General features: G+C 31.8%; 10 protein-coding genes, 1 long non-coding RNA gene and 1 other non-coding gene across 15 annotated transcripts in view; 4 read left to right on the forward strand and 8 right to left on the reverse strand.

Annotated features, from left to right (window-relative positions):
* Positions 1-1,602, forward strand: part of LOC102577980 (actin-7) — a 2,841-nt gene extending 1,239 nt beyond the window's left edge. The window contains exons 3-5 of the mRNA XM_006464503.4: positions 1-253; positions 355-968; positions 1,062-1,602. The exon at positions 1-253 is cut by the window's left edge and continues 141 nt beyond it. Coding sequence (XP_006464566.1) covers positions 1-253; positions 355-968; positions 1,062-1,127 — 933 coding nt within the window. The 3' untranslated portion in view covers positions 1,128-1,602. The remainder of the gene's footprint in view (positions 254-354; positions 969-1,061) is intronic.
* A 4,074-nt stretch (positions 1,603-5,676) lies between these two features.
* On the reverse strand, positions 5,677-9,380 carry LOC102620935 (carbamoyl-phosphate synthase small chain, chloroplastic). The gene is made up of 10 exons (XM_006464504.4): positions 9,067-9,380; positions 8,772-8,904; positions 7,897-7,985; positions 7,755-7,815; positions 7,581-7,648; positions 7,343-7,471; positions 7,148-7,257; positions 6,709-7,056; positions 6,254-6,419; positions 5,677-5,962 (listed from the first exon to the last, which is right to left on the reverse strand). Exons 1-10 carry the CDS (start codon positions 9,203-9,205, stop codon positions 5,913-5,915), a joined length of 1,293 nt encoding a protein of 430 aa, XP_006464567.1. The 5' UTR covers positions 9,206-9,380; the 3' UTR covers positions 5,677-5,912.
* A 1,176-nt stretch (positions 9,381-10,556) lies between these two features.
* On the reverse strand, positions 10,557-13,175 carry LOC102621216 (uncharacterized). Its single transcript, XM_006464505.4, has 4 exons — positions 12,681-13,175; positions 11,849-11,932; positions 11,677-11,766; positions 10,557-11,008 (listed from the first exon to the last, which is right to left on the reverse strand). The coding sequence occupies exons 1-4, from the start codon at positions 13,086-13,088 to the stop codon at positions 10,748-10,750; spliced, it is 843 nt and encodes a 280-aa protein (XP_006464568.1). The 5' UTR covers positions 13,089-13,175; the 3' UTR covers positions 10,557-10,747.
* A 6,716-nt stretch (positions 13,176-19,891) lies between these two features.
* On the forward strand, positions 19,892-24,014 carry LOC102621509 (protein transport protein Sec61 subunit beta). Of its 2 annotated transcripts, none has more exons than XM_025098956.2 (2): positions 19,892-20,101; positions 20,527-24,014. In XM_025098956.2, exon 2 carries the CDS (start codon positions 22,958-22,960, stop codon positions 23,894-23,896), a length of 939 nt encoding a protein of 312 aa, XP_024954724.1. In that variant the 5' UTR covers positions 19,892-20,101; positions 20,527-22,957; the 3' UTR covers positions 23,897-24,014. The 2 variants fall into 2 exon arrangements, with proteins under 2 accessions (XP_024954724.1, XP_006464569.1); XM_006464506.3 differs by having other exon boundaries at positions 19,935-20,101; positions 20,527-21,001.
* A 5,474-nt stretch (positions 24,015-29,488) lies between these two features.
* On the forward strand, positions 29,489-33,022 carry LOC107175720 (uncharacterized). 2 transcript variants are annotated; one of them, XR_001507233.3, is made up of 3 exons: positions 29,489-30,024; positions 30,446-30,528; positions 32,655-33,022. XR_001507233.3 is itself a non-coding variant. In XM_052431447.1 (2 exons), the coding sequence occupies exons 1-2, from the start codon at positions 29,774-29,776 to the stop codon at positions 30,507-30,509; spliced, it is 315 nt and encodes a 104-aa protein (XP_052287407.1). In that variant the 5' UTR covers positions 29,489-29,773; the 3' UTR covers positions 30,510-30,737. The 2 variants fall into 2 exon arrangements, 1 of the variants encoding a protein (XP_052287407.1); XM_052431447.1 differs by lacking the exon at positions 32,655-33,022 and having other exon boundaries at positions 30,446-30,737.
* Positions 33,023-34,630: 1,608 nt separating this feature from the next.
* LOC112498299 (uncharacterized) lies at positions 34,631-35,226 on the forward strand. Its single transcript, XR_003065556.2, has 2 exons — positions 34,631-34,732; positions 34,986-35,226. It is a non-coding gene; the product is annotated as an uncharacterized LOC112498299 (long non-coding RNA).
* Positions 35,227-37,921: 2,695 nt separating this feature from the next.
* On the reverse strand, positions 37,922-39,359 carry LOC107175523 (citrate-binding protein-like). The gene is made up of 2 exons (XM_015526977.2): positions 39,054-39,359; positions 37,922-38,428 (listed from the first exon to the last, which is right to left on the reverse strand). Exons 1-2 carry the CDS (start codon positions 39,321-39,323, stop codon positions 38,042-38,044), a joined length of 657 nt encoding a protein of 218 aa, XP_015382463.1. The 5' UTR covers positions 39,324-39,359; the 3' UTR covers positions 37,922-38,041.
* A 1,998-nt stretch (positions 39,360-41,357) lies between these two features.
* Positions 41,358-42,417, reverse strand: LOC102613491 (citrate-binding protein-like). Its single transcript, XM_006464802.3, has 2 exons — positions 42,079-42,417; positions 41,358-41,744 (listed from the first exon to the last, which is right to left on the reverse strand). The coding sequence occupies exons 1-2, from the start codon at positions 42,352-42,354 to the stop codon at positions 41,358-41,360; spliced, it is 663 nt and encodes a 220-aa protein (XP_006464865.2). The 5' UTR covers positions 42,355-42,417.
* A 6,332-nt stretch (positions 42,418-48,749) lies between these two features.
* Positions 48,750-51,050, reverse strand: LOC102613197 (citrate-binding protein-like). Its single transcript, XM_006464801.4, has 2 exons — positions 49,470-51,050; positions 48,750-49,374 (listed from the first exon to the last, which is right to left on the reverse strand). Exons 1-2 carry the CDS (start codon positions 49,776-49,778, stop codon positions 48,985-48,987), a joined length of 699 nt encoding a protein of 232 aa, XP_006464864.1. The 5' UTR covers positions 49,779-51,050; the 3' UTR covers positions 48,750-48,984.
* Positions 51,051-51,197: 147 nt separating this feature from the next.
* LOC102621806 (probable mannitol dehydrogenase) lies at positions 51,198-55,585 on the reverse strand. The gene is made up of 5 exons (XM_006464507.3): positions 55,382-55,585; positions 54,971-55,084; positions 52,533-53,046; positions 52,279-52,432; positions 51,198-51,608 (listed from the first exon to the last, which is right to left on the reverse strand). Exons 1-5 carry the CDS (start codon positions 55,477-55,479, stop codon positions 51,409-51,411), a joined length of 1,080 nt encoding a protein of 359 aa, XP_006464570.1. The 5' UTR covers positions 55,480-55,585; the 3' UTR covers positions 51,198-51,408.
* A 4,406-nt stretch (positions 55,586-59,991) lies between these two features.
* Positions 59,992-62,435, reverse strand: LOC102622090 (monooxygenase 2-like). 2 transcript variants are annotated; one of them, XM_025098943.2, is made up of 5 exons: positions 62,100-62,435; positions 61,877-61,939; positions 61,331-61,511; positions 60,988-61,216; positions 59,992-60,782 (listed from the first exon to the last, which is right to left on the reverse strand). In XM_025098943.2, the coding sequence occupies exons 1-5, from the start codon at positions 62,321-62,323 to the stop codon at positions 60,199-60,201; spliced, it is 1,281 nt and encodes a 426-aa protein (XP_024954711.1). In that variant the 5' UTR covers positions 62,324-62,435; the 3' UTR covers positions 59,992-60,198. The 2 variants fall into 2 exon arrangements, with proteins under 2 accessions (XP_024954711.1, XP_006464571.1); XM_006464508.4 differs by having other exon boundaries at positions 61,331-61,508; positions 62,100-62,432.
* A 5,284-nt stretch (positions 62,436-67,719) lies between these two features.
* Positions 67,720-70,312, reverse strand: part of LOC102622392 (monooxygenase 2) — a 7,756-nt gene continuing 5,163 nt past the window's right edge. The window contains exons 5-6 of the transcript XR_008056699.1: positions 68,614-68,781; positions 67,720-68,433 (exon numbers count right to left, since the gene is read on the reverse strand). This is a non-coding gene — a transcript (monooxygenase 2). The remainder of the gene's footprint in view (positions 68,434-68,613; positions 68,782-70,312) is intronic.

Here is a 70,312-nt window from a genome sequence, read left to right on the forward strand (position 1 = left end):
ACTTTGAAATACCCAATTGAGCACGGTATTGTAAGCAACTGGGATGATATGGAAAAGATCTGGCATCATACCTTCTACAACGAGCTTCGTGTTGCTCCTGAAGAGCACCCAGTGCTTCTCACTGAGGCACCTCTTAACCCCAAGGCCAACAGAGAGAAGATGACCCAAATTATGTTTGAAACTTTCAATGTGCCAGCCATGTACGTTGCCATCCAGGCTGTTCTATCTCTTTATGCCAGTGGTCGTACAACTGGTTAGTATAAACCATGACTGTAATCTGATTTTTCTTTTTCCTTGCTGTTTTCTTAATAGTTGTGACTGAATTGATACTGAATTGGCTTCTTATTTGAACAGGTATTGTGCTGGATTCTGGTGATGGTGTGTCTCATACTGTACCAATTTATGAGGGATATGCCCTTCCTCATGCCATTCTTCGTTTGGACTTGGCTGGTCGTGATCTCACTGATGCATTGATGAAGATTCTTACTGAGAGAGGTTACATGTTTACCACCACAGCCGAACGGGAAATTGTCCGTGACATGAAGGAGAAGCTTGCTTATGTTGCCCTAGACTATGAGCAAGAACTTGAGACTGCCAAGAGCAGCTCATCTGTTGAGAAGAACTATGAGCTGCCTGATGGCCAGATCATCACCATTGGAGCTGAAAGATTCCGTTGCCCAGAAGTTCTGTTCCAGCCATCTCTCATCGGAATGGAAGCTGCTGGTATTCATGAGACTACCTACAACTCCATCATGAAGTGTGATGTGGATATTAGAAAGGATCTGTATGGTAACATTGTTCTCAGTGGGGGTTCAACTATGTTCCCCGGTATTGCCGACCGTATGAGCAAGGAAATCACAGCACTTGCTCCAAGCAGCATGAAGATCAAGGTCGTGGCTCCACCAGAGAGAAAATACAGTGTTTGGATTGGAGGATCAATCCTTGCATCCCTCAGCACCTTCCAGCAGGTGAGAAATTAATTACCATTCAATTTCTGTTGGCATTCCTGTTTTATTTACACTTCTTCAAAGTCTTGACAAAATTCATTGTATCCTTAACAGATGTGGATCTCAAAGGGCGAGTATGATGAGTCTGGTCCATCCATTGTCCACAGGAAATGCTTCTAAGTTCTTTAAGTGCTTGATGGGTGAGTTCTTTTTTTCCATTTAGTTGGTTTTTTGTGTCTCGTTTCGCGAACTCAAGTTGGTTGACATGGAGAAGTGCTAAGGTTGGGGCCATTGAAGGAGGCATATCTCGATATTGATGTTATTATACAAGCTTCTTACAGCGTTTGAGGGGGGCTTATTTCTGTACTCAACCGTCTTCCTTGCCTTGCATTCATCTGGTGTTCAACCAAGTCTTTTTTCTTTTTTTTCCTTTTTTTTTTTTAAAGTAGGATGTTTGTAGCTGGAGATGAAGAGTGGTTGTGATGCTTTTCTATTTCATTTTCTAAATTTTCATATTTGAAGGTTTTTTTTCTCCCCCTCTCAAAAGGAACATTAATGTTAATAGCTATTGTATGAGAAAACTTTAATTAGTGTCAGCTTGCAGTCATAAATTTGGTTATTAAAATATATTTAATACTTGTTTGAGAGCTTTCAATGATGAATCAATGTCTTATTTCAAATTATCGAATGTACTGTATTAGCAACTTGACGCGAGCAAGCATGAATGTCCTATTTGTTTGCATTTTTCAAATTTGTGGGATCATGTGATCGTACGATCAGTATAACGTATTTTTCAAATTTGTTTGTGTTCTTGATTCTTGTATTCAGATTAGATTGCAAGCTAAGCGCAATTCTATCTGTGCTAGTTAGTCAAAAGTTTGCAAATATTTTCCATGCATTTTCTCTACGATGGTGACAGCGTGGGGTGCCACAATGGAAAAGGTTTGGTTTGCTGCCGCTTAGATCTGTGAAATTCAATTTGTAATAGTTTTCTAGTTGTTTTAAGAGCTGGGGAAGGAAATTTATAGAAGATGAGGACTTGGCTTTCTATTTGGTATATTCTTAGGATCTAAGTTTTGATTAAGATGTCCAACAGAGTTAATGTCATGTCCGTATCAACTTATACCTTTTGAAAATGGAACATTGAAGGGGTCTCTTTTTCCTCTTTTGATGATCTTTGAAAGTTACGCTTTATTGAGAGTGAGAGCTGCCCTTTTCTTATTTTAATGGCTGAAAAGTAATGGAATATACCCTTTCTGTGGCGCGCGAGTTGGGTTGTTTGCCTTGGGACCGTAGCAAACTGTTGATCTGCCCTGTTGCAAGAGATGAAATTTTTTTAGAAAAAGCCATATTTTTAAATGTATTTTATCTTTTAAATCATACTTTCATTAAATAAAATATGAAATTCGTTGATTTGGCTAATCTACTTCCCCGGTGCACGTGAGCCTACCAAACCTGACATGTGATAATGATCAAACTGGAATTTAGTTGATTCCAGTTCTAAGGCAGTGAAGTCATAACTTTAAAAAATAAGGCAGGTCCAATAGGACCTGTAAGTTATTCCTGTAAACACCTACCTGTAAGGCTTTATGTCGTCTTCCGAACAGAGAACTTTCGTTCAGTTGGCACAATTGAAGTGGGTAGCCTTCGCTAAGCAGAAAATATTTATTTTATTATAAGACTTTGAAATCAATTTTTTTTTTTAATTCATATAGTCAAAGACTGTAATAGTTAAAAAAAAATGATTTGTGTTATTTTTATTTTTATTTTTTTAGAATCTGAGGCTCTACTTTTAAATTTGATTAAACTATCATTTTCCATTATTTCACTTTGTGGACATGATATTTTATAATGCGAATTCTAAAAATAGTGAAGCCATTCAACCCAACTTAAAAAACAAACTTATAAATATAAGTGTGGTTAAAATCTAAAATTTACATTTTAATTGCTAAGTTGTTATATTTGACCCTTATATTTCTCTCACCAGTCCTACTCTTTAATCAACCTCAATTATTTCCACAATTATCTTTATTAAATAATAAAAAAATAATTAAAAAACAAATATAATTTCAAAAACCTTAGCCACCTTCCACCATCGTTTTCACTTAGTTGCTTTCCATCGCCGCCATCACTACCTCATGCTATCGCACCACTAGTCCTTAGTTGCCAATTACCTTACTAGAAGATTCTCCAGCAGTCACTGACCAAAACCCCTCATTTGTTTGAATTGATTTTAGAAAGATTGAAATGACAGTATAAAAATCAAAATAACATCAAATGAAAAGATGGAAAGAGCAACTTCAGTATAGGAATTAAGAAATTATAAATTAATTGAAATGAATGATAAATAATGAAAACGGTACTAATAAAAAAACAAAATGAATGAAAGCCGCTCTCGGTGTTTTAGTACCTTTTGGAAGATACATAATATATTATGAAAACTATTGAAAATTTTTAAAAATTCATTTAATTTCCTCTAATATTTCAATGTTATTTCCATATGTGTTTCATTAATTTTGAATTTGGAAGCATAATCAAGTTAGAGTTGAAATAAAAGAAAAGAATGGATGAAAAAGATTGCTGTACAACTTTAATTTATTATTTCGCTCATGCATACATATTGAATCAGTGGTAGGTATTAAAATGTGAAGTGTGTGGTTGAAAAAAAAAAGTTACATAAAATTCATTTTGAAAAGGTAAAACTACTATATATTACAAATAATTAAATCAACAAAACACTAAATGAAAAAAAAAAAGCACATAATTTTTAATAACTAAAATAAAATTTTCATATCCCTTTTCTTTGTGGCACGTGAGTTGTGTTATTAGCAAAGCAATTGTTTTTCTATTATTCCAAGAGATGAAAATTTTGGAGAAAGCCTATTTTCTATGGATTTTATATTTTAGACCATTTTTTCATTTAATAAAAAAATGGAAAACCCAATAGTTTGGCTAATCTATCTACTACACCGACACGCTGGAGATTAAGATTTTTTTTTTTTAATAATTTGGGATGGAGTAAGTTCTAATTTGGGGAAATAATTTGCTTGATTTATAAGAGACAACTGTAATTGCGGTGCTTTGTTTATGTTTTTGAGTTTAAGTAATTTATCTTGGAAAAAGGGATTAAAAGAACATGTGAGTAGGAATATTTCTGTAATTATGAAAGTTTGCTTCCTCTAATTTTGTGGGTGTTAAAGTAACACTAATCATGATGTTAATGCACATGGCCAGCATCTGTTTTTCCAACTTCCAACCTCCTCCAACATTCCATTCCAAAAAAAGTATAACAGAAGAAAACATTTAAAGAAAAGCAATTAATGGTCTATTGCTGATAACTAGTTATTATTTGAGTTCATCCACGCCCCACCCCCTTGTTCTTAAATATAATGCAAACGCGTTTATGAAATAAAATTTTGGCAACTCTTTGCATTAGCAAACTCTTGCATTTAGGGTTTGGTGGACGTTTAGAAGGAATGTAAAACATCTTCTTAGACATTATCATTTTAGAGAAATATAACCATAGTCAATTAAAATGTTTAAAATTTTCTTGTTCATTCATCATTATAAAGTTAGTTTTTTAAAGGTCTGATTATAGTGTCATGATCGTATCGTATTGTATCCTATAATTTGAGCACTGGCAGAAAATTATGAAATTAATATTTTTAAAAGTTTGATTATAGTGTCATAATCACACGGCTTCCTACAATTTGAATACTGTCAGAAGATCATAAAATTAATAAAATTCAATAAAATTCAACCACTTACTGACGATACCATAAAATACCGTAGTCACTAACTCAACGATTTTTTGAAAAATAATTTTGATGGTTGATTTATCATTAGATGGTCAATTGGGTCTGCGACACTTGTGGCAAAGACTTTGCAAATAGGCCCATAAATCACATTCCGAATAGGGCCATATAAGAAGATAATAAAAGCTACTTGTATTTTAAATACCGTTTTTTCACAGTTAAAAAATGGAGGACAGAGGGATAATAATATGCAGCCGTTTCTCCTCGCTTAACCAGGTTGAAAAAAGATTGAAAGTTGAGCGCCAATCACTTACAAGTTTACATCAACTGTTCAATCTTATAAGCTCCCCATTACATCCACTTTGAACAAACCAACTGAACATATCTTCAAGAAAGCAGTAACAGTGAGCCCCCACAAGCTTTTCTGCTGTGCCTCCACAGTTTCGGCAAAACCCAACAAAACCCACCTCAAGTGGATCTTTTGAAGACAGCCCATGATCAAGAAACTAACAATATTGATGATGTCCAAAAGTTAATGCAGCAGCTGGGTCTCAAACATCATTTTCAAGAACATAAAGAAAGGGATAGTTTTTGTAAGTGTTGTAAGTGTGAGTGCGAGGGGGGAATTTTATGAGAGGATTGTTGGGGTTAAGGGGCCAACGTGTGAGAAGGAAGTGGAGCGAATGGTGAGGTGGATTAAGTACTTTTTGAGAAGTAGTAGTAGTGATTGTGATTGTACTTTCGGTGGCAGCTTGGACTTTCCTTTAACCGTAGATGAGTTCTTGAAGAACGACCCTCCGAATGAGTAAATGTTAGTTTTGAATTTTCATTGTATTGTTTGTGAGTGCTTCTACTTGGGATTCAGCTTTGTTCTAGAGATGATTTGTCAAATACTCAATGATGATTTTCGTTGAATTTGAACAGAGATGTGCTACATGAATGAAATTGATTTCATAATGTTTGGATGAGACCGCTGATCAAAAACATGCTAAGCAACATAGAGGACATTAACATTAAGGCGGTAATAAATTATTAAGGACAACTTATAAAGTGTAGCATAAGTTTATAAACTACCAACAATATTGTTCACACTACAAGTAACAAAATTAGCCCATCCCGAACTCAAATAAGAAAACTCAGCGTACCATTTCCAGCGACAATATTACGCCAAACTTCAACAATCATTAACAAATTCTGGTGTAGCTTTTGCTCAAGCACGGTACTTCACGGACTTCATCAGCTCTACGAAATCCCTAAAAACTGCAGCAAGAACACAAGTCAATATGCTGGCACGGAGAATTTTATGCAACATAATAGAAAATTGTTAATGAACAATAGAAGCATAATCAAGAGGGGAGACCTCAAATTATACACTTTCCACCCATTATGAAAATAGTCTTTTGTTCATTAACAAAGGTGTGGAAGTGTCTCATAAGTCATATCAATCTTTATGAAAATGCTCGAACACCGAAAAGTGGGGTGTGTTTCAAAAAGAATTTCTGAAAACTAAATTATATGCAAAAAAATAGATGGTATCAAAAAATGCATTACCGCAGTCTGAATCATGAGGTCCTGGGGATGCTTCAGGGTGGTATTGGAGGGACATGACATTTAGTGCTGGATAAGCAAGACCGGCACAGGTACCGTCATTAAGATTGATATGAGTCACTTCCACACCTTTTGGAAGTGTAGCAGGGTCAACTGCATAGTTATGATTCTGCAAAATATAAAATTAAGGTGTATAAATGAGCAAACTAAAAAGGGGAAAATAAATTATAGAAAATTTTCAAACTAGCACCCAATTAATGAAAGTTAAATCCAAAGTTTTGAACTGTAACAACTTTAGCAGAAAAAGAAGCACTACGTTATCTGATTCATTTCTACAAGTTTAATATCCCAAGAATAGGATATCTTCCACTAAATTTTTCCAAATAAAAACTTGTGCTGTAAATGGAAATTTCTAGAAATCAGGCCATTAGCATATAATCAAGTTCGTCTAAACACACCTGAGCACTAATCTCTACCCGGCCATTTTGAATGTTATGAACAGGATGATTTCCTCCATGATGACCAAACTTCATTTTAAAGGTTTTACCACCCAAAGCCTGACCAAGTAACTGATGGCCCATACAAATTCCAAAAACAGGAACCTTTCCTAGTAATTCCTTAACTATTGCAACAGCATATGGAACTGCAGATGGGTCTCCAGGGCCATTACTGAAAAGAACTCCATCTGGCTTCAACTTCAAAGTTTCTGATGCCGGCCATGTTGAAGGAACGACAATGATTTGACAGCCATACGATGCTAAACGTCTCAGTATATTATGCTTGATCCCAAAATCATATGCAATAACCTTTAATTCAGAAGGAAAGAATTGTGAGAGTGAATTCTAGCAATCCAATATTTTTATTTTTCAAACACAAACTTTGAAAAACAATACTAACACGGTAAGTTTTGCTGTTTCTCTCATGGGTGTTAAAATCCCAATCTGGTTTTGTGCTCTCAACCCATTCAAAAGGTTCCTTGCCTGAAACATCACTAATTAAATCAATACCTGCAAAACAGAAAATGGAAACTCATGATTGCTTATATCCTGCAACATTAAAGAATTCTATCCATTAATTGCAACATATACATACCTACAATGTCCCATGAACGAGACATCTCTAGAAGTTCCTGATCTGATTTAGATTCCTCAGTGCTTAATACACCAATAAGGCTTCCATCTTGCCTTAACCTTCGGGTGATTGCACGTGTGTCAACATCAGCTATTGCATAATGCAAGAGTGCCGAAATCAAACATAGGTCAGTGGTTGTTTCCCAAAGAGCAATGTCAACAAACCATCTAGGTGATTAAGGGCACAAAATTTAGCTTACAAATTCCCATGATATTCCTTTCTGCTAAATAATTGCCAAGTGTTTCTGCACATCTCCAGTTTGAAGTACTGAAAACGTTTATTTAGAAACGTAGATCAACATATAACTAATGCTTATTAGGGATAGTAGCAAGCATGCATATTCAAAGAGCAACACTAAAGAAGGACAGCTTACCCTATACTTAAACTTCTTATCACTAGACCAGCAAGGAAGCACTGTCTTGATTCTTCATCATCTGGAAGAGACAGTATCACATTAAATTAAGATGTACAACAGTAGGAGTGTGCAAGTTTATATAACCATAAACATCGCCTACCAAAATTTACACCAGTGTTTCCAATATGTGGGTTTGTCATCAGAACAAACTGACCAGCATAACTAGGGTCTGTCAGAATTTCCTGATACCTGCAAAATAAGCAAACAGCAACAACGAATCAGACTCTACGCATGAATTTCTAGAGCTCGTCAACTCTTCTGGAAGTTAACCATGTTAATTTTCATATTCTCTTTGGTGAAGATATTAAATTTTTCTGCCATTGGACAAATATTTTCACTGTAAATGGATCCATTACCAACCAGAAACAAACTGTTGTTAACCAGTAAATATGGCATTCATTGAGCTACTGACTTATAACATAACCTAACAGCGAAAGCTCTCAATCAACTAGTGTAATTCCATATCACAAGAATCAAAAGCTCCTATATTGACAGGCGCTAAATCTATGACATAGGACCGATCAAAAGGGACAAAATAATGGCATGACAGCACCACAAATCAGGTACCCTGTTAATTCATAAGAAATCCTGCCAACTACGGCTTCTTACTAACACCTAATATGATGTCATATTCAGAAAATCTAGACACAACCAAAGTACCATACTGTTGTGACACTCTCTTTAACTGTTTAATATAGTATGATAATAACAAGTACCAAATGTGCCATAATTCCAGACTCTTAAATTGCTTCTTAGACTTTCCCCAAGTTATCAAATTTACAAACTCCTGAATAAGAAAAAAGAAAAATTTCCACCAAAGCTAAAGAAGAAAAGTGTATTCAAAATGGGTTGAATAATTTGCTGCAAAAAAACATTTTCAAATAATTTTTTTACACAGCCTCAAACCACTTCAGCGACAAACAATAGAAGTTAATTAAACCCAGCAAATAAAGTAAAAATAAAAAATAATCTCACCCAGTCAAAGATGTATTGAAAACAACTTCACCAACTTGGGTCCCTGAAGCACCAAACGATTTAGCCCTCCAAATCGAACCATCTTCAAGCACAAGTCTAGCATTCGCAACATTCCACGGCCTTTCCACCAAACCTAATTAATAAGCAGACACTAATTTTAACACCCAAATAAACAAACGACTCGAGCCTAATGCCTTCCAGCTCAATTTCATTTCTGGGTCCATTTTTTATTCATTTTTCAAGCATAGTACAAATATATATTTATTGAAACAAGGCAAAGGGTTTATAGCATTACCAGTGGCGGCGCCCTTGGAAGAGTGGGGAGCAGAGCATTTGATGGTGACAATTCTGAATTTAGAATGCCTTGGTGGCTTATTCGGAGCAAAGAAAGTCGACGGATTGTTAAGAGCAAAGTTTAAGCCTTGCGTCGCCATTATTAAATTAGCTTTCCCTTCTTCTATGGGGTTTTGTTATTGGTCGCTCTTTAAGTTGCAGAGCAAGTTCTTAATCACTTTGGCTAGGTTTTTAGTGTCGTCAAGGGAGCGACACACGTGGGCATATGTATTTTATTTTAGGGGTTGAAGCCATTGGGAGCCCTCCGAAAAGAAATCCTCTCGACACCCCTTTTTCAAGGCAAATGCTATGTTACAATTAATGTAACATACACACTCAACAACAACCACACAAATTGTGTGGGCCCATTATTTGTGTGGTTGTTGTTGAGTGTTTATGTTACATTAATTGTAACATAGGGGCTCCCCTTTTTCAATTATAATACCGAAAATACTCTTTTCTAAATAAACAATGTTTCCAATTATAAGTAAACAAAGAAACCCCTCTTTCCTCTCACATCGTTGTGAATCTAATTTAAGTTTTAAAAGCTGACTCTAATAGTATAATACTAGATAATACTATGTTCCAAACACACTTTAATTGTGCATTTACTAAACATAAATAGAAATGAACTGGAATCATAATAAGGAACTTGAATCAGAATAAATTATTTTACTTGAACTTTAGAAATTGAAATCACAATTAATAACATTTTCTTTATTTTAGAATCAGAATAGACGAAAATGTCCTTTGTCAATTATGTCCTAAATATTATTTGTATATATTATAATTAAAATAATAATAACAATAAAGACAAAAAATTAATTAATTATAATAATAATAACAGCAACAACAACAACAATAAAAGTAACGGCAATAATAATATTAATAATGATAATAATTAAAATAATAAAGTTAAATATATTTTAATAATAACAATAATATTAATATTAATAATAATGATTTGATTACAGTATAATAACAATTAAAATAATAAAAGTAATAAATTTGAATAATAAGAATATTATTATTATTAATGACATTAATGATAGTAATAATAATAAATAATGATAATTAATATAAATAAAATAATAAAATTTAATAGCAATAATATTAGATAATAATAATGATATTAATGATAAATAATAACCATCATTAAAATTCTTTTCAAATGCTATTTTATCAAAAAAGGATTTATATGTAAAAATTTGTAACTTTTAGTACCTATTTAATTTTACAGAAAATACAAGGTGGTGTGGTGTAATCAAACTACAAAATGACAAAAGTAGTCGTATGTTGCAACGGTTGCAACACAGGTGAGTCCATTCTTCTGATATATTTTCTTTCAACTAATTAAAATCGATTAAGGAACCCCACTCCTTAATGAGCACAACAGGAATGTAGACAAAGCAAATGGCTGCCCAAAGAAGGCGCCCATTTTTAAGATCAATGCCAGAAAAGTTAATAATATTAATAATAATAGTGACAAAGTAAAAATGAAAGTTCACCCGTTCTACATGACCATGCAGGGAAAAAACATTCAACCATGATCAAAATCTATCAAAATCATCAGCCTGTGTGATAATTTATGTTGGAAATACAAAATCTGAAGATGAAACCAACTGACTGATAATTTTGATAGCCTAGGCAGATGGGGAGGCTGCTGCTCCCTCTTCGGAGAAAAATGGAATGGGTTTGGTGGGTGCAGGAAGACGACCAATGCTATCAACTTTATCTTGCAGTTTAGGAGGCGGCCTAGCTGGTCTTGGCAGCAACCTTCCCTTCTTCTCAAACCACTCCGGCTTTAGCAATGCCCGCAAACCCAGCTTGTTGTAATGCACTCTTCTGACAGAACCACCGGCAGCTTCAACTGCTGCTTTTGCCCTAACGGTTACTCTTGACGCCTGTTAATGTAGTAACAGAATTGCGACTTTAAAATAAAGGAAAAGGCAAAGTGTATTCTGCAAATTAACCACAATCTCTGGTTTGATGGGTTAAGTCTTTGTTTCCAGAAACAGAGTCAGTGGCTCAAACCCTCAAAGCATCTACTTGTTACCACTATCCTAACTATTAAGGTAATAAGGTTGTAGTGTGTATAGTGCTACTAAGTGTAGAAATTGATGACCTTACGAGGAACAGCAGGAGAATATGTCCAGCGATCAAAAAGTATAAGCTTATGTCAATTCATTCATAAATGTTAAAGAGATTGAGTTTTGAATATTCTAGAGAGGCACAACTGTCTAAAGAGAGATGCTTTAATCTTTTCCATTTTGTGCAAATTTTATATTTAAATCATTAATTAAGGTAATTATGACAATAAGGTGCACAGAAGTACCACAGAGGGAGAGAGGCTGCGGAAAGTATAATCATCTCTTGTGAAGATCAAGTCGCGGAAGTTAGTAACGTCTATTACAGGATCTAAGAATTCTTCTTTTCATTATGTTTCTTTTGGACATCCCGAGCATTAGGATTGAAACTGAGAGGTTTTATTTTCCAATCACATCCTAGATTTCTCGGTAAGTCTGAATAGAACAATAAGAAATACAATCTCTAACCTAAGATGTACAATTACCTCAAGATGAATTGGCCACTTGATCTTTTCAGCTCCACGACCCATCAATCTTACTCCATCTTCTATCTGCTTCCCTATTGCTCCAGCATCCTATAGAATAGGATAATTATCACCATGCATCACACCACACAGATGGAACAATAAAGACTCAGAAATAGAGAAGTTCCAGTACCTTGAGAGTTTTCATTGTAATTAATTCATGAGAATCTATCTTCCCTGCATTTATTAGATATGCAATCTTTCCCAAACCTACTGGCTGCCAGAAAAGATACGCAACATCAAGGAGTGAACCAGAAGAAATGAGACACATTGAAAACCTCCTTGAAACAGAAGCTTAAACACATAATGCCAATGGGAGTATAATTAATACATCATCTTCAAACAAAGAATATAAGCTACGAAAGTTTCAACATCTTCTATCTTCTTTAAATTGGATGGTACTGAAATTAAATAAAATCACCTAGAAGATTTCTAAAACTTTGCAAGCACATAAACAAAGGCAATTAACCCATATCCCAATGAATTAACTTTCAAGGTACCTATTGACATTTCTTCTATACTAGCGCTAAAGATGAAATTGAAACCATCATATACATATTTGGAGGGACGGATCTTCCTCAAAAAACAAAATAGCATCCAAAAAACTGTCTGTCATTTCTACGCTAGCATGTAAAAGAATCCAATTTCATAGTCATTTGGCAGATATATCTTATTTGTGCTAAAAGCTCACAATTGTGAACAAGATCCGATTCTTAAGCAAAACAATGGATTCCCCCCGATGAGATCAAGTTAATTAAGCAAAATTCATATTCCCCACTTAGGTACAACCTGAGCTTAGGCAAAAGCATAAAATTTCACTCCATTTACATCAAATTGCATTTAACCTAACGTGCTAACTTGACATCAAGCGATAAATACACACATATTCTCAGCAACAACAACACAATCACAGCTAAAAAGGAAATTAATTCCCGCATTATCTCATGATATAATCAAAAGGGTACCTGAAAGGTGAGGCTAAAAGGGTTCTTAAACCCACGTTTGGGCAAACGACGACGCATTGGCGTTTGACCACCTTCAAATCCAAACTTCATAGTTCCTCTTGCCTTCTGTCCCTTGTGGCCTCTCCCTGCAGTCTTCCCTTTACCTGACCCAATACCTCTTCCTTTTCTTGTCTTTTGCTTTCTAGGCACTTTGTCTCTCAAATCATTCAAGCTTAATAGGCTAAAAGACCTAATGCCCATAACAAATTGACTCGAAATTTGCTCGTTCGGGGTTGAATTAGGGCATTGTGCAAATTGAAGGGATTGGAATGGAACTGCTCTATGGTTTAAAGTGGGTATTGAGCGAACTACTGCAATGTTGTTGAGGATTGAAGTTGAGAGAAGTGAAGATACTCTTCTTCTGATCATTTTTTTGGGAATTTTTTTTTTCCTCTTTTCGGCCGGTTGATTGATTGGGGGTTTTGGGTTTTGGGCTAGTTGCAGGGGAAACCGGGTTTCAGGGTTCACTGAGGGCTGTGATCCGGAACTGGCGTTTACATTTGAAGAATAAACTTGGTCGAATGGTCTCTTGCCACGTAAAGCAATCGTAAGACGGGAATAAATTTGTCTTGACCCTCCTCGACTTTGGCTAGATTAGTGATAGAATTTATTGTTTTTCTATATTTGGTTAAAAGTACAGAAGAAATATGAATTAAGAATTCCCGCCCAAGAGTGTTTTATGAGGATATGTGGAGCTATTATAATGCTTGTAAAAACATAGTGAAAGAGGAATGGATGAAGTGTGGAAGGTGGAGTAAGGGGGATCCTGTAAAGATTTTTAAAAGAGCACCAACAATTCTCTGGCACAGCTGCAGATGTGGAGCAAAAAAGAGTTTGAAGGCTAAAAAGAAAAGCTAAAACAGTTAAAGAAAAAACTTTTTGAAATGAAGCACAATTTTAAACAATGGGAAGAAGTAAATAAAATCAAAAGCACGAAGGAACAAATTGAAAAAATGTTACTAGACGAGGAAGTGTATTGTAAGCAAAGATCTCGAGCGGATTGGTTGAAGGAAGGGGATAAGAACACAAAGTATTTTCACTTAAAAGCTTCATCTAGAAAAAGAAAGAACTAAATATGGGGAGTCATGAACCAGCAAGATGCGTGGGTTGATGATCGAGAGGGGATCAAGAAAGAGTTTTGCAGTACTTTGAGAATTTATTTGCTACATCCAGCCCATCAGAAGAGCAAATAGAGGTTGCTCTAACAGGATTGAGGCTGAAGGTCAACTCAGAAATGAACAGCCACCTGGATTTGCCTTTCACGGAGGAGAAAGTTTCAACATCCCTTTCCCAAATGTGCCCAAACAAAGCTTCCGAACTTGATGGACTGCCAACAACCTTTTTCTAAAAGCATGGGAACTCAGTAAAGCTTGGCATCATTTCCACTTGTCTCCACATCCTGAATGATAAAGGTACTATTACTCCTCTTAATCACACCCACATTGTATTGATCCCGAAAATTCATAAACCTCAGAGAGTGACAGACTTTAGGCCAATAAGTTTATGTAATGTTATTTATAGGATTGTGGCAAAAACAATTGCAAATAGGTTGAAACAAATTCTCCATCAGGTTATACCCCCAACTCAAAGTGTTTTTATTTCTAATCGTCTAATTACTGAAAATATAATAATTGGTTATGAATGTTTACACAAAATCAAACATAGTAAGGGGAAAAAGCATGGGCCGGTGGCTCTTAAGTTAGATGTTAGCAAGGCTTATGATATAGTGAAGTGAAATTTTTTGAAGCATACAATATTAAAGCTAGGCTTTTAAACCAAATAGGTGGATCTAATTATGCATTGTATTACAATAACTTCTTTTTCTGTTGTTATCAATAGAATAGTTACATGATTAATTCACCCACAAAGAGGGCTTAGACAGGGATGTCCTCTTTCTCCCTATCTTTTTTTAATGTGTACATAGGCGTTTTCCAACCTCCTTGTGCAGGTAGAAAAACAAAGGCACATTCATGGGATTCATTTCTACAAAGATGCACAAGTCTCCCACCAATTATTTGCGGATGACAGTTTAATCTTCACCAGAGTAGCATTAGAGGACTGTAAACATTTGAAGGCTTTATTCGATATATATATATATATATATATATATATATAATAGCCATATTGCTCTCTTGTGTTGGGATTGTAGTAGCCACCTGAGAAGATAAATCGTGTACCTCTGAGTCCTATGAAAGCAAGCAAGGCACATTTAAAATATGTATTAAATTAATTGAAAATGAATGTGATAAATTAATTAAAATTGCTTTGATGTAATAGATTACCTCTACAGTTGTACTTTATGAAGCATTGTTCGACTTCTATTTTGGCTTTTTAAATTGCTTTTGCTTTCTTTGACAAGGTGGATGACCCTTACGACAATATACTACTGGATCCTGTATCATTTCAATGCAACTTTTGGCCCCACCAACAATAGTTGTATCGTTGCTTTCAGAACGAATATTTAGATATACATCCTTTATTACTTTCTCGATCCAAGCCAAAACAATTTTATGACTTTCTTTATTTTTTGAAGTTACATGAGCAACATCATAAAAAGCAGCACACCCTTCTTTGTATCCCTGATGTTCAATGCTCGAACTCCTTACATTATAACTGACTTTCACTCTATTGTAGTATCTCCGCACATCTTTTCCTCATCTTCATATGATATACTTCTCAGGAAGTAATTTTATATGGTTACGTATCAACACTGCAATGGAGTATTTGCAAACAGTCCCTTTACACTCAAACATTTAATACAACAAATTTCATTGTCATCTTTTTCAAAAAATAACTTTGAAAGTCTTCTCTTCACTCTTTCCATCATTTTCAATAACTTCATATTCTGATCCCTCACAACTGTAAACCTAACAATACATCTTATCCATTAGCTCCTGTTGAAATTCTTGAAACTTGCAAGTCGTGTATGCTTCTTTAACTTGTTTTCCTATTGCGAAATTAGTATGACATGGCATTCGTTGGCTGAAACTCCTAGCATTTGCTTGCCATCTTTTCTCAATTTTACTTTCTATTGCTTTATCATATTTATCCACAAATTGCTTCAAAGTTGTTTTTGAGTTAACATGCCTATCAAAGAAAGCATTTATACTCTCACTACGTTAAGTGATTGAAATGCCGGCAAAAAGCATTTATATTCTTACTACGTTAAGTGGTTGACATGCCAACCTAAAAAGTAGTTTTAACAAAACATGGAACCCAACGATATATTTCCTCATATAAACCATTTAACTACTGATTACTACCAAGATCATATTTATCTGACATATCATGTCAAGCTTCCCAAATTTAACAGAAGTCTGTGAATCATAAACAACAGAATGCAATGAAACTCTAATGCCATGATATTCTGACTACCTTCGCAATTTCTCAAGCACCTTCTTCAGGATATGCCACAAACACCATCAATCCTTAGTATTTGGAAAAATAATCTGAATTGCATTTTTCATCGCTTTGTCTTGGTCTGTGATGATTCCAAGGGGAGGACAACTAGATATACATAATAGTCATATGTCAAATGAACGTAAGTGTCTTTGTGTCCTCATCCGAAATCACCTACATCCTAACAAAATAGAATGACCGTGATGATTAACTCCAACAAAAGGAGCAAATGGCATGTCATACTTATTCGTAAGGTATGTGATGTCAAATGTAACAATATTTCTAAAGTCTCTGCATGTTGCCCCTGCTTCTTGAATCTACCAAAAATACATTTTTTAACCAACCCTCCTCATCCAAGTCAAGACTGAAGAAAAAATCAATCATTCTTTGCTTGCATTTTGTAAAAATAATTCTGAATTCAACAACATCCCCTTCTCCAAGCCTTAACCACCTCATTTTTGTCAACATGATTTCAAGCATCGATTTCTAATAATGGGACATTTTCAAAGCCATCAGCCTCAACAACAATAGACTTGAAACTTTGAGCCATTTTAATTCATTTTTCTTCATGTATTTCAAGCTGCTTTTTTACATAAGGACTAATGGTACGTTTATATCAATAATCCCTACTCTTGCTCGGACTTACGCATGGTTGTGTTTAAGGTACAAATTTCAAATTACCCATTTTCCACTAACAAAATTCAAACGTCCTCCAATTTTAGCATTGCATCCAATTTTCTAATTAGGTTGAATTCGCAAACCATGATTGGATTTGCTTTTTGACTTGTCATTTCGCCCATAAGTAAATGTCACATATCTCATACTCTCATCATCCCCCTTTTTACAAGATCTCAGCATCACTGGAAACTCCTCTTGTTGGACATAAGTTTTGTAATATTCAAACGTTTCATCAAAACTATTAAAACACATCCCAACCTTAGCCTCAACTTTTTCCACCAATTTTTCACTATTTCCTTCAAAATCAGCCTCCTGTGGATCCTGTAATTCCTCTACTTCATCAACCTAGTCCATTATTATTGCAAATTAAAATAATTTAGAACATTATTAATTAATTATCCCAAATTCATTAAATTTAGATGATATTGAAACAAATGCTCACGATTCAAAATCAAACAACTCAAGATTCTATTCAAAATCAAATAGTTCAAGATTCATTAAATTTAGAAACAAATTAAAATAATTCAGAATATTATTAATTATCCCAAATTCATTAAATTTAGAAACAACAATATAGAAACAAATGCTCAGGATTCAGCTCACAATTCAAAATGAAATAGCTCAAGATTCATTAAATTTAGAAACAAATTCATAATAATATTAATTAATTATCCCAAATTCATTAAATTTAGAAAGGATAATATAGAAACAAATGCTCAAGATTCAAAATGAAACAGCTCAAGATTCAATTCAAAATGAAACAGCTCAAGATTTAAGTAAAAGTTGAGGAACCAATACGTTATCTTATGGCTAAACCCACGTACAAATTGAAACTCAACTTTGAGGAACCAATCAAATCTCCACTGTAAATGTTGAAACTCAACTTTCAGGGAAAATGTTCTTACCCACTGCAATTTGAGGTATCATCTTTATTCAAGCTTTTATTTTGCTTTTTTCACATTTATCTAAGCTAAATCCAGTGCCCAAAATGAAGAAAACAATTAAGAGATTATGTACTCATGGTTTTGTAGCTAGAGTGCTGTAGTTGAAATAGAAATTGAAGGAGAAAGCATACGCCCGACAGAATGCTTAAATTAAAAGAATTCATTATCAAATGATGTCGTGTAGTTGAAACGGAAATTGAAGGAAAATAAATGCTCGACACAGCGTTGGCACTCAAATTAAAAAAAAAATCAATATCAAAACGACGTCGATTTTTAGGGATTTTTGGGTTTTGACTCGGGGTTTGACCCGGCAGGGGCGGATGCAGCACATGACCAGTGGGGGCTCCCCCACTGGCCAAAAAACAATTTAAAAATAAAAGAGAAAAATATTTTAATTTTCTAATTAGTCCCCATTAAATTTATTAAAATAGTCACTATAAAATATAAACCCCCATAAAATTTAAACTTTAACTTTTAAAAAATATAAAAATCTATATTTTAATTAAAAATAATGATAGCCCACCACCCAAAATATTTTCTATTCTAAAAAATATGGTTAATTCTTCCAGTTTATATAATAATAGTGGAACAAACGTTTTCAGTAATAAAACTCATGAAGAATCATCTTTGGAATCGGATGGGATAAGTGATAGTTTAGTTGTTTATATAAGAAACAATAAATTTAATAATATTGATAATGAGTCTATTGCATAACAAAAATGCGTAAAGACTAATTATAAATGTATTAGTAAATATTTTATATATTCAAAATTTTAGTTTTTTATATTTTACTATTATCTAATTTAGCCCCTGGTAAATTATTTTTCTAGATCCGCCACTGTGACTTGGGGCAAATATTAACGCTGTTTTTTAAATGTGATTAGTCCATTCTCATCCATATATATATATTGATGCTCTGTTATCAAAAATACTGCAATACTTTGAGGTGTATCAATCGTCCACCCTAAATTGACAAAAGCTATCTGCCAACCACCAAACCGTTAGCTGTCGTTTGACAGTTAATGGAATAATAGTGAATTAACGATTTTGCCCTTGAAAATTATCACTTGTATACCCTTAAATTCTTTTATTATCATTTGTATACTCTTAAATTATCACTTGTATCAAATGAAAAGACTAAATTACCCCTCTAGCGTTATCCTATTTAAACGACAAGTAACAGTTTGGTGGACGGCAGATACATTTTGTCAACTTAGGGTGGACGATTGATACACCATCAAAGTATTGTAGTATTTTTTATAACAGAGCATCTATAGGGTATATGAATGATAATTTCTCATATATATATATATATATATATATATATATTATTTAACCATTGACTACTTTGATCATATAGAATTTAATTATACCCTTATAAAAATTAAGGTAGAAAAATATTATTCACCCTCACAGTTGGTTCCAAAAATGTATTTCTCATTTTGGTTCTAATCATTATAAGTTAAAAAAAAAAAAGCATACAATCACCGCTAATTTTATTGTCATGATTACATATGAATTGCTCAAACTTTCTATTTCAACTATCGAATCTTTTAGCCGCTTCTAAACATGAAGAATTTAAAGCTATAATTTGTAGGTGCAATTGTATTTGCACATGCCGTGAGACAATACTCATTGACATTATTTTAATTTTTAATAGTTACTCTTTTCTTTTCTTTTTTTCTCTCTCCTCTCTCTCCCTCATTTCCCCCCTTCTTTCCTTCATTTTCTCAAATCTCAAACGCCCACTATAAAATATTTTTTTTTAGATTTTATTATCTTAGAGAATTATATTTTGTACATGATGAAATAACTTTAATGGGTAAAAACTAAAAATTAAAAGAAAAGACTATTTGAACCCATAAATGTATTTGTTATACGAGGATGGTTTAGAAATAAAAAAATATTAAATGAAAATGCATTTGAACTTTAAGGAGTGATTTTAGGGGTTAGAGTAATGAATTAACTGTAATTTTTTTTTTATCACAATAGGGTCAAAATATAATAAAATAGAGAGTAAGAAGTTAAGTGCAATTTGCCAATAACAAAAGACAAAAAGTGGGATATGCTGTGATAGCCGGACGGGCGGACCCCTGGATTTAGTTGTTAATTACTGAAGAAATTCGAATAATTAACATCTACAAAACTTAAAAAAGAAAAAAGAAAAAAGAAAAATTGCTGTAAACTTATAATGACGTGGCTTAAATCTATTGGCCGGAAAGCGTTGTAGTGACATAGCACGTATAAAATTGACAAGCGAAGGCTTCATATAAGAGTCTTCCCAATTCCCATCGTGGTTTTACGAATCAAAATTTGCAATTGCTGCTTCTTCGACGATCTGAAATTTTTCGAGTGGAGTCAGTGAGTTATTCTATCCATTTATTTGGATCTGATACATGCTTTTTAATTCATCTATTTATTATTTTCTGATAAGTTGATGCGTTAATTATCTAGATCTGATTTTTATATTAGCAAAATTTCTAGGCCTAGGTTTTTTTTTTTAATTCTTGATTATTTAATAACTTTCATAAATCATGAAATTGGAAATTCAAAATTAATTTTGATCAAATTATCTTCGTCCCAAACAACCCAAAATCGAAGAGTTCGAAACAGCTGGTAATCTTGAGAATTATTAACGGATCTTTCTTTGTTAGTTTGAGTTGAATTGAACAATTGTTGATCTGCGACTGTGAATCGCGTAGGTGCTTTTAGTTAATTGGTAATTGGAAGCTTTTGTTTTAGATATTTTTGAAATGGGTAATTTAAATTTTTGAGTGATATTGCAGAAATGGCTTTGACCGGACCTGCACCGCCCAGAGGAAGCGCAGCAGCTACTGCAAATATGCGTAGGAGGAGGACGAGCAGTGCTGGGGCTGGGGCTGGGGCTGGGGCCTCGGGAGGTGCAGCTGGTACCATGCTCCAGTTTTACACAGATGATGCTCCAGGACTTAAGATCTCTCCGAATGTTGTGCTTGTCATGAGCATTGGATTCATTGCCTTTGTTGCTGTTCTTCATGTCATGGGAAAGCTTTACTTTGTCCGAAAAGAGTAGAGCAGCCTGAATTTGATAGCATACTAAATCTAAATTCGGTATGATGTGTCTGGATTTTGAAAACCAGATTTAGCTTTCGTTCAGTTTACTGGTGGTTGAGGTTGCTTAATGTAGTTGTAACTCTGGAGAGAATGACTCTTATTCAATGCCTTAAAGACTGCAAAATATCAATCTTTTCTTCTAATTGAAAATGTTACTATTTGGATGAATTTTGTGTTGGATGTTGGCTGCATATAATTATCTTCATTACATGTGGTTTAAATAAAGTTCAATTTTTGGAACTTGATATGGTCTTTATAATCCATAGCTCAAAGCTGGGTCATCAGGCACGTCTGGATTAATCATTCTTGTTCCATTGTCTGATCAACAGTTTTGTACTTGGGTGTCTGTGGCCTTTATGGATTATCAATCAAAGTGGAAGAAGCATGTCTTTCTATTATATATAAAATGATATAATGTCAGTTTTATCATCTTTCTCACCTTTCCAGTTGTGTGTCCATGTCTTCTGTTTGTTAAATCCATTGAATTCGGCTTTTCTTGATAGATTTGACTTCACAAGGCTGTCATTTGCTGCATCATGTACAAAACGATTTTGACTAAAACGGAGTTGATTATAGGAGTTATAACGACAATCCTGTAGTATCACTAAAGTAAAAATCAAAAGTTATTTGGTGATGATTGTTAGACTTTTTAGGGATATTGAATTCTTAAGACTCTGTTGATCTCTGTAGTAGGGAATTCAGAAACAGATTAATCCTTATGACTCTGTTGATCCTTTTAGTGGGGGATTCAGCAAGAGACTGATTGTGGATGGTTTTGAGTTTAAATACCGGAACCAATTCACTCCTTATGTTACCATACTTGGACTAGCTTCTTTCTAAAGGAAAAATCCCTTGGAAATTGCCAGTTCTATCATTGAACTACTGGCAACCATAGAGACTACTAGCTATGACCTCCTGCAAGAAATTAAAGCAGATGCCACAATTTGCTGAGGAATATAACACCCAAGTTAAATGTGCTGTTTGGTGATTGAAACAACCATAAATTCAGCTATAGTGTAACTGATATTTGGTGCAATTTCATTATTGGACCCAGAAGTTGAAATTTTCAGATGGCAGGGGAATAATAGCGAAAGCGGTGGGATCTGAAACATAGAACTTGATCCCAGGGTCTATATCTATAGCAGGCTAAGTTCCCTGAAAAATTCAGAGTTGTATGAAAAATGAATGAGCCTTCTTCAATGCTGTAGAGACTACAGGATTTTAGTCTTGGTTTTCATCTAAGGAAAATATTACTATTAAAGATGGATTTTTTTATGTTGGATGCTGGTTTTCATATGTGATATAATGATATAACTCACATTTGGTTAAATAAAAGTCCAATTTACAGACTGTCAGGAACTTGCTATTGTCTCTAGAATCTATGGCTTAAAGTTGGGTCATCCAAGACCTCAGGATTAATCATTTTTGTTTCTTTGTTTTGAGTCCCACAATCAGATACCATTTGGGTGTCCACAGCCTTTATGAATTAGTTTGCTTATCTATCTTGAAGAAGCTTGTCGCACTGTTCTATTGGCGGGCATAAAACCAGTTCCTTCACCTTGCTCTTGTGTGCTTGTTTGCTGTTTTCTGTCTGTTGAAATTTGCTAATGTTGATAGGTTTGATATACTTGAGGCCTTCATTTGCGCATGCATATTCTTTTTGTATTACCACTGCAGAAATCATTAGTCTTTTAGAAACCTTGGGACAATGTTGATCTTTTGTGTGAGGGTTTCAGAAAGAAGTTGAAGGCAACTTTGATCTTTGTTTGAAATGTTCTTGTGGGATTCTTTCCTATTCTTTTAAGGATCCAAATCCAATGGCAGATGACAATTATATTTAGTTTCTTGGAAAGTGCATCTTTATCCCATTTTAAAACACAGGAAAAATAGTACATTTAAGGGAGGAAAAAAAAAATACTGAGCATGGGATTTTTTACATCTCCTAAAATGACTGGGATTCAATATGAGTTTCCTTCTCTATCTTTTGTGTTACAAGTTTATTTCAAATCACTTTCCTTTTTCCTCATGGAATAGAGAAAACTTTCTTTATAAATGTGAAAAATTCCCCAACGCATTACTCCACTGAAAACTTTCATATTTCATCAGTTTAATCCCTTTCAACAAATGCGGAAACAAACTTTTCTTGCTCAAGACCTTCCATGGCTTCTGCTCCCCGCAACCAAGGACAACGAAGATATCAAATCTTTTCTCAGCATAACAACAAACAAGCTCCACAATTTCAATCTTCCAGCAGCTCGAGGGAAAACAATCTGCGGATCATCAGCCGGTTGGCTAATCATGAACGACAACGTTTCAACAATCACTTTGATTAACCCTCTAAGCTCTGCTCACTTCCAACTCCCTCAAATTTCAACCAAGAAAGTGCTTATTCACAAAGCGATTCTATCTTCGGACCCCGAATGTGACCCATATAACTTTGTTGTTACGGCCATTTGCGGAGAAAAGAGAGAGCTTATTTATTACAAAGCAAGAAGTGAATCTTGGGAAACATTAGAAGCAGCAGGTTTTTATTATGATGATGTGATATCATATGAAGGGCGAGAGTTATTTGCTGTGAGTGACTATGGGAAAGTTGTTTGCTGCAAGGTTGATTCTTTGCCTCGTTTTAAAGAAATTTTCATGCCCTTTTCATTTCAAGGCAACAAGGTTTATCTCGTTTGTGTTGAGGGGGAATTGTTTGTTATTTTCAGAAGCTTGAGGGAACATTCACTTTTCTGCTATGAGACGTTTAAGTTCAGTGTTTCATTGCTGAATGTGGAGGAGGAGATTTCGGAAAGGATCAAAAGCTTTCCCGAGGTGGCGTTTTTTCTGGGGCAAAATCATTCTGTATGGCTGCCAGCAGATGAAGATATGCAGGGGGTTATCGGAAATCGTATATACTTCACCGATGATCGCAACATTGGTGGCGTTGGCAGCGGTGGCGAGGGTGGACATGATTTCGGCTGCTATGATATGGAAGAAGGTAGCATTGAGCCATTGAAGTGGTGTTGTTTTGATGCTCTCAAGTGTATTCATTTGTCACGGCCTGTCTATTTTATGTAATTTAATCAAAAGTTTGCAATGGATTTACTTTATAGAGAAATTGTCAATTTTCTCTTTATTGTAATTAATATATATCATTTGTCTCGTTGTTGTTCTCATAATAGTTAATAACTCCTCTAATAGCATAAGTTTATAATATTACTATTATTTTCAAATATACTTTTACTCATTTTTATTATAAATTAAATAAATCACATGAATGAAAATTAAAAAAAATAAAGTATTAAAAATAAGAAATATATGTTTTGATGTGAAAAAAATTAATAAAAAATATTTTCTTGTACTTTTTGCCTTTAATTTTAAAATATTATAAAATATTTACTATAAGAAAATGTTTACAAAATAAAAAAGTATGAAAAAAATTTTATTATTAATTTTTTTTGTTCACATCAAAACATATATTTCTTATTTTTAGTACTTAAATTTTTTATTTAGTTTCTATTCATATGAATTATTTAATTTATAATAAATATAAATAAAAATGTATTTGAGAATAGAGATAATATTGTAAATTTATGCTATCATAGGATTATTGATTATTATAAAAACAACATTAGGTAGATGATATAAATTGATTGCAGTAGAGAAGAAATTAACAATCTCCCTACTTTATATGTGCATATTATTAGTTTTAAGTGAAACAAAATGTCATTGCAAAATTTTGAACAACAAACATTAATTCTTTAGGGTTGTAGGGAACTGAAAAGTACACTGTCATTCGAAATTATTGTAAGTTAATTAAGATGACCTTGTAGAATTTAATTTTTTAAGATTTTGTTTAATGTACAATAATCGAGATTCAATTTTTTACTTCCATTTTCATTTTTACAAATTCTAATTAATTAAGTTGTCCCACTAGGGATAACATGATAACCCCGGTCCAGTACTCACCCGACCGAGAGTAGGATACAGTTAGGCCGAGGCTTCACTTGGGAAGCTCGAAGATTGAAAAAAAAAATATATATACACATTTTTTTTTTTTTTTTTTGACCACGAAATATCCTAAAGAGGACTCCAACTGTATGAGGCGCACAAGTTTTTCCAACAAAGGCGACTTTCCTATGACTCGAACTGGGGAGCAAACCCAATCAAGCCACTTAAAAGGACTCCATTACCAATAGAGCCAACACTTTGTTGGTTATATACACATTGTTTTAATTAGATCTTCTATTGCAAGAAAGTACCAAATCATAAAACCACAGCCACATCATAAAAAAAAAAAAAAAAGTCAAATTAGAAAAATGATATTTATCCACATGGTTTCCACAATAGTAACAGAAACAACGATAAATCCATATGTTACATTGGTGTTAATGTGTGTTTTCAACCAACAGTAACTCCACATAGTTTTACATTTTTTAAATTATTTTTTAATTAACGTAATCCCATATGGCTTTACTGTTGTTTCTGTCACCGTTTTGAAAAATTCTTTTAGGTGAATATTATTACTCGTCAAATTATAACTTGAATAAAGCTTAGGATTTCAAGAAAATTACTCTAAATTGGCAATCCTTGGAAAGGTCTAATAATTGTACGACAAGTGCTAGAGAAATATGATATCAGGGTTGTTGCAGAAAAATAAAGTACGACTGATGCTAGTGAGACATCCACTAATACTAGGATTTTCCCATCCTTCCTTTAAATCTGAAATATTGTTTTCTTTCCAGCTGTGTGTGGCTTAGATTGCCTTGTAATTCCATGACCAAAGGCATCTTCGCTTGAATTAATCCATGAGGATTTTAAGCATGCGAGGTTTAATTAGATAGTTGGTTTTTTTTTTTTTTTTAATATGTCCCATTTGTCCCTAAATAAATTTATACCCTATTACATACATATGTCCCAAGAAGGAGAAAAAAGTCAAAAATACCCTTAAAAGAACCATCTATCTATATTTCGTCACCTCACCATTTTGAATACTTTCCAATACCTCACAATATTTCCTCTCACAATTTTCTCCTCTCTCACCATTTCATCTCTTACCTCCAATATAAAGGTTTTTGATAAACTTAAACACTTCAAAAAAACTTAAAAGTAGGTGCATTATCAAGTAGTGGATAAGGTATGTTTGAAATTTAAATATTTTATATGTTTAGGGTTTGATTTGATTTCATTACAAGTATATTTGGTAATGTTTTATGAGTTTGTAATAGTAGATTATTCATTTCAGTGCTTGCACCCACACACACACACTATTGCATAAAATGTAGGGATTTAAGACCAAAATATTCAATTTAAGTTTTGGATAATTAATAAATGATTCTAGGAAGAAATTGAGTATGAAGTTGGGTAAGTCGAATATATAGTCGAGAAAGAAGTGAAGTAAAGGAGTGGATTAAGTCGATTATATAGTCAAGTAAGGAAGTCGAGTAAGTTGAGTATCTAGTTTTAGCAAAAGGTGAAGTTAATCGAGTAAGTTATGACGTAAGTCAGGTAGGAAGTCGAGAAATATGTCAAGTAATAATAAACTTAGTAGTAAAGTATAAGTCAAGTAATTAGTCGAGTAATATATAATATTTTGAGTAATTAGTAGAATAAGTCTTTGAACAAGTCCAGTAGAAGTCAAGTAAGTTGATGAGTAAGTCGAGTATAAATTGAGTAAATCTATTGAATAAGTTGAGTATTAGTTTTGAGCCTTTTGAACACACCCAATAAGAGCCAATGTCGTTACATAAGGAGTGATGCCTTGATTGTTGATTTATACTTTATTTATTTCCTTGATGTTGTTTAAACACGTATCAAATTTAAATTTATTTGTCTATACAGGGTTTGATGGCGGATCGAAGATGGTGTGTTGTCTTTAAGACATCTTGGAGTTTTTAGGCTATGGCTTGAGTGCTTGGAGCAAGTGAAAGACTATCCTAAGTCATTGTATGAGGATTTTCTCTACTGAAAATGTATAATAATGACTTTGCTAGTTGTTATGAGATGACATTATATTTAATGTTTGTTGGCTAATTAATGGTTGTTGGAAATACTATTATTTTTTAATAGTTCTTGTGTATCTTGGAAGATGATTACTTATTTATACAAATGAAGTTGAGAATTACGCAACTTCTATGAAAAAGTCGAGATTTTTTTAGGGGACTTAATTGGTTTCGGTTCAATTGAAATCAAGTATACTCAATTGGTTGCCAACTTTCATGAAAGAAGTCAAGAGTTTTTCAGAGAACTTAATTGGTTATGGTTCAATTGAGGTCAAGTGTACTCAACTCGTTACCCGAATTTTATGAAAGAAATTGAGAATTTTTCAGGAAATTTAATTGGTCATGGTTCAACTAAAGTTGAGTATACTCAGTTTGTTACCCGACCTCATTAAAGAAGCCGAGAATTTTTTTAGGAGACTTAATTGTTCATGATTCAATTAAGGTCAAGTACACTCATCTCGTTACTCGACATGATTAAACAAATTGAGAATTTTTTTGAGGAACTTAATCATTTTAGTTTAATTGAGGTCGAGTATTTTCAACTCATTACTTGACTTATATAAAAGAAGTTGGGAATTATGTTCAGGGGACTTAATTTGCTCTAGTTCAATTGAAGTTGAATATACTCAACTCATTATCTGACTTAATTGAGGATATTTTTGTAATTTTTCTCTTTATTTGAGTATATATGTGTAAAATTAAAGAGTGTAATAATTTTATATATGAGTAAAATTAAAGAGTGTAATAATTTAAGGCATATTTAGGGTATTTAGGGGGTAATGGGGGCATATCTCACCGAATTCTCCCTAGATAGTTTCTAACAAAATAAACTGATTTGTGTTTAATATGTAAGTTTAATTAGATATAATTTTGTCTTTTCATATAATTTTCATGAATGTTAAAGTCGTCAAATGAGGAAAAGAATTTTAAGAGATACCTAAAGAGGTGCCAATAGTCCAACTAATTATTTGTAACAATATTGTTCTCTATTCCAAACCGTGACCCATATGTTTCAGCTTGCCATTTGAAACAATAAGATGACAATGAAGTTGATTAATGACATTTTTGAGATATGTACTTTATTAGATTTTGTATTGTGGAATATAGTCTTAATACAATTATTTTAAAATGAGTAAATATTGGTTTAATGCTTATATTTTAAATTAAATGTTCGTTTAGTTATTATATTTTAAAAAATACCTTAGACGCCCCTGTTCTTTAATATGTTATATTTTTACTCTTATTATTTCTTTACTTTTATAATAATACATTTTCTATAATATTTTTGACATTAATTTATTTATCTATTGAAAAACTTAATTAGCAAATCAACTAATAATTATTTATTAGCTAATTAACCAACGAATATCATTCTAAAAGAACTAGTATTTTTTGTGCCCTTACAACAATCTTGTTGATTATTATTTTATAAATTAATTAATACCAACCAGCTTTAAACAATGTCTAATACCTTACAACAATCTTACTGATAATTGTTTATAAACAATTAATTTACAAAATTAATCCTAGAAGTACAATAATAACAAAAAAAATTTATTAATTTTTATTTTACTTTTAAGGTTGATTTGATAAATTAATGTTTTTTCTTTTCAATAATATCTCCAAGAATATTGTTGCAAAGGTATTATTGTAAAAATAAAGAAAAAGTAAGGGTAAGAGTGTAACGTATTTAATAAAAAGGTTGTCTTCAGGTGTTTTTTTAAAATATATGGATTAAATAAGTATTGAAGTGAAAATATAAAGACTAAATGGACATTTACCTGTTATAATTAATGCAAATATATACATGGGCGAATTGTTACCTAAATCATAATCAAAACAACACTCACCATTTTATGAAAACAAAATACACATTGCTCACAAACACATAATCATACATAAATGTGAGTAAAAAGAAGGGAAATATTAGTCATCCACTCAAAGATTACATGCTATAAAAATTGCTACAAAAAAATTTGAATGTGCTCAATTTTGTGCTCATTATTTAAAATGTGTATTTATCACGTATTAAAAAAATAAAATTTACTCTTACAAACTAACAAAACATAAGCAAATAAAAATTATAGTGGTGGTCATTTTGTAAAATAATTCTATCTTTTTAGTAGGCGGTGGATACATATTATAAATAATGGGTACAAAATCCAATAAATTTAATTTTTTTATAATATTTTCAATAACAGAAAATTTTTTGGGTGGATAGTTAGATGATTTTCTTAAAACTAATATGATTTGATGATATATACACGTAAGTGATGATCGTCCACTCTCTCACCAACTAATTATTACAAGAGATCATGCCTTAGACAAAAGCAATTTAAAATTGCACGAGAGAAGAAAAGATCAATTGTCTAATATCTCTAACAATAGCGAACAATAATGAATAAGCCCTTTAACTTATACTCAAAAGATAAAGAGCATTTTACTATCTGCTTTTCATTTTTTTAATTTTTAAATTCATTTCACCACATATAATCATAAATTGTGCAATGAGGAAAAGCAAAAAGGAAACAATTCTAAGTGGGGAGGCATGCATGAAAAATGATGGCATTTATGCATCCTCTTTAATTCAATATATCTCCATCAAACTTTGCCCACCTCCCTAAGAGGAGGTCTTCCTACTTTCTTATCTGCAAAGCATTAACTTTAATCATATTACAAAAACCCTTTATAACATACAAACATTGTTTGATATCTTCATCATTTGTTTGGTTCACTCCATTAATACACACAAAACATCAAAGCTAGCTTGCCATATTCTCTATATGTGTATGTTATAGCTGGGTTTTAAGTTGAAGCTGCTTGTGTTTGTACTCCTGCGGTGCAAAACAAGTGCACAGCTTCGGTGTGCTCTTCCTATGTAACTTCAACTCTTCAAGAAGTTTTAGCAGCAGTAGTGAAGCTAGCAATTGAAGCAACAATAACAAGTAGAGACATGGAAAAATTGCGTAATAATAATACTGAAGAAACACAAGGGCAAGACAAGAGCATTAATGGTTGCTATAATGGGCCTGATCACAACATTAAGCCAATCAGCCTGAAGAGTAATCTTAAGAAGACAACAACGATGGAATTGGAGGCAGAAAATCAAGTCATGAATGAGAAGACTACAGGAAGGAGGAAAGTAGTAACTTGGCCTGATGCTCACGGCAAAGATATTGCCCATGTTCACGAATTTGAGCCTGGGTAAAATTAATTTATTTATATATCTTGCTTGATAATGAAATTAACCTTGTATTACATGGTTCTTTCTAATTAGGAAGCCCTCATTTTATAAAATGAATGATGATAATCTTGTCATATAAACCAAGTTTATAAATTTGTATCTTAATTGATACACAAAATATTGATTTAAGAACTTTGTAAGCATAATCTTATTAAGTTTTCAAAAATGCTAAAGATACATAAGGAAGACAAAAGGTACCATAACATTATATAATTTTATAATATTAATTGATTATTATTTTATTTTTCTCTTACACCGTATGATCTTATAGTTTATTATGTCGCCCTTCTATTGAATGCTTTTGTTCAAATAGCACTAATATTAAGTTTAAACGAGCTTACAATTTCAATAATTTTCACTATAGCTTTATGTTGAAAGCAGTGCTACGTCAGAAGATGGAGAGCTTGGGAGAATAAGGAACTCTTGCGTTTGCACAATTCAATGAGATAAACAAGACATCAATGGTATGATATATACCACAGTACCGTAGATTAATAAATGATTGGAATGTGAGTCAAGGTTTAATTAGTTGTCAATCTTCTAATTAGTAACCTATTGTTAGATTCTCCTCGTGCTCTTCGAAGTACAATACCTGAATTGTCGTAGAATCATCATGGGTTGGATTAACTTTTAGACTTTTAGTTCACTCCATAGGGAATAATTAATAGTGTGACGTACGTTTTCGCAAACGGGTAAATGCTTTTGTGATCTATATACTTTGATATGTTTAGATCTTATATTTTAAAAATATTTCAAAACATCCATACTAATTAAGGCAAACTCTATCTTACATGCATGTAAGATACATGCCTCTCACATGAATAGTGTATATGTGGGACCCACACACTATTTATGTGAGAGGCATGTATCTTACATGCATGTAAGATAGAGGATCCCTACTATTAAATGTATTACGTTTCCATCCTTTTTTTTTTTACAATAATACCTACGTAGCAATATTTTAAAAAATATCAATAAAAAGAAAAATATGTTAATTCATCAAATTAGTATTAAAAATAAAATAAAAATATGTAAATTTTTTATGTTATTATTTCACTTCTAGAATTATTTGAAAATTTTAAATTTTTATATACAAATATTAGTAAGATTGTTGCAAGGATATTAAATTTTACTTTAAGTTTATTAGTATTAATTTATTTATAAATAATTATTAGGAAAAAAGACACCTGCATTGGTTTGGGAAAATGGTTACAAAAACCCTTAATTTTCAATAAGGGACATTAAGACCCCCTTTTGACCATAATACCCTTTGACTTTATAAACTCAAAAAATTGACCCCAAAATTTTATAATAAATAGAAATATAGCATTAAAATAAATGTAATAATCTATATTTAAAATAATTTTAACATTTAAAAATATTTTGATATTTTACAATCTATTAGACATATCTTATCATGTTAAAGTAATTTTTAATAATAAATAGAAATATAATATTAAAAGAAATTAATTAAAGTTAAAATTATTTTCAATATTATGTAAAAAATTAATTTTAATATTATTAGTAGGGAGATATTTTGTTAATTGTAAAATCTATTTAATCCAAAGATTTATTTAAAATCTTTGTAATAAATAAAAATATATTATCAAAATAATAATTTAAAATTTTAATATTATTTTAAATGTTAAAAATAATTTAATATTATTAGTGTACTAGATAGATTATGTTATTTATATTATATTTATATTAATTAAAAAATTTAAAGTCAATGTTCTAATTACTGTATTTAAAGGATATTATGGTAAAAATGGGGTCTTGGTGTATCTTTTTGAAACTTTTTGGGCCTTTATGAGCATTTCTTCAAACCTCAGGGGTGTTGGTGTCATTTTCCCTAATTATTAGCAAGACTGTTGCAAAGTTTAGAAAAGAAAAAATCCTAATCTTTTTTCTTAAAATGGTGAGTGTCTTTTTTCATACTGATATTTATTGGTTAATTGGTTAATTTATTTGTTTAACAAATAATTATTGGTTAATTTGTTAATTAATTTATTTATAGATAAATTAACTAATGTCAAGAATATAATAACTAGGATATTATTGTAAAAATAAAGAAAAAGTAAGTGTAAGAATGTAACATATTTAATAATAACTGGTATATTGAGGTATTTTTAAAAATATATGAATTAAACGAGCATTTAAGTTAAAATACAGAGACTAAACGAATATTTACCCTTTTAAAAATGTGTTGTTTCTTCCTCTTCTTCCTTTTTTTTTTTGTGTTATTTTCTCATTGAGATTATAATTTTCAGCTGAAATTAAAAGAAAATTATTATTTTGTGATTTTTCTGACCTTCTTTGGTCGTGGAAAATATGAACGAAGATGCACAAATTAAAAGAAATTAGATCATCGTAATTTCAGATATTATAATAAATTTGTGGATACAATATTGTATATAGGTTTTTTTTTTGGATATTATACTATTAAAGTATACAGGTCAATAATTTATCCCCACTTTAACAAATCCAGTATCCTAAATCAGATTAATACTATGATTCCTCATCTGGTGAGGGTTCCTACACTTTAGCATACAATTTTTTCAAGTTTCTGATGAGAAGTATTCTGTTACAGCCGACGTATGATTCTCTCTCTAAAATTTCCGTCATGTGCGCTGACCAGTTTTTGATGAGAATTGAGAAGTATTCATATGGAAAGTTAGTGTGAGAGCTCTTCATGTATGAATTCGGCATGGGCGGCATCTTCAATTTAGAAGAATATACTTCAATATGGATCGAGGCCCAATTTATTCAAAATATTGATAAGCCGACTATTGGCACCCCAGGAATCTCCTCATCAAACCCCTTCTTCAATTTTATTTATTTATTTTTGAAAATGTCATTTTTTTAATTAAGTACACTCTTCTAATTTTTTTTTTTTTATTGTTGCAACTCAAAATAATGCTGTGCTATTTTTATTTATTTCTTTTGCAACCTTATTGTAACCATACATATAGATTAAAAAATTTTCTAGGTGATGAATTTTTGAATGTTAATCATTGGTTTAAATATCACAAATTATAATTTGAAAGTAATCTTAAGTACAAGAACATTTACTCAATAAGAAATAGGAAAAGAACAATAGATTATTTTAAATTTGTACAATTTATTTTAGCTAGATAAGAAGTAACAAATAGAAATTTTTTTTTAAAAAAAGATTGATTGTGAATATAAGTAATTTATTAGGAAAAAAAATCCTATGTGTGTTTAATTTTTATTTCTCCTTAACTATAACTTTATTTGAAGTGGGCTTTCACGAGGATAATGAAGGGATGCAAATGGCTTCAATATTGAATGATTGAAACCAAATATAATCAAATACAATAATACGTATATTAATCTATATTTTTCATTTGATAATGATCAAGGTTCTTGCCATATTTAAATTTTATAAATTCCATAACAGTCTTGATTCTTACTATATATAAGTTCCATAGTGGTCTTGATTTCGACCACTTATTTTTGATTGAGGAGGATCTTCATCTAATTCTGTTCTTGATCTTTAGGAATAAATGACTCCTATGATTTTATTCCCATCTTACCATATATAATGGTCTTGATTTTCTATAATATATGTTTGATTGAGGATGATCTGAATAATAATATCTTTACTGAAAATAACATAAAATTTCGTACAAAAACCACAATAAACAAAAAAAAAAAAAAATCTTGTCTTGCAGTGATTTTTTTTTTAATTCTATAGTTAATTTTTTTGTCTTCTAATGATGTATTATTTTTGAGAAAATGATAGCTGCATCTCTAATGTTGGGAAAATGGTCATGCACACCCCAAGTTTTCAATAAGGAATTCCAAAAATCATTTTTAATAATAATACCCTTTATCTCTATTAACTCGAAAAAAATTGACTCCAGTATTTTATAATAATTAGAAATATAATATTAAAATGAATGAAATAATATTTTTATTTTAAGATAATTTCGATATTTAAAAAACTTTAATATTTGACTATATATTAGACATATTTCGTTATATTGAAGCAAATTTAATATTATTTGTCTACTAAACAGATTAAATTATTTATGTTATATTTATTTCGTACTTATTAAAAAATTTTGAAGTTAATTTTTTTAGTTAATATATTCAAAGCGTATTATGATAATTATGGTAAAAACATAGTTTTGGTATCCTTTATTAAAAACTTAGGGGTGTGCATGAATATTACCCAAATTTTGGTCCTTTTTCCATTTTTTCTATACTAATTTTTTTGCATGTATCATTGTTGGGATGACTTTTATATGGGATTATAAAAAAAACATTCCTATTATGATCTTCATTTCTTTCCAACAAGTTAAATACATCACCTTCTTTGGATACTTGTTAAGATTCACCCAGCCTTAATTTGCTGTAGTTTACCCAATTGAATTTATATAATAAATTGTGAAAACTTATATTACATAATTGAATAAAAACTTATATTAAGAAATTCAAATATTTAATGACTTACCATAGTTCTACCAAATAGAGCCTTAGCCATGGTTGCCTATATAAAGTCACAAACAAATACAACTTATTACATCTACATCTTTTCATTCCAAAGGTTGCATTCAAATTCAATAGCAGAAAAGGAAAGAAAAATGAAGAGTTTCTCAGCATTTGTTGTTCTTTTACTTGTTCTCTTCAACGCTTCTGCAGGTGAATTTTACATCTTAATTAGTTCTTCTTGTATAGTATTTATTATTATTTTTTAATCCATCAAATCTTTGATTACAATTGCGATCTCTCACGTATTTCGTTATGGCAGAAATTGGATAAAATATAATTTTTTAGCGATTGATTTTACACAATGTTGATAATTTGGCATATGTTAACCTATAATTTAATTCGGATTATTAATCATCTATTTCGCATTTGATATTTTATTTAATTATGGCATGTGATTTTTCAGGGGATGCTCAAAGTTGTAAACTGAAATTTCATCCTCCTGGAGGAGATTGCACCGTGCTTAAGTGTGCACCAGCTTGTGCTCAGGTCGGACCCAATTGCAAGGGGCGCTGCTTAGATAATTTGAATTGTTGTTGCGTTTGTCCACAACCACTTAATAATTAGGATGTAACAACTTTATGGTGGATCCCAATTGAATAATATTAATAAAATTCTCTCTCCATATATACCCTTACTCTTTCTCTTATGATATGCAAATAAAATAAAAATTCAAATGTTGACCAAACCGTGGAGAAAAACAGTGATATATTGCGTGCCGTTTACCCATTTTCACTTCAGCGATACACCGGTTTAACACTATTTTATCACCATTTTGTATGGATATCATTTTCCTTCTATTATTTATTTTCATGAGCATGCTAAACTTAAAAGTTTGCAAAAACAAATCATGAATTTGATTCTCTTCAACCATTTTGCTTAAAATTTGACAATATTTGATCAAACGTAAAATAATGAAATTAGGAGACACGTGTCAATTATATAATATTTTTAAATTAGTTTGTACAAGTAAAATTTATACATTAAATTTTAAAGGGAAAATGAAGATTATCTTTCTGTTGTTTGGAGAAATTAAACGAAGCGAAAATCCCCTTATGTTTTCACATATGTCCAAAATCTCATGCAATTATAACAATGTTAACTTTATATATCGTTTTACTATTCTATCCCTAGTCTTAATATTAGCCATAAACTTTATTTTAAAAATAGAAATAAATTAAAAATGACTTATAAACTCTTAATGATTAAATTAATTTAACAATGAATTACAAGTTATAGAGAAATAATGATTGATTTGTAAATGTAAGTTCTTTTTTATTTTTATAATCATTTATAGTACTAAAATATGAGCTCCTTTTATAAAAGATTGAGTGTGTTATGTTTTGACACATGGTTTTTTGGATATTAAAAGTTTGAGCTTTTTGTTTGTTCTTTCTTTTTCTTTTCTTTTTTTTTTTCTGTTACAATTAATGTAAAAGATTGCTAAATGAGATTTGATTTTATTGGTGTAGTGATTTTGAACAAAAGAAAATTTTAAGACTTCTATTCAAATTTATTTTATTTGAGGTACTTTTGAAATAATGATGCTAATGTCCGTTGTTACTGTGCTCAGATGCCTAACGTGGATATTTTTGTTACTTTTAGTGCGTAGAAAGTTGATGGAGGAGTTCTTGCAATGAACATTGGGTATTGTTCAGTCACAATTGCAGAACTATGGGAGGTTTATCAAGATCTGGTTATGGCTTGAGACCACGGCATTCGCTGGCTTCTTGTTGAAGTCGATAGTCAGTGCGTTGTTCAAATGCTGAATAATCTTGAAGAAATGACTAATGAATACTCTCCGCTCGTATCGTCTATCAAAGAGCTTATACATAAGAATTGACACATTTATGTGCACCATGTTTATAGAGAGGCAAATTTTACTACAGACTCAATTGCGAATTATGCTTCCGACCTTCTGATTGGCCTTCACAATTTGATTAGTCCCCTGGCATGTGTCATTCCTTTTCTTTTTTACAAAATGTATGGGGTGGCTCACCCTCGAATAGTGACCTTGTAGCTCTTTTAACAGAGCTCCTATTAAATAAAAAAGAAAGTTGATTGAGGAGTATGAGATGTCAATTGTCTGTGTTTGGTTACTAATATTTTTCCATAATTTATAATTCATTATTTAATCAATAAAGGTACATAAGTCATAATGAATTGATTTATATTCTCAAAATGTTTAAATTTTATGACTGACATCAACACATGGGGTAAAATGGTAAAATAATAATATATAAAGTTAATACCATTATAACTATAGGGGAATTTAAATTTATTTTAAAGCAATAACAAACTCAAGCAATGACCATAGAGGTGAATTCCCCCCCCCCCCCCAAAATTTCTTCTTAAATTCAGTTTGTAATTAATCTTAATGTTAATTATATTCATTTAAGCCGATGATAATTTCTTTCGTAAAGGTTCTTCCATAAAGGCCCAAATTAAGCTTTATCCTATTATCAAAGTAAAAAAAAAAAAAAAACTACTTTCTTTAAATAATTACAAGAGTTGGTGGCTTTGCATTTAATTAAATTAATTTTTTCTCTTCAGCATCCTAATTTTATTCTATAAAATAATTTGACTCATTGACTTCTTTTCCAATTCCTAAAGGCTACAAGAATCCAACATTTGCAGATCTTTAAGACTAAAGAATGCCAAATACAAATCCTATTCTAAAATACAAATACTCTTCCAATTAAGTTCCAAAAGGTATTCTTAGTTCTTAATTTTTTATTCATAATTATTATTACAAATGGTTATTTCGATTAAGTTATATTGCAAAAATTTAATCAATAATTTCTTTTGTTTGTTTATATATTGTAAGAGTATAATTATTCATCTTCATTAACTTGTTTTGTCTGATATTATATAGTGTTGTTTTGTCTTGTATAATAATAGAAAAAAATTATTGAATCGGTGAATTAGAATTTAAAGAGAGTCGTGTTAAACCTTAGATTCAGGTCTTATATTTTTGTCATTAAAGTTTTTGAAATTGAGGCTATTATTATGACATTTGTCATTATTTTTATTTAATTCATTTTATTCTATTATTGTTGGATATTGATATTGTTATTAAGAATAGCCCCCAGATAAGTTGTCTAGTTTCGTCATTGTTTTAAATTATGAGGGAAGTTTCACTTAATTTCTCTAAACAACAAAGGTAATCTTCATTTTTTCAATTTTAAAATATATTATTTATTAATGGGTAAATGCTTGTTTAATCTCTATTGCTTTAAGTGTTTGGTCAGTCCTTATATTATAAAAAATACCTCAAGACGCCTTAACAATTAAATATATTACATTTTTATCCTTATTTTTTCTTAGCTTGTACAATAATATTCTTGAGATTAATTAACTTGAGTACAGGAGATTAGAACCAAATCATCTACAAAATGTAGTAGGATTAACCAACAATACCTACACATACATTTAAGATCAAGAAAATAATCCCAGAATCAATCACATTTTTTTCAGAACCTTGATGTCTTTCCAACACGATTCCATGTAGTAAGATTCGTTGATCTGCCCGTACACCCCAAATTTGAAGTGATAAGAGTTTCCTCCACGGCCGGCTGCCTCGTACTTGAGGGTTCCATCGATATAAATCTTAACCGTTGATGCATTCACATCATGAATCACATTCAGCCTAAACCATTTATCATAAACGTTTGGTACTAGAATTGGATCCCTATAGTATGAGAGTGAGCCATTGTAGACTCTGAGCTGTAGAGTTGTGGCATGTGGAGGGCTTGCTCCTAGCACTTGCATTATGCACACACCTGATGTACCACAAGGCACGTACCCGTATCCTTCGAATTGCCATACATTGGAAGAATAATTGTATCCCTGGGAATGAATTGATGCACCAAAATTAGACCCAAAGGTAAATGTTGGCTTTAGACCGGTCATTTAGTTATGAGTTAATTATCCCATTAATCCTTATATTTTTAAATCACTCAAAAGATTTATATTATATATTTATTTCCGTTAAAATATATTTAACAATTATCGTGTTTTTTCCGTATTGCAGCATATCATAATTGTAGTAATTTTAAGTTAATATCTAATAAAAATACTATTTTTACTCTTAAAGGTCATATCACATAGTTAAGAGAGTGATGACAAATGTATTTTGAGCCATACTTTTAAAATATATAAGGATCAATTGGATGATTAGCTCAAACTGTAAGAACTAAAGTAGTACTTACCAATAAATTAAGTATATAGAAGAAAATAAATTAGTTCCTAAGAGTAGGCGAGTGGTTTTTAAGTAATTTTATTGATCACCCGCATTCAAATCTTGAAGAGGGTAAAAATTGAATTGCATTATATACTCACATACACACATCCCCTCTTTCCTTTTAGAGACGAACAAAAAATGAAATAAACAAAAGCACACCAACGGAGAGGGAAAGAAAGAGAAACAACTAAACAAAAAACGCAAATTATTGGAGAGTGGAAAGTGTTTTACAGTGATGGAAATTTCTGTACGAGGCTTGGTGGGACTACTCTTGGATAAAGGCTTGTCTGTTGAGTAAACCCACAGCTTGTGAACTCCATTTACAAAGCTGTAGCGATTGCAAAGCGGCAAGTTATATGGCTTCTGGATTTGGTAATTTGATGTGTTTAGTGGGAGTTCAGTGAAACCATGCGTTGGATCCTCTGGCCAGCAGTTCATCCAACGAATCAAAAGAAACATCAAGTTAATTTCAAGAGCAATATTGTTACAGAGAGCTCCCATAGTTTATTTTCTGGTGGAAAAGCCAAGAACAAAGTCCTTTTTATTTGTGGAATGACGCAAAAATATGGTAGTGGTATCTAAAAGAGTAGCTTGCAAAGTATCTGATATTTTAAAGACGATTATATCCGGGGATAATTCCATGTTACCTCCTTCATGAAATGTCAATTTTTAAAATATTTTGTAAACTATTATAAAGCTTAGTTTACCCCATTTTTGTCAAGAGGACAAAAATTATTTTTTTTGATCAACCGGCCATCCTCATTTTTTCGTTTATCTTTTGAAAAAAATATATGATAAATTAGAGTTTACAATAGTTTAAGGATATTTTGAAGATTTTCATTCCATGAGGAAAATAATTCAAAATTGATCTTTATATATTTAATACTTCATTAAGTGCTCTGCAGATTTGTATAAAATTAAAGAAAATGATAGGAAGCAACTGTATGTAGAATTATTATTAGGTTGTTTTAATTGTCTATTTTTTAAAGGCAATGTTGAGGGTATGAGGAGAAGTTTTATTGATAACCAAAAAAAAAAAAAGGGAGGACATAATAAGGTTTACCTAAACAAAATTTAGAAAAAATATGGGACGAATTGAAAATATACCAATTCCATAAAGTTTTACGTTTGGCCCACTTAATTTTTAAAGATTTACATTATAGTCAATATTAGTGTATAGTTTCTACATTATGGATTTATGGTCTTCCTGTTGCCGCATTGGTTTTAATGATGTTATATTGTAGCCAGCAGAAGTTTGTAGCTTCTTCATTTTAGCCCCCCTCGAAACCAAGTATATAAACTTGAGGTAGTCCCCAACTCATGAGCTAGCTTTTAATTTTGAGAATGAGTTAGTCCACGAACTTCTACATGTAATTGTACAGCCAAATTATTTTACGATATATAATTAAAAGTAATAGTCGACCTACATTTTAAATTGTGTTGCATTCAGCCACTAACTTTTTGGCGCAAAAGGAGACATTTATTTTATGAGCATACGGTATAATTTGATCAAGAACCGTTAAAATAAATCTTCCAAGCATGCGAGTGTTGTATTGCTAACATCTTCTTTTGTTAGCATCCATTTGGTTACATTACATAAATCAATATGCTCTCTTTATTCTCCTTTCCTTGGACTGTCTTGCTCGTAGGCATTTTGTCTTTAGTAATGGACAAATATACTCCAGTCAATTCTATGTCAATTAAATTAATTACATTAGAGAAAGGGAATCAAAATGACAAAAAGGATATTCCCATGACTTCGCAATTCATAACTCAGAGCATATTCTCCTCAGATCTTGCATCGTTTACTCTTTGTATGGATGCAGATGATCAAACTGTTTATTCAAATCGTAAAATTAAGCATAAATTACGAGATTATGAAATTATGCAAGAGTAACACTATCTACCCTAGCTCTTAAAATTTCGTGTTCAAAAATTGCCTCCAAAAAGATGGTCAAAATACATATATTGTACCCATTCAATAAATGTCACATTAATTACATGAAACCTCATTAGCTAAGCTATGGGTTGGATCGTCTTTCTATTGGTGATTTCTAATGAAGATTTATTTGAAAAATATAATTTAAGAGTTTCTTGCGTGGCTTTCGACGATGTCGGATCTTTTTACGGGTTCATTAATTCCCATTTTCACAGGTTCCGTAAAACATCATTAGAAACATCTTTTAATTGTTTCCTTAAAACAAATCAATTAATTCGATAGTTTTTAGATATTACGCACCCCATTTCATCCCACCCCAAATTAAACAAATTAATCAATTCAATTCCCATGGATTTAACCTTGATCTTTCGATTCACGGCAAGAATCAAGTAGAACAATTAATTGAAAAAAATTGTCGCATTTAATTAATTTGTTTCGTGAATTATCTATCAAAATATGGTAGCTAGCAGATGGATGTTTTTCATCCTAAGAAATAAAAGCTAGTCAAAATGCATTTATTTATACTTTAATCGAAAGTGGAACCATTGCATCAATTTCTACAAAATATTCATTTCACGTACAAGCGATACAAAAAATCAATCGCATTTTTTCAGAACCTTGATGTCCTTCCAACGAGATTCCATGTAGTAAGAATCATTATTTTGAGCATAAACCCCAAACTTAAAATAATGAGAGGTTCCCCCACGACCAGGCGCCTCATACTTCAGAACCCCATCAATATAAACCCTAACCTTGGAATTATCCATATCATGAATTACGTTCAGCTTGAACCATTTGTCATATATGTTTGGGACAATGACCGAAGCTCTGTAATATGAGAGGGAACCATTGTAAACCCTAAGCATTAGGGTTGTGGCATGTGGGCTAGCTCCAAATACTTGCATAATACAAACGCCCGTCGTGCCGCATGGCACGTACCCATAACCTTCGAATTGCCAGACGCCAGAAGAATAATCGTATCCCTGAAAAAGTAATCGGAAAGATTGAAAAATCAGAAACTATTTGTGCAAATATTTGTTATACGTACAATTGTACACCCATACAATAGAATTAATCACGTTCCTTATTGCAAACTACACACACACACACATATTCCCCTTTGCTTACGGTTTTTATTTTTATAAAGGTTTGGATAGGTTTTTATTTTCATAAAATCTCACATACTAAACACCAACCATTAACTCTTATTATTTTTTATACTTGGGTGAAAATGATAGAAAAATAAATGATAAAATTGTAAAATTCTACGGGGGAAATGTCATTTCTCCTTTATTCAACATAATTCTGCATACTTACATGTACACGGATCTCAGTTCGAGGACTAGTTTTGCTGGTAAGAGAATGTGGCTTGTCTGTGGAGTAAACCCACAGCTTGTGAATGCCATTTTCGAAGCAGTATCGGTGATCTTCCGGCACATCATACGGCCGTTGTACAACCAAATTTGATCGATTTAATGGAAGGGATACAAACCCAATCGTAGGATCAACTGGTCCCCATGCATTGGCTTGGTATGATATGAGAACAAGATTTAAGCGTGATACCATCAAGAGAAAATTAATGGAATTGATCATGATTAATTGTGGGAGGTGAAAGCAGATGAAGAGAATTGATACTGGATATAATCGATATCCTGAAACAACCTTTGCTTTTTTATAAGTATATTTACGAGAGACTGGAGTGAGTATTGGTGGGGGGGGGGGGGGGGGGGGGGGGGGGGGGGGGGGGAGGATATACAGTTACAAATGGTGGCCGGCTTTTTAAATTTTTATAAAAAAAATTTGAACCGTTGATCCCACGTTGTGCAGCGATAAATATTCAAAGTCAAAAGAAGTATGTTATAAAGTCAATTCATCCATCGTTTCTATTGTTAGATTAGTACTAATAGAAAGTCGAAAATTAAATGATATACAATGTTTACTTAAAAAAAAAAAGGATTACGTCGAGGGAGATAAATTTAATTTGTTGTTGAATGGGGGAGTAATATATGATAACTATGAAAAATAAATCGAGAAATGTAGAGTGCCTATAATTCATTATAATTAAATTTCAGCTTTCACTCTCACCTTAATGTTCTTTTCAACTAAATCAACCTTCATTCTTCATTAAGAAAACTAAAATTATTTTTTTAATCTTTTTAAGAAAAATCACAAATTAGAAACTCATACCCACAACAATCATGGCTATTTCTTTATCCAAGATGGAAAAGTTGCAGAATATTTTGCATGAAGCTAATTCTAAATACCCAATCCGGGTCATTTGACCAGCGAAAAATTGCATTTCTGTCATCAACTAAAATACCGCCAAATGTAGGCTAATTAAGCACCTAAATCAAGCCTAATAATGAAAATCCATTTGGAGCTAGTCCATTATCAGATTGACTGTACAAGTCAATTTTTAATCTACATTTTATTTTAATATAGTTTAATTTTTTAATAATTAATATAAATTCAAATGATCAGCAAAAGTTAGTGGACTTGCAGCGTCATGGGTCGTGGGGATTGTTAAATTGCCAGATATGTACATCCATTCAAAGGGGAAAAGAAAAAAAAAAGAAAACTGGAATAGTTAGAGTTGAAAAGATGGTTATGGAATTAGATGCTCTGTAGCAAAAGACAAAGACTATGATGGTCCTAGTAAGATTAATTAGTTTAAAAATAATAATAATAATTTATAATGAAAATTATAAAAATTGATTGTAGTTATAATGAAAATGAAAATGAAAATTATAAAAACTGTATTAGTCAGAGTTAAGATCCATAACCATTTGGTGTGTTGTGCTTTCTTCAAATTTTCGAGTATTTTTTTTTTAAATGAAAATGCTATTTTTCAAAAAGAAAGAAAAAAAAAAGGTGAAATTTTCGTTGACTGAGCATCAGAATGCTAAAGCGTACGCAGCACACAATGTTGAGTAGAAAACAAAGTTATTCCATATGTTCAATTGGAAGATCTGATCAAATTGTAAACAAAGCTCGTTCAGAAATTAAATGTGTTGGAAATTAAGAAAACATTTTCATGCAACATTATATTTGATCCTAAAGGTATGAAATATATATGTGCGATGATACTATTGTGTGTTTGTGTGTTTACAGATTCAATTTTTAATAAAAAGATAAAATTTAATAAGTCTCGTGAGAATTAATTCTCCGACTCTATCACACTCATATAGTAAAAAGGGAAATAGTGTCATGGTTCGTTTCAGCTCACGATAGTAACTAAGAACTAATTTAAAATTTAAATCACCAACATTTTTAAGATAACTATTAAAATAGACGGAGTATGTGCTAACAATTTAGCTGAAACAAATTAGCTGTTGCTTATTCTAGAAATGTTTAATTCACACACACATAAAGACACTCAATGATTGATTTAATTCACACACACATAAAGACACTCAATGATTGATTTATCTAAAATACAAATTATTTAAAACACAATATAAGACTCTAAAAGTTTGAAGAAAATTCAGCTTTTTACAAAAATAAGAACCTCTAAAATCAACAATTGTTTTATTGTCGGTTTTGATTCGCAAATAATATGCAGCCTTATCAACCTCTTTAATTTTCACAAACAATCTGTGGTCATACCAACCTCTTTAATTTCCTCCAATCTCATAACATGTCATCAACACCTTTGATATGTTTCAGTATAAAGTATATAAAGTTCTTTGCATCAAACAGCAGGAAAAGAAATAAATAAATAAATAAGCATAAATGATCGTGGATTTCATTTATGAAGTACACACCTATTATCTGTGTGAAGTGAAATTGCAATCAAATGAATAAGATATGGGAAAATATCCACCGTCCACCCATTTTTTACACTTTTTTTAAAAATACACAATTCCTTCATTTTTTGGCTGGAATCCACCTAAAGTTATATATTTTTTCACTTTTCCACTTCCGTTTGGAATCCATTAAGAAAACTAACGGAAACTTAAAAAAATGACCATTTTACCCCCAAAACGAAAATTACAATTTCACCTTAAAAATTACAAAAAATAATTAGATTAAATCTAATTATTTTCCCCATCAGTCAATAAATAAATTAATTCCATAACCATCAAATGCAGGTTTTTTTTAAAATATGTTTGTAATTAGAATGCTAAATTATAACAGTAGTATTAAAAATAGCTCAATCTCACAAATTATCAATTGAATTTAAGATAAGTAGAGTTTTATTATTAATTGAATTATAATCTCTAGTAGTTAAGATTTTTTTGTACTTCATTACTGTACCAATAATGATATTCATCATTAAATCTTATTATTTTTGGTATTTTTTAAGGTGAAATTGTAATTTTCGTTTTGGGGGTAAAATGATCATTTTTTAAAGTTTCCGTTAGTTTTCTTAACGGATTCCAAACGGAAGTGGAAAAGTAAAAAAAAAATGTAACTTTAGGTGGATTCCAGCCAAAAAATAAAGGAATTGTGTATTTTTTAAAAAAGTGTAAAAAACAGGTGGACGGTGGATATTTTCCCATAAGATATTGACATGTTTACTGTGCGTGCATGAACATTGCATGACGATTTTTTTTCCTTTTTCTTTTTCCTTCAGCTGCTTTAATTCAAGAAATTTTGGATTTGGAATAAGGTTTAAAATTAAAATTATTTTCTACAAGGATATGAAAACCTGCACTTTTGATTGACCCTTGTTAAACCTTGGGGTGTTCAGAATCCAATTCGATCTACTCAATTCGTCTGATCCGCAAAAATCCAATCCGTAAAAATCTGATATATGGATTGATGGATTGGATTGAATTAAAAATTTGAAAATCCACAGTCGGTGGATTAGATATGGATTTACTTCTGTAAATCCGTGAAAATCTAAAAATCCACAAAAAAAAAATATTTATTTAATTAATTAAAAAAATAAAACTTGTCAATGTGGTGTTACTACTTACCACTAAATAAATAAGTTAAATGTAGTTACATTAAAACTATACATATATTATCCGATAATAATATATAATAAACATAATTCAATAATTCAATAATTAAATAAACAAATATAGCTTTCTAAACAGTTAATTTTAGTTGATTTTTATAATTTTCGTTAATCTTCATGTATTGGTTTAAACAAATGAGATTTTTTTTTTTCACTGTGTTATATTTTGAGACTTTAAATGTATTATTCTAACTTTATTTAAACACTTAATTTATTAAATCTTATTCAATTTTGAATTTGATCGGTAGTAAACTTATTTTTATATTAGATTTTTTTAATTTAATTAGTTCATAGAATGAACATAATTAAAATTTTTAATCAGCAAAGCAATCCGCAAAATGGTGGATTAGATATGGATTATGTCAAATCTGCATTCGTTCCGCAGACGTATGGATTAGATTTGGATTGAATTTGTCAATTTGTGAATTGGATTGAATTGAAAATTTATAATTTGTAAAATCATGAATTGGATATGGATTGATGTCCAATCTGCAAAATCTGATCCGCGAACACCCCTAGTTAAAACTTGTAAAATGGAGAAAAATTGAGATTAAAAGTGGAGTAGGTGGTGGCTAGCAACCATAATCAGACACTCAATTCAAGTTTCAGTGAGTTGTTCAAGGCGATTTAGGCCTATGAACCCTAAAACCAAATAATAATGGAGAAACATCATAGGTTTAAGATGAACTTGGAAAGTAAGTGAAAGATGATACCAAAATGGGGAACGTGCGAGATTGTAAAGGGAGTGTGCCTAAGGACGTCCTCATAATTTGGGAACCTAGATGAAATCTATCGGTGCTTTTTCCTCTTCAGATAGGGTTATATATCTTGGTTATTTCTCTTTTGTGACCGTTATATTGTCGTTGTTAGCAAACTTGAGGAACAAGTCGGTGGAGTTGTTTATCATTTAGGCCCTCGAACACGCATAAGCGATTTTCATTTGGTAGTCCGGCTGAATATTGAAACAGTTTTTGAGGTGGCATTTACAATACGAAAAATCATACTTGGTCACTAACAAAAAACCACAATGACTGAAACAACTTACTGTAGCATGACGACGTTGTCGTTTTGTCTGGAATAGTAATTGTAGCATGAGCAGTGCAATATTTTGATGATGTTCAAATATCAGTGCTCTTTGCAATACTCACATGAGAGTCAAAATATCCTGCTTTTATAACAAATTTGCCCTTCAAAGTGAGCCAATTGCCGCGGCCTCTTTTGATTGATTCTTTGGGGATGCTGAGCGCTCATCATTTCAGCCAAACATCTTGCTTACTTTGCTGATTTGCCAATTGCCACGTGTCATTTGTTTGTTGTCTCATGAAACATTATTCAATATCTCCCCCCACCCCCCACAAAAAAAACTGCATTACACATTAAAAAGATCATTGTAATTTGTAAACAGGTGAAGTAGCACTTTTAGTAAAGCACTTTTCCACCTGTCACTATTTAGTTGTTTTATTCTCCGTAAAATTTCTGTTCCTTTTATTTTTAATCACTGTTTTTGCACAAGGTTAACTGCCCCGAGTTATGTGCTCTATCATTATGCAACTTGTTTAAGCTTTTTATTTGATTTTTTATGTGAGTGAAAATACAAATTTTACTATCTAACTCATATGTGGATTGGCCGTGGTCATCTCTACTCTTATACTGCATTTACTAAACTAGAATTAAAATGAGTTGAAATCGGAATGGAAATGAATGAGAATAGGCTGGAATGAAAATAGGGAATGTGAATCAAAATAAATTGTTTACTTGAATTGTAGAAATCGAAATCAGAATGAACTTAATTGCCATTAATGTGTTTACTTTGTCTTGGAATCGGAATCGAAATGAATTAAATTATACCAAATTACTAAAAAGTACTTAATGAATTATTGTCATAATTATTATTAACTAATATATTAATTAATTGTAAAATTTTTAATTAATTAATTATAATAACTATATTAACAATTATTATAAATTAATATTAACTAATAATATTAATATTAATTACTTAATTAAAATAATATATTAATCATTGTGATTATTTATTCAAAAATTATAATTATTAATAATTATTGTTAATAATATATTAATATATTAATTAGTAGTAATAATTATATTATTTTTTAATTAATAATATTAATTATAATAATATTATTAATAATTATTGTTAATAATATATCAATATATTAATTATTAGTAATAAATTATTATTTAATTAAAAATAATATATGAATTAATTATAATAATTATATATTTTTTTAAATATAATTAATTAATAGTATATTAATTATTTTGATTATTTATTCAGGAACAATAATAATATTATTTCATTAATAATATATTATAATTTATTATATTAATAATTATTATAATAGTATATTAATTAATTAATTAATTAAAATAATAATAATAATAAATTAACTATTGTGATTATTTATTCAAAAATTATAATTATTAATAATAGTTAATATATTAATTAATAGTTATAATTAATTAATTAACTATAATAATAATTTATTAATTATTGTGATTATTTATTCAAGAACTATAATTTTTATTTATATATTAATTACTCATAATATATCAATTAATTAATTAATTATATTATTATATTAATTCATTATAAAAGAGGACAAAGTGGGCATTTTTTTAATTTTGGGGATGGTAAATTGGTCAATTCTAGAAATGAGAGACTCATTCCCACCTCTCCCATGGGAATCAATCTCCAATTTCCCATTTCCAAATAGTGGTGGGCCCCACCATTCCAATTCCAATTCGTACTCCATATTTACGAAGTAAACGCCATCAATCATTCTGATTCCGGATTCTGATTCCCCAATCCGGAAAGTAAACGCACCGTTAACAAATTTTTAAAACTCCATAATGTGACACATGTTAAGTGGATGGTGAAATATGGGGCTCGAAAACCAAGTGTCATCGAAGCAAACCCAAAATCTAGCCACCGCGCTAACCCCCTCGCATAATTGAAGTTTGAATAAAATCTAACTACAGGACTATAGATGTCCTTCAATATCCTGTAAATATTTTTTTTTCGTCGGCTATTAAGCAACAAAGCCGGTATATGTTAATCAACTTTTCCCAATTTGACTTAAAACATTTTTTCATTTACTACTACTTTTATTACACTTGACCAAAGACCAAGATCATAGAATAGCTTATATAAGCAAAAAGATTAGTTCATCAAACATTTGCATGCAAACTATGGCAGCCCAAATCTTAGGATTCTGCCACGCGCAGCACCAAAATCAATCACATTTTCTTAGAACTTTGATGTCTTTCCACCGAGATTCCATGTAATAAGAATCGTCATTTTGGGCATACACACCACATTTGAATGCATGAGATGTGCCCCCACGACCGTCTGCTTCAAATATAAGACACCCATTGATGTAAACCTTCACTTTTGCAGCATCAACATCATGGATAACGTTTAGCTTGAACCACTTGTCATAGATGTCTTGAACCAGGACTGGACCCCTATAGTAAAGCAGTGAACCATTGACGACTCTAAGCATTAGGGTTGTTGCATGGGGAGGGCTTGCTCCGAATACTTGCATAATGCAGACGCCTGATGTTCCTTGAGGCACGTACCAGTGTCCTTCAAATTGCCAGACTCCGTAGGAATAATTGTATCCCTGCAATAACAGTCATTCCTGGGGTAAGTGAAGATGTTTGGTGTTCGAATCACACTCATATTAAGTAAAGCAACAGTTTAGCTTATTTTTATTACCTGTATGGCAATCTCAGTACGAGGTTTCGTTTGGCTGGTAGGAGTATGAGGCTTGTCTGTAGAGTAAACCCAGCATCTGTGAACTCCATCGGAGAAGCAATATCGTTGGTTTTCCGGCAGGTCATAGGGCTTCTGGATGTGATAGTACGATCGGTTAAGAGGGAGGGAGATGAATCCTTTTGTGGGATCAGAAGATTCCCAACCTTGAACCAAGATTTTGTGTAGAGCAAACTGGAGGAAGCTCAAGGAGAAGAAAGCTAACTTTTGAAACAAAAAGGCCATTCTTTGTGGGTTAGGCAAAAATGGCATAGGCAAAGAGTGAATGGGTGTGATGGGATTAATATATAGCACTATGCAATTGAATGGTAATTAAATTGATAAAACAATATAAGTATATAACTAACATAATATTAGAGCTAAGGTCTCATTACTGAACCCCACATTACTTTTTTGTTAAGTTCCTAGTCCCAGTCCTACTAGATCGCATCCACATGTCCCGTGAGAGACCATCTCAAACTTTTGGACTAATTAAGTGACTCTGACGCAACGGACAGCTACCGTTTTTTCCATTTCTCATCATATGTTTTTACTTGTGTTGGAAGCTTGTACCAAAGTCGGGGGATCATTGTTGGCATTTGGTCAATTCAAATGAGGCCAATTAGAAAAGTTAAAAGGAGTAGTTACAAGGAAACTAAAATATAAATTACCTAGAAATTTTGATTGCAAAAGAGGTACATAAATTATTTATATATACGGACAAGATAAATTAATAGTTTTGAAATTAAAAAAAATTATTAACTTACTAAATATTAATATATTAATAAATTAATAATTTATTAATTTATAAAGATAATATCACATTCATAATAAAAATTTTGTGAAATAGAGAAGAAAAGTATAATAAGAAAAAGTAATGATTCTGTCAAGTTATATGATACGATTATGATTTAACCTTGATTGAATGAATCATTCACTTAATAATTCTTTGACTATTGCGTGACCAAATCAAGATTACATAGTAACCCATTGAAGATGAATTTTTGGAGGCAATATATTAGACCAATCTCTCTCTTATTTCTCTTGAGAAAATACATAGAATACAATACTGGTTTTTTTTATCTAAAAATTGTAAAGAAAACAACAATCACCAGGAAAGCAACAACCACCAATGAAATGTGTAAAGTATTAACTTTAAGAAGAAGCAAACAGCACTAAAAATTTATTTTACAAAGACATCATCGACATACCCATATGTATTTAGTTTCAATTTAGTCATTTATTAAATTTATATATTAATCAGGTCCTACAGAAAAATAATTTTTTTAATAAAATAATTTAATCTGAGATTGTCAATTTATCAAACAAGAAGATAACAAAGTATCAAAACTATGAACCAAGACAAGCCACGCCCAAAGACAATAAAATAATGTCTTCTCACTCCAACATCCACGACACATCTATAGTAATCAGCAAACTTGATCATATTCTAGTATCCCTGCCCAGAGTAAATGAGCCTACAGCCGCGCTCAGATCACAACTTAGCTGCTACAATTTGGAGTTTTCCATGGCTTATTGAAATCTCATTTCTAATTACATCAAATGCATAACTAAACTTAAATCAACACAAAAATAATTGCTCACATTTTCCTCCAATATAAGACATTAGTATTTTGAAATACTATCCCAACAAATTATAAGTTAGCTAGATACTTTGAATGCAAAAAGGTGTAGATAAATTGTGATGCCATATATAACCATTAAACAAGAAGATAACAATAGTAGCAAGAACACGGACCAAATATATCCACACCCAGGAGTGGGGAGGGGATTGTGTCCTGTCACTCCATCACACACACATGGTAAGCAGCAAACTTGAGCTTATTCTAGCATCCAGGCTCAAAGTAAATGAGCATACAGCGGCGCGCACATCATAATGTACCTACTGCAATTTGGAGTTCCCCACGTCAATAACAAAACGGTATTTGACATCAGACTTTGCAAGCCTTTCCATGGCTGTGTTAATTTGGTCCATCCGGACCAGTTCAATGTCTGCAGCAATGTTGTGCTTGGCGCAAAAGTCCAACATCTCTTGTGTCTCCTTCATTCCTCCGACGTTGCTTCCTCCAACAAGCCTCCGAGCTGCAAACATAGAAAACAAATTTAATACAATTTTAAGGCGAGGCCATTCTTCGCCCAAGCATAGCAGATTAAGTATTTAGTAGAAAAATGTGGAGATCTGGAGCTAAGCATGACAAATTTATACGGCTAAGTAGTAATTCAATTTCATATCAATTGTCAATTAAAAGTCACATCACCTTACTTTTACATATGCACCCTTACAAAGAGTGACCTGGTTTAAAGTTTTTCAAGACAGGGCACAATATTAACGGACTCCAGGTACGTCAATGCCTTTAAACATCACTCGCAAATAATGATTTCAATGAGACGCATTTTATGAGAACTAAATATAAACTACAAAGCAGCTACCGGCAACAATTTCAGCCTTTTAGCTTCTACAAGTAACTAGGAGATATTGATCTGTTAATTTTTTTTCCCTTCTTTATTTCTATTTTTCTGGCATCCAGTCATAGCTGTACAGAACTAAAATTTTCCTTCATGAAGTAAAAGAATAGATCACACTTGCATGTTAGCCAGGAATCAGAATCAAATGGGCATAAGAGTTTAAAGAAGGATCATACTGGAAAAGCCAGTTAATCAATCTTTCAAACATATTAACTTAAAATCAATCTTTCAAACATATTAACTTAAACTATACCTAAGGTCAGAGGTTATCAATTATGTAACTTACCCCCAACTAAAGCAAAAATAGGCACCTCTAGGGGCTTCTCAGGCAAGCCCACGGTGACCAGCTTTCCATTCACTTTCAGCAGACCAAGTAGTGGTGCAAGGGAATGAACCGCTGACACAGTGTCAATAATGTAATCCATAGTGCCCATAGCAGCCTGCATAATGGAAGCACAAACACAGAGTACTTATAAGTAAGATTTCACAATATCGATTGATTTCCAGGTTGCCTGGTTAAGTTGTTAATTTCCTATATACCTTAACTTTAGCAGGATCACTGGAAACAAGGAATGCATCAGCACCAAGTTTGCTGATCGCTTCACTCTCTTTTTTCGGAGAAGTACTGATGACGGTGACTTTCAACCCAAAGGCCTTGCCAATTTTCACAGCAACATGGCCAAGCCCACCAAGTCCTGCTACACCCAAATGCTTGCCTGGCTCAGTCATTCCATAATATTTCATTGGGCTGTACACTGTGATCCCCGCACACAAAAGTGGTGCACCCGCATCAAGAGGCATGTTGTCAGGAAAGCGGAGCACATAATGCTGATCAACAACAATCAGATCTGAGTAACCACCATAAGTTTTTGTTCCATCACGATCAATGGAGTTATATGTAAGTATCATATTAGGACAGTAATTCTCCAAGCCCTGCTGACAGCTTTCACATTTTTGGCAGGAGGCTACCAAGACCCCAACTCCAACCTTGTCACCCTCTTTGAATTTTGACACGTTATTTCCAACTTTTGTCACAGTACCAACAATTTCATGCCTGAAGATGAACAAGTAGATATATTACCAATATAAATGTATTTCATTATAGTTAAAATAATGATTCTAAAGAGCACAAAGAGAGACAAAGAAGAAACAAAGTAGATCATATTTCTTTACAAATGCATTTCAAAATTGCAACATATAACTGTTTTCGAAGCATGTTTATACATAAGTAGTGTTTCAAATGCTTAACAAGTTTAAAATAAAAAAGTACAAATTTTTATTAAACTATTTTCCACATTGAGATGCTATAACTTTCCAGAATTTGATGTGTCTGAGACTCTTAGTGCATGCATTTGCATATGTGTGTATATGAAGCTCAAAGAACTTCTAAAAGATAAAGCCATGTACTAGTTTTTCCTAAAAAGTTAATTTTTGTCAACTTCAGTAGAATAAGTTGAAGATGCAAATATACCTGACAAATATGTACTACTGAGAGAAATAAGTTGAAGTTAAGTTCAACACCAGACTGGCAATAAGCTGAAGTTACAACTAAAAATACATTGCATTTGACTGCATTAAGCAAGAACTTCATGTTTAAGTGGCAGAACCTTCAATAAGAGGCAATTTCCTGCCTACACCACAGTCAAGCTATACTGGAAAATCAAATGCATATGTACGTCGAACAGCAAGGTCTGAACAAAATATTATGAGAAAAGGTTCACTGGAGGTGGTGTAATCAAAGCTAACATTTGACCTTTTTTATTTATGGTTGGCAATGATTAGATATTAAGATAAGAATCTACCAACAAAGCTAGAAGCCATCTTCAAAGTATAAACAAAGTTAAAAGACTTGGCATTTCTATCCTTTCCAAGTTCAGGAATGCGCAGATAGATCAGATAAAAACCTGATGAGGACCTGAACTTGACACAATAGGTTTATACCACATGATTTGTAGGCTTATTAGGCATAATTCAGGAGTGTGGACTTGAAAATAGATCATTCTTTTTGCCAACTCGGATGGGCTACGATTCTTAATTTTGGAATTGTAGCATGAAGCTGTGTCAAGTAACGATGCTAGACACCTCTAGATTTCACTTACCTGTCTCAATAGAGAGAAAAAGGGGGGGGGGGGGGGGGGAGATACACACTATGCAATTTGATAATTCATGACTTGACTCAGGACAATGCACATGCAATAACATTGGATATCTAATCATTAACAACCAGTTAATTTTCATGTCCCGAAAAGTGTCTTATTAAGTGACAACCAATGTAACTTACAGTCACGTTACTTATTTTTGCATATTTTGCAAGAGTTGGAAGTTATATAAGTTGTAACTTAGCAAAACCCTCAAATATGACCCTGCTTGAAAACAATTATTAATTATACATATCAAGTTAATATCCATTATTGGTTTACATGACTATAATTCACATCAAAATACTATCCCCATCAATACTCACTCTAATTCTTCATTGTAATATTTCCAAAAGACAATACACCAACAATCAGAGGCTGATCTGTGAGTGGGCCAGACCGGGCCCCAAAAAAGATTGTTAATAGACTGCTTTAAAATTACAAAATTTTGTTTTGGGTCGTTCTAGCCCACTCACAGGTCCGCCTCTGACTAGCAAGCCAAAAACTCAACCATACAAACTTTTTTGTTTTCTTTGATAAAAATCCATACAAACTTTGAAAAGGAAAATAATGATAATAACAAAAATTAAAAGAAATAAAAGGTAATTCTCATCAACAATCTCGTTAGATGGCCTTCATCACTCAACTACTCAAATTGATGCTTCAAGAATGTCATACCAATTTGTATGTATAAGAATTACTCCTCATCAAAACATCATTCAACAGAAGCCAGAAATATTGGAAGCAACAATAATCAAAGATCTCAAAACAGTTGAATAAAAACAAAAAAAAACAAAACGAATATTTGTTATAAAATAGAGTAGAATTAGCATCATATACCCGGGAACAATTGGGTAATTGGTGACACCCCATTCATTTCTGGCACAATGCAAGTCCGAGTGGCAAATCCCACAAAAGAGGATCTTAATAGTTACATCATCAGCACCAGTTTCTCTGCAAATAAAACAACCAAAAAAATTCACAACACCATCGCAACTGAAAAATATCAAAACTTTGCATATAACAGACAGTGAAGTGTAAACTCGCAGCCTTTTCCAAAATCTAAGATAATATCTACAAACCCATTTTTAAAAAAAAATTACAAAAAAATCAAACTTTATTTTAACTTTTATTATATAAATGTAAAATGAGCCACTCCTACCAAACATATAAGTTTTGCCAGTTCAACCAAGCAGAGTAACAAAAAGTACGTAAACAAATAAAATAATATCGAATAATGATAAGAAGTGCCTTCTGGAGAAATGGAATGGGGAGAAGGTTCCAGTGTTGTCTCTGGCAGCCCAACCAATGGCCTTTTGAGGCTGCTCTGTTTCTGGTGATTTTGCCATGCTTTCTCTCTCTCTGGCCTTTATCCTTCACTCTCACTTAAACAATGAAATGTGCGTAATAATGATAGAAGAAGCTGGCTTGTGATTTCTGAGGCAATGTGTTGCAAACGTTGGAATCCGTCTAAATATAACGGTTTTTGAGTACCGTACGGAAATCTGTAACCAACCATTTTCCGAAAAAGTCTTAACTTTTTTATCAAGTATTATTTTTATAAGTTTATTTGTAAATTTTTTACAATAATTTGTAGAAAAAATATATATAACTTGGCGGTCTAAGATGTCTAATAATTTAGTGTCAGTTTGGAAATATTATAACTTTTAAAATAATTATTGTTTTCAAAAACATTGTGAGTTTTAAAAATAATTATGAACATTTGATAAATTTTATTTTTAAACTATTAAAAAAATGAATAAAATGTATATAGTGTAGGGTAAAATTTATTTATATATATAAAAACATGATTTTTAATTATGTATTGTAATAATTTTATTGAAAATAAAATTTATGATATATTGATTTTATTTTTTTATTTTTATCTTAAAACAATTGATAATGAATTTTATATTATAGTGAAACAAATTTAATAATAATCCGACCAATAAATTGATATTGATGAATTATAATAAAAATTTATTAAAATATTAATTTTATTTCTAATTTGAATAATGATAATTTTGGGTTTAGGTAATAATTTTAAGGATATTTATGAAATTGTATTAAAGAATAAAATTGATTTTCAAAATTAGAATCTAAAAGCTATTTTATTTCCTACTTTTCAAAATCAACTGTAAGAGAGGTTGATTTTTTCAAAAGTAGTTTTGATTTTTTTTAACTAAACAGTAAAATTAACTTTTAAATTTTCAAAATCATTTTTAAACCTTCTAAAAATTATCACAAATGGGTCTTTAGTACCAAAAGATATCATATTTACGGTCTGAATATTATCAAATAGTTAATTAATAAACTCAACAAAATCTCAAAAAATAATTTTTTTAACATTATCAAAGTAGAATTTCTGAATTTTGAAAAAAATAAAAGTAAAAGTAAAATTTCTAAAGATAGTGGGTCAATCAAGAATAGATCCCACACCACTCTTTATTCCTAGATGCTTCTTTAATTTGTGGGCATAAATTTGTGTCTTCTTTTGGCAACCTCTGGAAAAAGAAAAAGGCCTATAACTGGGCACCAAAATTTAATTTAATTTTTTTAATAAATTTAACACGTGAGATTTTGTTTAAATGGACAAAACTGTCTTGTTAAATATACGTATTTTGTATTAAAAAAAAGTTTTTTGTTTTTTTATATTATATTTCATAATACATGCGCTTTTTCACTTTTCATATTATCATATACATTGAATTTCACACCAACACATAAAATATATAATGTGATGAAAGATCTTGGGACCAGGTAGAAAGATATAAAAGCTCATATAAATCATAAATGTCAAAGCTTCGAGTCGGTAGAAAAGATGTAGAAGAATGGGGGTGACGGTCTGAACAGATGAGAGATTAATTGCGGCTTTTAAAGCATAAACCACTGTAACAACGGCAGGCAATTTAAGAGGCGTTTAATTGAGAGATAGGGTGGCGAACCGGCAATAGCACGTGACCCCACGACGTGCAGAAATTAATATCGGCAATTAGTGGGAATCCGTCTTTAATGTGTTCACCTACACCGGCAGCCTGGAACAAAAATTTCAGCAGAACAGTTATCGGTTTCCTTTGAAATTGAAATATTATAATTTTTAAACTATAATTGTTATAAAAAAAATTATAAAAATTAATAATATATAATAAATATAAATTTTAAATAATAATTTAGATAAAATTATTAAAGATATAATAAATTTTTTATTATACAAATGAAAAATCATATCAACATATTTTAAAAGTTACAGCAGTTAGTGTTTAGTAAATAATTTAATGGTATAATTTTTAAACTACAGCTGTCCAACCTCAATCCCAAAAACACCCATCATCTAATGAAATTATATCAATGTTTTTATTCACAAAAATGACATTTTATAAGTTCTTTTTTTTTTTAAACCCTGAGAGGCTTAGCTTAAAATAAAAGCTTGCAAATCGTGAAATAACCATCTCATTGAAAATTTATGAAGGCCAACTCAATCTACCATCTCTTCAAAACTCATAAATGTAGTGGTTTGCTAGTCATCTGCCCTATAAACGCGTTAAATAAGCATGAGTTATACACTAATTATGATATTATTTGCTAGCCACCCAGCATCCTCAAACATTATTAAGTTCAAGGCTATTTTTAACTCTAAATATCTATTTTTAAATTATAAAAATTTAATGGCTCGAAGTCCGTGTCAAGATCTTAGACATAATTTTTTTTAAAAAAAACTACAGTAGTACTTTAAAAAAAAAAATCATTGCGTCTGTTGAGAATGTGAATTGAATGGTGCCACACGTGGCGGCACATTTTAGCATCGAGACAAAAAGCAAACCAGCCGATTTATCAAGCAAAATAATGCCAACGCCTTAACTAATTTTTTGAAAAATTATTTACATGAGTATTAATGCTTGCATAACACTGTTGACTTTCTTGCATGAAATATAAATGCAAACAAAAGTCATGACACCCCCCCCCCCCCAAAAAAAAAGAGCATGCATGGTCCAATTTGTCACGGTAAATTCGAGACTTTAATGTGTCAGTTTGGTCCAAGTCCAGTGACGCAAATGTCGACGACTTGTAGGATTAGAATGGCTACAAATTGAAAAGCCATTGGATGAGCCGAGTGTTTTGGCATTGCCGAAGAAAATGATCGTGGAGCGAAGAAGTTGGCCATGCTGAGGATTTGCCTAATGAGTTTGTGCACAAAGCATAGTGCAATCTAGTTAATTACTGTAGGAAGTGTTTGTTAGATTGTGTAACATATTGTGAGTGAGTGATTTGGCATGTAATTGGGGTTTGGGTTTGGGATAGAATACTGTCATGAATCTTTTATCTTGTCATTTTTGATAATTATAATTTTTTTTTTCCATTAGAAGAGTTTTTTATGTAAATTTTGATGTGTGACTTACTTTATTTTTTTTATCTTTAATAAATTTTATTGTGTGATTGATATTATTCTCTATATTTATTTCATTAATATTCGTTTGATATATATTGCTTGCTAAGGTCTCGAGTGAAATCAAAAATTCCCAACAATGCCCTAATCGTTGTATTTTAGCATCAAAAAGTTAATAACGATTATTTTTAGGATATATATGCAACATTACTGTGTGATTTGACTAATATATACCATTGTGTTGATATTTTAAACAACTCTATTTTATCAACTAAAATTGTACCTTTGTTGATTGATTGGGAAGATAAATTGCACTAATTACAATCGGGATGTAATAAACCTATAGAAACGAATCACATCATCTATTTCATGAACAAATCTCTTTCAATCTACAAGAATAGATTGCTAGAAGCCTTCGCGAATGGATCATCATGAGGTTATGTCACCATCGAAGGATAATCACAAAATCGGAATATCCCCTTAATTCATAAAGTGATAATCCACTACTTTGTTTTTTCTATACCTATTTTCACACACCCATATGGTACACTAAGTATGTTATAATTCAAATAAACTTTTTAGAGAATTCAAATGTATTTATGGTACACTAAGTGTGTTGTAATTCAAATAAACTTCCTAGAGAATTCAAATACCAAGTTATAAGAATTGTAGCAAGTAGCCAACATCGTGGAGCGGGGATAATAAATAGGCCGAGCCGGACTGTATTAGGCCAAACCGAGTTCAGGCCCAGGGTTTTAAAGAGGCCAAGTACTTCGAAGCCTAGACACAATATTGGCAGGCCGGAATGGGCTTGACCTGCCCCACGTTACAAGTATCCCGCCGTATAATTCAATTTCAATGAGCAACCATTGCTTTTGTGCAACTTGAAATTCACTTAAGAAACCGTAAGAATTAATCTCAAGAAGAGACTTTCAATTGACCTGCATCACATGTATAAAATGTATAAAATGTTCGCACCTTCAATAGTATTCGATATGTGTATTCTATCCTGTGCAAACATGTTATTTTATATTCAATTGACCTGCAACACATGCTATTTTTTTCTAATTAAATACTCTTTTATTTTACGAGAAAATTTATTAATAAGAAATTAAAAATATATTTAATATGGGATATAATTAGTTTTTTTTTTTAATGTTTGTTCTATTAAAAAAAATTATTGAAATACGATTCATAAGCAAAAACTTAATAATAATAATTGCAGTTGCTGGCTAAGTCGTGGCCAGGCATGCTGTGATTTGGACGGGAAATGACTAGGATCGGTTGTATTAGAGTTTTGTGAATTGGGAAAATTAAATCGACAAATTAGGGGTTTGTTTTTAATTTTTAATTTATTTTTATTTTTATTTTTTACTTTATTACACTGGTGATTAAATAAAAAAAAGAAGAAGAAAAAGAAGAAGAAGAAGAAGAAGAACAAAAGAAAACGAACTAACCGCAAAAGGAATGGATCAAATACAAGAAATATAACCTAATCAATTTTGCCCGTCCACTCAAAATTTCATTACAAATTACTATAGAATAACATTGTTTTGTTAATATCATAATTTAAATCTGTGTTATTTTTGTGCTGACCTCTGCACAGGAGAGACATATTAAATAAAAAGAAAAAAGAAAAAAAGGGACTAACAGCAAAAGGAATAGACCAAATACAAGAAATAACCTAATCAATTTTGCCTGGGTTGCTGCTGTCCGATTCTCCGAGGGAGACACTAGGCAATTTACCACAATCATAGCAAGCAACATTAGCAGTCCAACCAAAGAGAAACTTATAGTAAATAACATCTCTCAAGAATTTCATCAACCAATTTGAACCTGCATTCTGTACCCATCCTGATAGATATGACCCTGTAACCAGCCATGTCACACGCCATTTTCTTTCCTTGACGTATCTCTCTAAAGCTTGACCAATATCATTGTCTCCTGATATAACAATGTGTCCTTTATTTTTAATTAATGAATTACCAATGTGACGGCCGAGTACCACGGCGTCTTCTAGCGCTGAACAACCGCCCTGTCCGAGATCAGGCGTCATCGGATGCATGGCGTCTCCGGCCACCGTGACATTTCCTTTACTTAGGTTTCCAAACAAGATGTCCCATGGACGTCTAAACATCAATGGTGCCCGTGTCAAAGTTGAAAGATCACAATGTTGAATAACATCCAAGTACAATGGAGGCAAGACATTGTCATACTTCTCAAGTACTTCTCTTTGTATAAGTTCAGGATCTTTTACTATAATTTCCCCTGAAATGAACATGAAAACATCATTAAACCAATTCATTGCCTCATTCTATGAGAAAGTTCAATCACATTAGGAGAGGGAAAAATGATCCAAACCCATGTTTTTTTTTCCCCCAATAAGTTCATCATGCCACTAAAGTTTTTCAACTGTTTTTTCCCCCGCCCTTCTTTCTATCATTTTCTGCATTGTAAAATTGCAAATGCCAACCTTTAGGGGGAGAATAACGATTGAGGAACCAATAGACGTCTCTGTCATTGAGAGGAATAAATCCAGCTCTGAAGCCAACACCAACAAATTGCCTTATATCCTGGTTCAGTCCATGACCATGAGGAAACACAGCCAACCCACGCACGCTAGATCGGCCTGAATTTATGGATTCTGATAATCCCAGCCACTGCGCGACCATTGAGTGTACGCCGTCACATCCAATCAGAACCTTAAACAAATAGTCAAAGGGTAATTAATTATATGAATAACTCCATATCTTAGAATGCTAGGTAATTAGGACCATTCTGGTCATAGCAGTAGCAGTTAAGTCTTAATTAATTACCTTAGCTTTAATGATAGTGCTATCACCCAAATTTATGATAGCAGCGGATGAACCATTTAGTGTTTGTGAATCAATTGCAGCAATCTTGGAAGAGAATTGGATTGTGTCATCTGGCAATTCATCTGCCAAGGCTTCTAGTAAGCTCTGGCGATGTACTGATCTGAGTCCAGACCCAATCCTGCTTATAAGAGATAAGGCAAATTAACACCATTCTGAATTAGAAGACATAATAAATAACATATCTTAATTAAGTAAAATATATTCTTAATTATAACATATATTTATAAAGTGTGCTATTATGTATAGAAATCTGATCAAGATGCGTTCTGTCAAGCACCAATAGTCATGCCAATGAAATTTTGATATGCATCCTGTCGTGTATAAGATTAGTATTCTTATGTATATCTCTAACTCTGTACATGTATGCACGATCAAGATCAATTTTTGGGTTCCTCTTTATATATAAACCTTGAAAATTAGTTTTTCACCGAATGAAAGCAACAAGTATATTATTATATTGAAAGGTACTGCATTGAAGCTACTCACCCGGATTTTCCGGCATAGGAGAGTTCTCGGGTGGCTCCAGTTCCAAGATTTGTTACAAATACCCTGATTATGAAACTATAGTTAAGTATGTATCTAAATTTGTGTCCAGGGTGGTCGGACATCTGGATTAGTAAGTATGATCTTTCCGGAAACAAATTGATTATCTAAAACCTTGGTAAATCAACTAAATTGATTATAGATTTTCATTTCTTTTTCATTTTACCTCTTTGCAGGAGCATAAACAGAAGTAAGTTTGTGAGAAACACCAAGAGCATCAAGAGCAAGCCAAGCATTTGGGGAGAGAGTTAAGGCAGCACCAGTAGCTCGAAGCCCATCAGATTTTTCCAAAACCAAGGCTTTAATTCCAAGTCTCCGCAGAGCTACCGCTGTTGCCAATCCTGCAATCCCTGCTCCAATTATTACAACATCTTCCTCCACCATTTCCATTTCTAGCTCTCTAGATGTATGAAAATTAAACACTAAATGCAGTGTCTATTATTTGCTTCAACGCCGACTCAAAGTTAAATTTATAAAAAAATTGTAAGTGACGAAAGCAGTGACATGCATGAGCAGTATGAGCAAGTGGGGGAATTAGATATAAGATAAGTTCTAAACGAGGGAGCCAAAGTGGAATCTTTATTATGAAAAGGGCCGAATTTATTTTTAAATATTAAAAAAACACAACAAAAGAAAAATCAGGTTGGATCGGTTTAAAAAAAACTTGAGAGCGACATGTGCCATAATTAATATATATATATATATATATATATATAGGTCTAGATGGAACTCAATTGTATTGAAATTAAACACATAAATATTATTAAATTTTTACACATTATAATCAAATTCAATCGGATCAAAAGGTAAATTCAATTAAAGTTGGAATTGGGCTTCATTAGTTGGATTGCTTGGTTTGCGCTAATATAGAAATGTCAAAACTCAGAAGAGGTCAATCTTCAATTTTCAGCTTTCGAAATTGAGCTCATTTTTATTCAAAGGATGGCCAATTCCAGTGGCGGCTTTAGTGCTAAGCGAACTAGGTAGTTGTCTAGGATTTAGAAAGATCCCAATTTTTAGGTATCTATTTATTAATTAATATAATTAATTTTTTTAAGATTAAAAAAAATATGTTATGTATATTTTTTTTGTACATAAAAAAAAGCTTAATTTTTAGGTTTTACCCTATCATTACTCTTATTCGTAATTATTTTTCTTATTTGATAATCTTTACCTTAAATATAAGATATTTTTATGGTCTAATAATTATTTTGAACGTTACTTCTTTATTTTGTTTTACTATTTCTAAAAAAAAATCAATACTTTCCCTTTAAAAAAAAAACTCTTATTAAAATTAGTGACGTTAGATTTTTAGAGCTAACTTTTAGTATTCTATTAAAATATATTTAAAAACTCATTATCTATAAACCATACACATTGAATCAAAGCTATTTTCAGCAAAAAGTTTTTGTGCTCTCTTCTCTTTCTCTACAAAATTCATGGCCATCATTATCTTCATCTCAACTAGTCAATTGACTCAATACCAGGTGCTATCATTCTATTTTTTCAAGATGTGAAAAACTGAAAAAAAAAAAAAGGAGAATAGAAAAGTTAGTCCAATCTAAAAAAGAAGCTCTTGATAAATTTATCACAACTAGTTAAAAAGATATAGATTTAAATGAAGAATTAGTTATTGAACAACCAAGTTCAAATGAATTAAACAATGATGAAATGGTGAATGAAATAAACAACATTGAAGATGATAACAATAAAAATGCGGACAAAGTTGATGTAGGAAATTTATTTGTTCCAAATAATATTTATGATCCAAGAAGATTGGAAAATGTTGATACAAAGTTAAGAGATCTTTTAGTAGAAAAAAGGCTCAATTAGAGAGAATAACATAACTTTCCCAAAAGATGAAAATTCTAGGCATTTCTCTACCGCATTTTATGTTAAAATGTTACCAAATAGAGAAAAACATGATAGAAAATGGTTAATATATTCAAAAGATTTTGACAAAGTATATTGTTTTTGTTGCAAATTATTCAATACAAGTTGTAGCAAAAATCAGCTTAATGATGAAGGAACAAGAGATTGGAAAAATCTTAGTTCTAAACTTAAAAGTCATGAAACAACCAATGAACACATAACTAATATGAATGCATGAGTTGATTTAGAAGCAATACTATCGAAAAGAAAAACAATTGATAAAGATGTTCAAGAAAGAATTGACAAGGAAAAAGAACATAGGCAAAAAGTATCAATAAGAATTATTGTTGTTGTAAAGAATCTTGCTAAAAATAATTTAGCATTTCGTGGAAAAAATGAGAAGATCTATGAAGAGAGAAATGAGAATTTTTGAAGTTTAATTGAAATGATTGCAGATTTTGATCCAACAATGCAAGAACATATTCGACGTATTAAAACCGATGAAATTCATGATCATTATCTTGGGCATAACATACAAAATAAACTGATATTAATGCTAGCACTTGAAATAAAAAAATCAATTGTTAACAAAGTTAAGGAAGCAAAGTACTTTTCAGTTATACTTCATTGTACTCCAGATGCAGGCCACCAAGAACAAATGTCTCTTATATTAATATGTGTGGATATTTCAACAAACCTAGTAAAGGTAGAAGAATAGTTTTTAGGATTTTTACAAGTTGACAATACCATTGCAAAAGGTCTTTTTAATGAACTTGTGGATGTAATTAAAACTCTTGAACTTGATATTAATGACGTAAAAGGACAAGGATATGATAATCAGAGGCGGATTCACTATAGGACCACTGGGGGCTCAAGTCCCCACTGGAAAAAAAAATCTCTATTTCTTAAAAAAAATTAACATATTTCTAAATAGTCTTGTCAAATTATTAGATAGCCCCATCCTTTAAAATTTAAACTATTATTTTATTAATTACAAAAGTTATACTTTGACTTAAAAATCAAAGCGCACAACCAAAAATATTTATAATTCCTAATTATTGAATTGTGGGTGTAACTAGAGATTGCATTAAATCAAAAAAAAAAAATTCAAGTTTTCAGTTTTTATGTTTTACTATTATTTGATATAGTCACCGGTAAATTATTTTTCTACATATGCCACTGATGATAATGGATCTAATATGAAAGGAAAAAATCAAGGTGTACAAAAAAGATTATTAGAAATAAATCATAGAGCATTTTATACACCATGTGGCTGTCATAGTCTTAACTTTGTACTTTGTGATATGGCTAATTATTGTCCTAAAGCTATTTCATTTTATGGAGTTGTTCTACGTGTTTACTCACTAATTTCTTCTCCACCTAAGAGATGGAAAATTTTACAAGATAATATACCTAATTTAACTGTTAAATCATTGTCACAAACACGTTGGGAGAGTCGTATAGAAAGTGTCAAAACAATAAGATTTCAAGCTCCCCAAATTAAAGATGCTTTACTCGAATTAGCAGAAGTTAATGAAGATCTTAAAATAAAAAGTGAAGCTAAATGTTTAGCAACATATGAATTGGAAAACTTTTTATTTTTGTTAGGCATGATTATTTGGTTTGATATATTATTTGCTGTGAACACTGTTAGTAAAAGCTTAAAAAAGGAAGATATACAAATTGATGTTGCCATAAATCAACTAAAAGGTCTTACATCCTTTTTTGAGAATTACATAGAAAATGGTTTTGTGTCTGCTATGATTTCAGCTAAAGAGATTGCAAATGAAATGGAAATAAAACCAAAATTTCATGAAAAACGTATAATTCATAGAAAAAATAAATTTGGTGAGAATAATAATGAAGAGAAAATTCTATCTCTTGAAGATTCTTTTAGAATTGATTACTTTGTATATATAATAGATCAAGCTATTTTTTCAATCACCAATAGATTTGAGCAGTTTCAACTCTATGAAAATATTTTCGGATTTTTATTTAATTTTGAAAAATTAAAATCATTAGATAATGAAAGTTTAAAAAGTTATTGTATTAATCTCAAAAATGTCTTGGAATATGATATATTTTCTGATATTGATGTATTAGATTTGTTTTCGGAGTTAAAAGTCTTAAAAGAAGTTTTACATATTGAAAGAAATACTCCACTTGATATACTTAATTATATTAAAAAAGTAGATTTTTTTCCAAATGCATTTGTTACTTATAGCATATTATTGACGAAACCTGTAACTGTTGCTTCTGCTGAGAGAAGTTTTTCTAAATTGAAGTTAATAAAATCTTATTTAAGAACTACAATGTCAAAAGAAAGATTAAATGGATTAGCTATATTAGCTATTGAAAATGATTTGTTAGCTAAATTAGAATATAAGATTTTAATTAATAATTTTGCATCTCAAAAAGCAAGAAGAATAAAATTTGATTGATTAGTAATTTGCATTAGTGATGGCTTGCAGCAAGGATCATAGCAGGTAGGAGAAATGATTTAAAGTTCACAAGAAGATTATGGTTGTGGCTAATAAAGTTTTAGAGCATCTTGAGGAGATGGAATTTGTGAAAGACAAAGTTAGTTAATATTCGTGTGGAAATAAATAGACATCTTTCCGACTATTTTTTCTTTTTTTGGATCTTGTTAATAATTGTTATAATTCAAGATATTGTTGAATATAGTTGAATTTTGGGCTACTTGATGCTGTTTTGAGAGTTTTTTGAGCTATTTAATGTTCTTGTGAAAGTTGATATTTTAACATCAGAAAGCCTAAAATAAAATTTCGCCTAAGGCCTCCAATTGGTTAAAGCCGGTCCTGGTCAATTGGCTTAAATCTTCCGGTGAAACAAGAGGTCTGAGGTAGGGATGTAGTTAGAAACTTGTTTTCGTTGCGGTACATTCAACTTATAATACAGACCATGAATATAGTTTAACTAATTGTGAAGGTAATTTACATAGTTTGAATAATAATAGAGAGTAAGGACTAATATTTAGTGGGTGAGATTTCTCATCCCTATTCAAAACTTTTATCTTTTAAAAACAAATACAATACAATTTCAAAATATTCAAATAATAATATATTGCACTACAAATATTATATTATTATTTATTGATAGATTTTTACTTGTTACCGTTGCCCTTCCAAATTTTTGTGTTTTGGAAATATATTATCTTTTCTTGTCAATACAATAATATACAATATTTTGATGGATAAACTAAGAAGTAGATGAAAAAGAAAAAGAAGAAGAAAACGAGGGAAAAAATAGAGAAACTATATATATATATATATATTATAGTTTCATGTTTTATAATGATTTCCTTATTTTGTTAAATATCTTTTGTCTTCATTCAGGTGTGACTAATTCATGTTTATAGAATCAAAATAATTAATAAATTGAAAAAATTAACAAGGGTTGAGATTGAATTTGAAACTCTTCAAATAATTTCTTTAGGCAATTTTAATAATTTTAATATTGAGCCGGAACGCTATCGCAAATTTAAAACAATTATGAACTAATTTAAAATTACTTTTCAAAATTTTCGAAAGTCAGTTGGACCTGTGCCCCAGCTGGTGCTATATTGGCTCCACCAATGGTCTCACCGTCTCAGATTCAAGTATAAAGAGATAGTTTACTTGGAGGTGGGGAGGGAGGTGCAATGTTAAAACCAAAAAAACAGAGAAAGGTTGAGCTCATTTTATTTTTTCTTTTTCCTGTTTTGATACGTTGGCACTTGTATCATGCACCGCGTAATTATCACTTGCATACTGGAATTTAATTTTTATCTGGTTACAGTTTATAGATATATTATAATTTCTAACCATTAGCCTAGATAACATTTATAGTACGGACAAAATCTATTGAGATGAGTTTTAAAATCTACTCACACTAACAATGTTAAAATAAAAATCTACCCATATAACACTTTATTATTTTATTTCCGTAAGCAGGTGTCACTCTTACTTTTACATTTGAATAAAATTGGAGATTCGAGAGAATGGGAAAGGGGCTAACCACAAAAGGATCCGTACATCAGATATAAGAAACCTAATCTATTTTACAGGGGTTGTCATTTTCACCAAGGGAAACAACAGGCAATTTGCCACAATCATAGCCGGCAATTTTAAAAAGAAGCCCACCCAAAAGGGTCCTATAGAAAATAACATCTCTCAAGAATTTCATCCACCAATTTGACCCTCCAATTTGTAACCATCCAGAAAAGTACGACCCTATAACCAGCCCTGTCACACGCCATTTTCTTTCCTTCACGTATCCATCTATAGCTTGAGCAACATTATTGTCTCCTGTTGTAGCAATGTGGCCTTTAGTTTTAATTAATAAATTACCAATGTGACGGCCAAGTACCACGGCGTCTTCAAGAGCCTGACAGCCGCCTTGTCCGAGTTCGGGCGTCATCGGGTGCATGGCGTCTCCGGCCACCGTGACGTTTCCTTTACTCAGATTTCCAAAAAAGACGTTCCATGGATGTCTAAACATCAATGGTGCCCAATGCAACGTTGAAACATCAGAACGCTGAACAATGTCCAAGAAAAATGGGGGCAAGACCTTGGCATACTTCTCGAGTACTTTTTGAATCAGCTCAGGATTTCCTGCCTTGTTTTCCCCTGAAATGTACATGAAAAACATCCTTACATTAATTCAATGTCTCATTCTCCATGGAGTATTTGTTAGCTACACAAAATATCCAATCACATGACATAGACAGTGTATACACTCGACCAGAGTTATAGTGCTCTTTCAAAATTATGGGCTTTTGGTCATTTTCCCCTTACAAAAATACCAACCTTCAGCGGAAGATTTACAAACGAGGAACTAATAGATCTCCTTATCATTGAGAGGCACATATCCAGCCCTCATGCCCGCATCGACAAATTGCCTTAATTCTTTGTTCAGCCCATGGCCCTCAGGAAACACAGCCAAGCCAAGCCCGGCTGATCGGCCGGCATTTAATGTTAGGAAATTAGTGGGTAAACCAGGACCGCAGCTAAAATGAAATTGGAAGAAAAATAAAGAACAAGCACAATAGAGGACACCAGAAATTACGTGGTTCGGCTTTTAGCCTACATCTACGGGCGAAGACAGAATGAAATATTTTACTATTGAAAAGGAGTTACAAGTATTATAGTATTTTAGCTCACTTCCCAAAACCCCAATACACCCAAACTCAATCACTGTAACAAGAGCTTATAAATGCAAGCTCTCTAAATTCTCTCCTAAGTACTAAATTGCTCTCATAAATGGAATGAATAAGCTCTTCATTTGCACTTGTATTTATAGCAAAATGATGGCCAAGAAAGTCAAAGCCGTGGGTATCAAAATCTTCTTCAAAACCGTGTTCATCAAAGCTTGGTGGGTGAAAACCGTGTTCAATCTTCAAAGCCATGTGCCACCATTCTTTGTTTATGTAAAGCTTCTAGATGCTAGATGCAGTCGATATTGACATTCTCCCACTTGGAGATTTGATTGAGAATCAATCAATCTCCACACCATCCTATCTGCTTCGCCTTAAACATGTTGCCTACGTTTCTGCTAGACCACAAGAGGATATACTCCAAACAAACTTATCAGTATTTATCGGCTTGGTCAACACATCTGCTAGGTTCTCTTTGGTATGGATTTTCTGCAAATCCACACTTCCATCTTCCACTACTTCACGAACGAAGTGATACTGGACTCCTATGTGCTTTGTCCTGGAATGAAAAGGCTGGATTCCTTGCAATGTGCAAGGCACTCTGACTGTCACAAAACACAGGAATTTTCTGTTGTTTGTGCCCGAGCTCCTCCAATAATCTTTGTATCCAGATAGCTTCCTTGCAAGCTTGTGTAGCTGCCATGTATTCTGCTTCTGTTGTAGATAATGCCACAACGGTCTGCAGTTTCGAAACCCAGCTTACAGTTGCTCCTGCAAGTGCAAACACATAACCAGTAGTGGATTTCCTTTTATCAAGGTTTCCTGCAAAATCTGAATCCACATAGCCCCTGACAGTAAACTCTGATCCTCCATAACATAATGCAACATCTGAGGTTCCTCTGATGTATCTCAGAATCCTCTTCACAGTTATCCAATGCTCTCTACCAGGATTCGCCATGTATCGACTGACTGCTCCCACTGCTTGTGCAATGTCCGGTCTTGTACATATCATAGCGAACATTAAACTTCCCACTGCTGATGCATACGGTACTCGAGACATCTCCTTCCTCTCTGCTTCATTGCTAGGACACATACTTGAGGATAATTTGAAATTAACAGGAAGTGGGGTAGAAATTGACTTACAATCTTGCATGTTGAAGCGTCGCAAGATTTTCTTTAAGTAATTCTTCTGCGAAAGCTAAATCTTCCTGTTATTTCTGTCTCGGTGAATTTGCATCCCTAGAATCTTGTTTGCTGGTCCCAAGTCCTTCATTTCAAACTCCTTAGCTAACTGCGCCTTCAATTCTTGGATTCGATCTTTGTTGGGACCTGCTATCAACATGTCATCCACA

Source organism: Citrus sinensis, chromosome 7 (assembly GCF_022201045.2).
Source record: "Citrus sinensis cultivar Valencia sweet orange chromosome 7, DVS_A1.0, whole genome shotgun sequence".
Lineage (NCBI taxonomy): Eukaryota > Viridiplantae > Streptophyta > Magnoliopsida > Sapindales > Rutaceae > Citrus > Citrus sinensis.

Coding starts and splice junctions, on each gene's coding strand:
- LOC102621509 (XM_025098956.2), top strand. CDS start 22,958: ATGCGGAAACAAACTTTTCTTGCTCAAGACCTTCCATGGCTTCTGCTC.
- LOC102620935 (XM_006464504.4), bottom strand. CDS start 9,205: ATGGCGACGCAAGGCTTAAACTTTGCTCTTAACAATCCGTCGACTTTC. Junction 8,905..9,066: donor TTCCAAGGGCGCCGCCACTG/GTAATGCTATAA, acceptor CTTATTAATTAG/GTTTGGTGGAAAGGCCGTGG. Junction 7,816..7,896: donor AAACACTGGTGTAAATTTTG/GTAGGCGATGTT, acceptor TGTCTCTTCCAG/ATGATGAAGAATCAAGACAG.
- LOC102613491 (XM_006464802.3), bottom strand. CDS start 42,354: ATGATCAATTCCATTAATTTTCTCTTGATGGTATCACGCTTAAATCTT. Junction 41,745..42,078: donor GAACTGAGATCCGTGTACAT/GTAAGTATGCAG, acceptor TTACTTTTTCAG/GGATACGATTATTCTTCTGG.
- LOC102621806 (XM_006464507.3), bottom strand. CDS start 55,479: ATGGCAAAATCACCAGAAACAGAGCAGCCTCAAAAGGCCATTGGTTGG. Junction 55,085..55,381: donor CCATTCCATTTCTCCAGAAG/GCACTTCTTATC, acceptor TTTTATTTGCAG/AGAAACTGGTGCTGATGATG. Junction 51,609..52,278: donor TATTTTTGCTTTAGTTGGGG/GTAAGTTACATA, acceptor CTATGTTTGCAG/CTCGGAGGCTTGTTGGAGGA.
- LOC107175720 (XM_052431447.1), top strand. CDS start 29,774: ATGGAAAAATTGCGTAATAATAATACTGAAGAAACACAAGGGCAAGAC. Junction 30,025..30,445: donor GTTCACGAATTTGAGCCTGG/GTAAAATTAATT, acceptor TGTTGAAAGCAG/TGCTACGTCAGAAGATGGAG.
- LOC102613197 (XM_006464801.4), bottom strand. CDS start 49,778: ATGCCATTTTTGCCTAACCCACAAAGAATGGCCTTTTTGTTTCAAAAG. Junction 49,375..49,469: donor GTACTGAGATTGCCATACAG/GTAATAAAAATA, acceptor CTGTTATTGCAG/GGATACAATTATTCCTACGG.
- LOC107175523 (XM_015526977.2), bottom strand. CDS start 39,323: ATGGGAGCTCTCTGTAACAATATTGCTCTTGAAATTAACTTGATGTTT. Junction 38,429..39,053: donor GTACAGAAATTTCCATCACT/GTAAAACACTTT, acceptor ATTCATTCCCAG/GGATACAATTATTCTTCCAA.
- LOC102621216 (XM_006464505.4), bottom strand. CDS start 13,088: ATGATCAGAAGAAGAGTATCTTCACTTCTCTCAACTTCAATCCTCAAC. Junction 11,767..11,848: donor TTACAATGAAAACTCTCAAG/GTACTGGAACTT, acceptor CCTATTCTATAG/GATGCTGGAGCAATAGGGAA. Junction 11,009..11,676: donor AGTGGCCAATTCATCTTGAG/GTAATTGTACAT, acceptor CTACATTAACAG/GCGTCAAGAGTAACCGTTAG.
- LOC102622090 (XM_025098943.2), bottom strand. CDS start 62,323: ATGGAAATGGTGGAGGAAGATGTTGTAATAATTGGAGCAGGGATTGCA. Junction 61,940..62,099: donor GTTTATGCTCCTGCAAAGAG/GTAAAATGAAAA, acceptor TTTCATAATCAG/GGTATTTGTAACAAATCTTG. Junction 61,217..61,330: donor GCACTATCATTAAAGCTAAG/GTAATTAATTAA, acceptor TATTTGTTTAAG/GTTCTGATTGGATGTGACGG.